The 67,589-nt window shown below is 31.9% G+C and overlaps 3 protein-coding genes across 3 annotated transcripts; 2 read left to right on the top strand and 1 right to left on the bottom strand.

Moving 5' to 3' along the window:
• Positions 1-17,693: 17,693 nt before the first annotated feature.
• On the bottom strand, positions 17,694-20,276 carry LOC135951861 (insulin-like growth factor-binding protein complex acid labile subunit). The gene is made up of 4 exons (XM_065501596.1): positions 19,253-20,276; positions 18,224-18,814; positions 17,966-18,163; positions 17,694-17,896 (listed from the first exon to the last, which is right to left on the bottom strand). The coding sequence occupies exons 1-4, from the start codon at positions 20,135-20,137 to the stop codon at positions 17,786-17,788; spliced, it is 1,785 nt and encodes a 594-aa protein (XP_065357668.1). The 5' UTR covers positions 20,138-20,276; the 3' UTR covers positions 17,694-17,785.
• Positions 20,277-41,239: 20,963 nt separating this feature from the next.
• hll (heimdall) lies at positions 41,240-47,892 on the top strand. Its single transcript, XM_065501442.1, has 5 exons — positions 41,240-41,985; positions 46,286-46,981; positions 47,042-47,332; positions 47,386-47,683; positions 47,746-47,892. Exons 1-5 carry the CDS (start codon positions 41,275-41,277, stop codon positions 47,820-47,822), a joined length of 2,073 nt encoding a protein of 690 aa, XP_065357514.1. The 5' UTR covers positions 41,240-41,274; the 3' UTR covers positions 47,823-47,892.
• Positions 47,893-54,845: 6,953 nt separating this feature from the next.
• On the top strand, positions 54,846-63,472 carry LOC135951744 (long-chain-fatty-acid--CoA ligase heimdall-like). The gene is made up of 5 exons (XM_065501443.1): positions 54,846-55,551; positions 55,614-56,309; positions 56,369-56,659; positions 62,969-63,266; positions 63,329-63,472. The coding sequence occupies exons 1-5, from the start codon at positions 54,850-54,852 to the stop codon at positions 63,403-63,405; spliced, it is 2,064 nt and encodes a 687-aa protein (XP_065357515.1). The 5' UTR covers positions 54,846-54,849; the 3' UTR covers positions 63,406-63,472.
• Positions 63,473-67,589: the final 4,117 nt, after the last annotated feature.

Genomic DNA, 67,589 nt, shown 5'->3' with positions numbered 1-67,589 from the left:
AACACCAACAAAGTTTCTCAGACTGCTCGATCCTAATTACGGTTAGCTCCCTGCTATGTGCTACTTAACCCATATGATACTTGGCAACTTACTGTCCTCCCTGCTTTCCGAAGTGAAGTATGATTTTCAATTGAATATGTGGGACCACAAACTGACCATCAATCGGAGATGGCATGATCTCTGTTGCTTCATTTCGAGTACAGTTGGTGGGTCTTCTTCAAATGCTTGAGACTTTAAATGATTGATTTCGTAGCTAGGATAATTTCACCGATGATATCCCTGGAAGAGCTATTTTATCAATATGACATTCTGTTCCATGACTGAGAGAATCTTTCTGGTTTTCTGGTGTTCCTCCTGTAACAGTATGTAGGCTAACAATTTGGCTCCTTTAAATATTTCTTTACTGGTTATTACTCAAGAAATGCTATTTCTGTGTAATTTATTACTGACTCCCCAATCATAGTGTATGTAGTTAACAAGGTTTCTTTATCCATACACCTACATCAGTGTCATGAGCTGAGGAGGTAAAGCGGCTGTCGGGTAGTTTACAGTTGGAATTTCGGCTCCAGAGAAAACACCTCAAAAGCTTAATAAGCTTTAACTCCTCGTTCTGGTTGTGAAGAGTATTGTTGACGACTACACTGGTGTCACAGGTTACGCCCACTGATAAAGTAGTGCATTGGGCTAAGAAACCATTTACAAGACCGCATAGATCTCCAAAGTTGTGGACCGTCGCCAAAATGGATTTGTCGATTGCATATGAGTAGATGCGTGGAGTTGAGAGAGGTAGAAGGTACACAGAAGTAGCGAATTCTACGGGGTTTTGAGCATTTTATTGAGAAATTATTGTAGGCATAATGTCCTGGGAGAGTGTTGTGTGGATGACAGTGCCGAAAGTTTTCGATGAGTTGAACAGTGTCCTTCAACAAAGTCTGTGATATCTGAGTGGAAATGGTTTTAATGCTGTTGTGGTAATCAGTATTTTATAGATTTCAAGCTAATGACTTGGCAAGCTGATGTTGGTTGAAGAGTCAGCCTATCACGACTTTCTCAGGTTTATGTGTCGGATGACTATTTTTTTAGGGGTTTTGGATATAGTCAAGTTCATAACTGCCAGGTTAAGGTGGTATGTCCGAAACAAGGCTATGAAGTTTGCGAACAACACCATTTCGTCTTGTAAACTTCATGGTTGGAATGGAGAGAGGCCGAAATGTACACCGCCACTTGTCACCTCCGAACTCAAGTTGCAGGTTATCAAATGATCTAACCATTTTTCTGCTTTTCCTCATTTTAAAACCTGCTTATATTGTCAGGTTAGGTATTTCTGATGTCGTCACGTTGCTTCTGCTGGTAAGTGCGGCTGATGTTGTGATAGTTTTACGAAACTTTATATCTGCTTCATGTTCGTTGGATGGTATCGAAAGATCTACCAGAATGTTAGTAGGCTTGCTACCACTCCAGCTACATATTTAGCTGTGGGTAGGATAGAATGATATTCAAAGCCCCCATGAGATTCAAAGCTCCATGCTTCTTTCTGCTCAGCTCCCAGTTCCTTAGGTTTGGACCAACATGAAAGTTCTTAAACTCTCTATCTATTTTACCAGAAACTTCTGGATCATAAGTCCCTTTAATGGAGTATATAATAATACCTTAGTAATCCAAATTTCCATTTGCGACCCCACAAAGTATATATGTATATTCAGAATCGTTATAGATAGTGTAGTCGATATAGCCATGTTCGTCTGACCGTCAGTATGTTCAAATCAACATTCCGTAATTCTCAAATAACTTACATTAATATATGATTCATACATTAATATTGTTACGAAATTGTACTTGAATTCAAATGTAACGATTTTAACGGCTAATTTAAAAGTAGCATAATGCTTTCAAATAGCAGTGCTGTAATAGCAAACTGTAACATATCTGTGGGTATTATTAACATTGAATAAAAGCTTTCAGTTGACCATTGATCTTAAGTTGGCAACGCTGTTTGCTGTGACCGTATATTCGAATTCGAATATTCAGTTAAAGAACATTGTAGAAAGTACACCACAGATGGCATATATATTGGAAAGCTCTAGTCAGTTAAAGAATGGCAGTGTTATAAATAGTGGCAGATGTTGCAGGCGTGAGACGCTTTTCATATAAACATCAACTGAGTGCCTTAAAGTGTGCTGTATTTTTCAAGTGAATTCGTGTACATTATAAAGTATGTGTATTTCTGCGAATTTATAAACGTGTCTAAATAACATTGAGTGACTATTTAATTCTGTTGTTGTACATTTTAAATAAATAAAGAGTCGTTAGAATTTTCAAACTACTAAACGGCTTTTATTTGTAATCAAAAGTATCCGGTTTATTTAAAGGAAATAAACCAAACGTTTTGAAAAGGTTAAAACGTCTGCAACCTCTGTCACTATTTATAACACTGCCATCTGCATTCCAGATTGCTCTTTAACTGTCTAGAGCTTTCTAATACATACGCCATCTTTGGTGTACTTTCTACAATGTTCTTTAACTGAATATTCGAATTCTAATATACGGTCGCAGCAAACAGCGTTGCCATATGATCGGTCTTGTCTGGCTAATGATTTAATAAGTGTATTATTATTGCTGCAATTTTGAGATCGCTACTACAAAATTCATTTTCTTATATAGTAAATCTAGTAATTGATTAAATCAACTTTTGAAACAGCCCTCGCCTGTATTGAGACATATTCATACCATTTATTCGGTTGTTATTTCTTTAAACACAAATACATTTGGATTAACATACATATTTCTATATACACTGTATACAAGATTCACAGCCAGGCAAACAGAAAATCAAGCAAATCGAAATACAGAAAAAAAATGTAACAGAATTTAACATATGTACATACATCATACATTAAAATATATACATATAAACATATAAATACGTACTATATCAGTGTATATTCATATACAAATGTACATACTCGTTCATACATATATATAAAAAAAGCTACAAGAGAATAATAACAAATAATATAATATAGATATACTCTCATATGTTTGCACATACGTTTATATGAATGTATATTTATTTATGTAAAATCAAAACACATGTTCAAACAACATATGTATGTATGTACTAGCTAAATTTGTTTGTATCACTGTAAGTCTACATTACATACCTTTGATAAATGTTAGAAGAAAAAAAAAAACAACAACAAATAGCGAAGGTACGAATGACTATGTGTGATTTTATTTACCTGCAACTATTTCAAACATTCATACTTACTTGCATGGATAGTATAGTGCAAGTATATATTTACTTGCATCTCTGTCTATTGCAATGTTTTCTGGCGTTTGTTCTGAACAAAGGAAACTATTTCTTTTTTTTACTTTGATCTAAGTTCTTTTTTAGCCAAATTGAAGTATTTTTTTAAATACTTATGTTTTTGAGTATAGAAAGCAATGAGAGTGTGTCAAAGTAGGTTTAAATAAGTAGAAAATAATAATATTTTAGTTAACTGCTCAAAAAGTAAGTAGATTATGATTTATGGGGGATTAAGGTACTTGAAGTAAATTAACGTAAAACTTATTGTGAGTACAAAGATTTGGTTAGGAAGCATAAAGTTAACTTTATCCTTTCTTTATGCGGCATTAATAGGCTAAATTTGTATTTTATACATCTAATAATAAATTAGCTTTTGCTCAAGCTTATTATTTAATGAAATTCTTTGAAATATGTATATTGTTGTGAGTTATGCCACTTACAAATTGATCAGAAAAAACCGCGACAAAATTTATTTTATAAGTTTGGTTTCCGTTTGTGATTTTTAACGAAATTATTTTTTCAGCAAAATTTTTTTTGTTACCAAAAAAAATTTGTTTTCACCAAACATTGTTTTTCATATTTTTCTTAAAGTATACTTTGGTGTATGGTATATAAGATTCTGCACAGCGGTATAAAGTACTCTTATATATTTTCTCCAAAAAATTATTTTTGTAGAAAAATTGTCATTAAAAATGTTTTTGACCAAAATTTGTTTGCATCATACTTTTTTTTTAATCAGAAGTAAAGTATACTTTGGTGAAAGGTATATAAGATTCAGCTTAGCCGAACAAAGCACTCTTACTTGTTTTCATTAAATTGTTAATCCTCAAGTTATGAAGTTTTCAATAATACCAAATACAAAATGCATATATGTATTCCATGTCCGCCTGTCCGTCCGTCGCTCTGTTGAAATCAACTTTCCGAGCCCACCAAATATCTTGCATACATAACTGAAATATAAGAAACAAGTAAGAAAGTATGGTCAGTCAAGCCCTACCATATAATACCCTACACCAAGTAAATGAGTAAAAATCTTTTTCTTTTAAAATATCAATAATTTATATTCGTGAGTGATTTTCGGAAGTGGGCCTTATATGGGAGCTATGACCAATTATGGACCGATCACCATAAAATGAGGTCGTGTGATTTATGTCTATATGAAAGTTATGAAAGTTATTTATGCTAAATTTTGTGTATATACCAACATTTTTAAGTGATTTAATCACGTTAAAGTGATTTTCGGAAGCGGGTCTATATGGGAGCTATGACTAATTATGGACCGATCGTAAAAAAATTTGGTGTCATGAATTTTGTATATATAAAACTTATGTGGAGCGAAATTTGTGTAGATACATATATAAATTAAACAGTTATGACCGATAAATTCCAATTTCGAGAGGACATTTGTATGGGAGCTAGGTGAAATAATGGACCGATTTCAGCCAGTTTCAATAGGCTTTGTCCTTGGGCCGAAGAAATTATATGTAATAATTTTATAGAAATATCTTCAAAATTGCGACCTGTACTCTGAGCACAAGGTTTACATGGACAGCCAACCAGCCAGCCAGACGGACGGACGGACATCGTTTAATCGACTCAGAAAGTGATTCTAAGTCGATCGGTATACTTTAAGGTGGATGTTAGACCAATATTTTTGGGCGTTACACACATCTGCACAAACGCATTATACCCTTCCCACTATGGTGGTGTAGGGTATAAAAACTGCAACTAAATTCATTTATCCATTTCCCTCTGATTGATACATCAATATTTTAAAATCGGCCAACAATTGCCTGAGATACTGGCTCTAATATTTAACCTATTTGTACGCCATTTTTATACCCTTCACCTTCGTGAGGGTAATTTCGTTTGTAATTTCCACAATATAATTATATATATTCAGGATCCTTATAGATAGCGGAGTCGATTAAGCCATGTCCGTCTGTCTGTCTGTTGAAATAAATTTTCTGAAGACCCCAGATATCTGCGGGATCCAAATCTTCAATAATTCTGTCAGACATGCTTTCGAGAAGTTTCCTATTTAAAATCAGCAAAATCGGTCCACAAATGGCTGAGATATTAGGAAAAAACCAGGACAACATCGATTTTTGACCTATATCTGGATTACTAAGTCATTAATATAGACAATATGGATATCTAATGATAGATATTTCAAAGACCTTTGCAACCATAGTAAGTTGGACCTACAAATTTTAACCCGAATTTTTTTTTCACCAAAAAAAAAATTTTTAAAATTTTTAAAATTTAAAAATTTTGAAAATTTAAAAAAAAAATAATTTTGAAAATTTAAAAAAAAAATAATTTTGAAATTACAAAAATATGAAAAAAATAAATTTTGTTTACCTAAAAATATTTAAAATTTGTATTTTGAAGTATAATTTGGTGAAGGGTATATAAGATTCGGCGGAACCGAATATATATCTCTTACAAATCGAAAAAAAAAGTTTTCCAAAAAATTAAAAAAATAAATTTTGTTTACCTAAAAATATTTAAAATTTGTATTTTGAAGTATAATTTGGTGAAGGGTATATAAGATTCGGCGCAGCCGAATATATATCTATACTTGTTTTCACTAAACGTGTTTTCAATCAATTTAAAAAAAAAAATTTTCACCAACATTTTATTTTCACCAAATAAGAAATATGTTTTAACAAAATTATTTTTTTTACACAAATATTGTTTTTATATATTTTTCTTAGTGTAACTTTTTTTTTAAAAATATAAATTTTCACCAAATTTTATTTTCAAAAAAAAAAATAAAAAAATTTCCAAAAAAATACTTTAAAATATTTTTAATTTTTTGGAAAAAAAATTTTTTTTTTAATATCTCGCGAAAAAAACTTTTGGTGAAAAAAAAAATCGGGTTTAAAAAGTATGTTTTCCGATTTTGACCTACCTACAATGGGTCCAACTTAATATGGTCTTATATATGTCGTTGCAAAGTCTTTGAAATATCTGTCTTTAGCTGTCCATATTGTCTATATTAATGACTTAGTAATCCAGATATAGATCTAAAATAGATCAAAAATCTAGGTTGTCCTTATTTTTTCCTTATATCTCAGCCATTTGGGGACCGATTTTCTCGATTTTAATTAGTAACCTAGCCGCAAGGATACTGCTGAGATACTGCCTCTAATATTTAACCTATTTTTACACCATTTTTTTCACTAAACGTTTTTTCATTAAATTTTTTTAAAAAAATTCTTTTCCACCAACATTTTGTCACTTAAATATGTAAAAGAAATATTATTACGTTTTAACCTTTTCAAAACGTTGGTTTATTTCCTTTAAATAAACCGGATACTTTTGATTGCAAATAAATTCCATTTACCCCCAGTAACACAAAGTCTGGTTATGTTTTAATTAATAGTTATACTGACAGTTTTCATATAAAAATAATTTTAACCGACAGTATATTTATTAGTTAAGGCATAACCAGACTTCGTGTTAATGGGGGTTAGGAGTTTAAAAATCGTAACAACTCTTTATTTATTTAAAATGTACAACAACAGAATTAAATAGTCACTCAGTGTTTTTTATACACGTTTATAAATTCGCAGAAATACAGACACACTTTATAATGTACACGAATTCACTTGAAAAATATGTTTTTTCGAATAGCGTCTCTGATAAACTAACTAACGACTACAACCTCTGCCACTCTTTATAACACTGCCATCTGCTCTCTAGATTGTTCTTTAACTGTCAAAGCTCGTATATTCGAAGCCTAGAGCACACAACATCTCTGGTGAACTTTCTACAATGTTCTTTAACTGTCAAAGTTCGTATATTCGAATTCGAATATACGAGTCGCAGCAAACAATCAGCGTTGCCATACTTACGATCAATGATCAACTCAAAGCTTTTATTTAATGCTAATAATGCGCACATATATGTTACAGTTTGAGAGGCACTGCTATTTGAAAGCATTATGCAACTTTCAATCAGCCGTTAAAATCGTTATATTTGAATTCAAGTAAAATTTCGTAACAATATGTTTTAACAAAATTATTTTTTTTACACAAATATTGTTTTTATATATTTTTCGTAGTGTATAGTGTTTTTTTTAACAATATAAATTTTCACCAAAATTTTTTTTAACCATTTCATTTTCAACAAAATTTTTTTTTAACCAAATTTTATTTTCAAAAAAAAAAAAATTTTCAAAAAAAATTTTAATACTTCAAAATAAAAATTTTAAATATTTTTAGATAAACAAAATTAATTTTTTTTCCAAACTTGTTTTTTTTTATTTTTTTTGGTTTTTTCAATTTTTTTTTTTAATATTTAGCGAAAAAAACTTTTGGTGAAAAAAAAAATTTGGGTTAAAAAATATTTTTTCCGATTTTGATCCATTGTAGGTAAAAATTATTATGGTCTTATATATGTCGTTGCAAAGGTCTTTGAAATATCTATCATTAGATATCCATATTGTCTATATTAATGACTTAATAATCCAGATATAGGTCAAAAATAGGCCAAAAATCGAGGTTGTCCTGGTTTTTTCCTCATATCTCAATCATTTGTGGACCGATTTTGCTGATTTTAAATAGGAAACTTCTCGAAAGCATGTCTAACAGAGTTATTGAAGATTTGGATCCAGAGGATATCTGGGGTCTTCAGAAAATTGATTTCAACAGACAGACATACATACAGACAGACAGGCGGATATGGCTTAATCGACTCCGCTATCTATAAGGATCCAGAATATACTTTATAGGGTCGGAAAATAATATTGTGGAAATTACAAACGAATGAAAAACTTATAAATACCTTTCCCACGAAGGTGAAGGGTATAATAAAGAGTGAGCCAGAAAAAACTTATAGTTGTATTAAGTTAAATAAAACTTAAAATTTTTCAATATAAAAATTCTCAAAAATACTTAAATTTATTCAAATATTGTAAAAAATTGGTAAGTTCAAGATTTTTTTCATATTCCTTTTAATAATATTCATTATAATTTAACTGTGCTACGTGCAGAAAATTACAGAATTTGAGTGATGTTTTTTGTTAGAATATTATAAACTATTGTTGCAAATTTCCTGTTAGTTATGCCAATTAATTTATTAAACATATTCAATTACAATATGCCTCAACATATTATAATATTTTAAAATGCAACAATAACATTTACAAATAATTAAATAAATATAATTTAAATTGATGTGCATTAGAATCCTCTAACTGGCGGCACTTGTTGTGCAAACCTATTGCTGCAACTAACAAAACATCAAATTCATTTTTGTTTTTTGGGGTAAACATGCGTTTGAAAAGGATTTGTAGCAAATCTCTATTCACATGCATAATTTTGGTTTCCTAACTTGCAACAAATATTCTCATTCCTGTTCTATTACTCCCTTTCTAGTTGTTGTCAAATCCCAGTATTATGATGTTTTTGTGTTGGGAACAAGGGGTGTGAGATTTTAAAATATATATGTATGTACTTACATGCCACATATATATGTCTATTTATGTTTTTGTGGTATGTGGATAGTTGTATGTGGCACAGCATAAAAAAAATAAAATACAATATATTTAAAAAATAACAACAACAAGTTTCTATTGCTTGTATTTATTTAAAATGATTTGTTGCTGCTGTTTGGTCCTTCGAGCCTGTTTTGTTATTTATAGAATTTTTACCAAAAGTTATTGTTAAATAGAATTTTCTATAAAATAATTTATTTAAAATATTCTCAATTTTATAAAAAAAACCTAATAATAACACAATGTATTTATTTTATTTGGAATAAATTTCAAATATTTTTTGTTTGGTTAAAACTGCATGTAAATACGAGTAGTAGAAAAACGTACGTGTTACTTTGTGCAGTGATAATGGAAAAAGTTTTGTTACGAAAAGTTTGTTTTGTAAAATGAAATATAAATACAGGAATATAATAGATTGAATTACAAATATTGAGCAAAATGTAAAAGTATACAAAATGACATTAATCCGGCAAGAGCCAAATATTTTAAACAAAACTTTTCTAATGGTTCTGCCTCAGGCATCTAAAGTTGTCAATTGATTTTGTACACAAATCAATTGACGACTTTAGAAGGGTTTTTGTCATTATTTGACAGTGATTTGAACCAATTTTAGCTTCAATCGTAAGTAAAAATGTTAGCTTCAGTTGTTGGTCTTTTTAGAGTTTAATTTTAGCTTCAATTGTAGGTCTTTCTAGAGTTTAATTTTGGCTTCAATTGTAGGTCTTTCTAGAGTTTAATTTTAGCTTGAATCGTAGGTCTTTCTAGAGTTTAATTTTAGCTTGAATCGTAGGTCTTTCTAGAGTTTAATTTTAGCTTCAATCGTAGGTCTTCTAGAGTTTAATTTTGGCTTCAATCGTAGGTCTTTCTAGAGTTTAATTTTAGCTTATATGTTAGTTATTTCCACAGTTTAATTTTAGCTTCAATCATAAGTCTTTCTCGAGTTTAGTTTTAGCTTCAATAGTACGTCTCTCTAGAGTTTAATTTTAGCTTCAATAGTAGGTCTGGCTAGAGTTTAATTTTAGCTTCAATCGTAGGTCTTTCTAGAGTTAAATTTTAGCCTGAATCGTAGGTCTTTCTAGAGCTTAATTTTAGCTTTAGTAGTAGGTCTTTCCAGAGTTTAGTTTTAGCTTCAATCGAAGGTCTTTCTAGTGTTTAATTTTAGCTTCCATCGTAGGTCTTTCTAGTGTTTAATTTTAGCCTCAATCGTAGGTCTTTCTAGAGTTTAATTTTAGCTTCAATCGTAGGTCTTTCTAGAGTTTAATTTTAGCTTCAATCGTAGGTCTTTCTGGAGTTTAATTTTAGCTTCAATCGTAGGTCTTTCTAGAGTTTAATTTTAGCTTCAATCGTAGGTCTTTCTAGAGTTTAATTTTAGCTTCAATCGTAGGTCTTTCTAGAGTTTAATTTTAGCTTCAATCGTAGGTCTTTCTGGAGTTTAATTTTAGCTTCAATTGTAGGTCTTTATAGAGTTTAATTTTAGCTTCAATCATAGGTCTTTCTAGAGTTTAATTTTGGGTTCAATCATAGGTCTTTCAAGAGTTTAATTTTAGCTTCAATCGTAGGTCTTTCTGGAGTTTAGTTTTAGCTTCAATTGTAGGTCTTTCTAGAGGTTCATTTTAGCTCAATCGTAGGTCTTTCTAGAGTTTAATTTTAGCGTCAATCGTAGGCCTTTCTAGAGGTTCATTTTAGCTTCAATCATAGGTCTTTATAGAGTTTAATTTCAGCTTCAATCGTGGGTCTTTATATAGTTCAATTTTAGCTTCAATCGTGGGTCTTTATAGAGTTTAATTTTAGCTTCAATTGAGGGTCTTTCCAGAGTTTAATTTTAGCTTCAATCGTAGGTCTTTCTAGAGTTTAATTTTAGATTCAATCGTAGGTCTTTCCAGAGTTTAATTTTAGCTTCAATCGTAGGTCTTTCTAGAGTTTAATTTTAGCTTCAATTGAGGGTCTTTCCAGAGTTTAATTTTAGCTTCAATCGTAGGTCTTTCTGGAGCTTAATTTTAGCTTCAATCGTAGGTCTTTCTAGAGTTTAATTTTAGCGTCAATCGTAGGCCTTTCTAGAGGTTAATTTTAGCTTCAATCATAGGTCTTTCTAGAGTTTTATTTCAGCTTCAATCGTGGGTCTTTATATAGTTCAATTTTAGCTTCAATCGTGGGTCTTTATATAGTTTAATTTTAGCTTCAATTGAGGGTCTTTCCAGAGTTTAATTTTAGCTTCAATCGCAGGACTTTCTAGAGTTTAATTTTAGCTTCAATCGCAGGACTTTCTAGAGTTTAATTTTAGATTCAATCCTACGTCTTTCTAGAGTTTAAGTTTAGCATCAATTGTAGGTCTTTCTAGAGTTTAATTTTATTTTCAATCGTAGGTCTTTCTACAGCTTAATTTTAGCTTCAATTGTAGGTCTTGCTAGAGTTTAATTTTAGCTTCAATTGTAGGTCTCTCTAGAACTTAATTTTAGCTTCACTTGTAGGTCTTTGTAGAGTTTAATTTTAGATGCAATCGTAGGTCCTTCTAGAGTTTAATTTTAGTTTCAATCGTAGGTCTTTCTAGAGCTTAATTTTAGCTTTAATAGTAGGTCTTCTTAGAGCTTAATTTTAGCTTCAATCGTAGGTCTTTCTAGAGTTTAATTTTAGCTTCAATTGAGGGTCTTTCCAGAGTTTAATTTTAGCTTCAATCGTAGGTCTTTCTGGAGCTTAATTTTAGCTTCAATCGTAGGTCTTTCTAGAGTTTAATTTTAGCGTCAATCGTAGGCCTTTCTAGAGGTTAATTTTAGCTTCAATCATAGGTCTTTCTAGAGTTTTATTTCAGCTTCAATCGTGGGTCTTTATATAGTTCAATTTTAGCTTCAATCGTGGGTCTTTATATAGTTTAATTTTAGCTTCAATTGAGGGTCTTTCCAGAGTTTAATTTTAGCTTCAAACGTAGGTCTTTCTAGGGTTGAATTTTAGCTTCAATCGTAGGGGTTTCTGGAGTTGAATTTTAGCTTCTATCTTAGGTCTTTCCAGAGTTTAATTTTAGCTTCAATCGTAGGTCTTTCTGGAGCTTGATTTTAGCTTCAATCTTAGGTCTTTCTAGAGTTTAATTTTAGCTTCAATTGTGGGTCTTTCTAGAGTTTAATTTCAACTTCAATAATAGGTCTTTCTAGAGTATAATTTTAGATTCTATCTTAGGTCTTTCTAGTGCTTAATTTTAGCTTCAATCGTGGGTCCTTCTAGAGTTTAATTTTAGCTTGAATCGTAGGTATTTCTAGAGTTTAATTTTAGCTTGAATCGTAGGTATTTCTAGAGTTTAATTTTAGCTTGAATCGTAGGTCTTTCTAGGGTTTAATTTTAGCTTCAAGCGTAGGTCTTTCTAGAGCTGAATTTTAGCTTCAATTGAGGCTCTTTATATAGTTCATTTTAGCTTCAATCGTATGTCTTTCTAGAGTTGAATTTTAGTTTCAATCGTAGGCTTTCTGGAGCTTAATTTTAGCTTCAATTTCAGGTCTTTCTAGAGTTTAATTTCAGCTTCAATCGTAGGTCTTTATAGAGTTTTATTTTAGCTTCAATCGTAGGTGATTTCCTAGGAACTGTGATTATCCTTAATATATATCTATGACTTTACCAGTCAGACACTTTGTCAATTGTCAAATTTTCATTCGTTTTCATAAATTTTATTTAAATCATTGTTTTTACTAAAACAACATTTAGACTTTTATCAGTTTAACAACAACCAAATTTTATAATAAATATAATAAATAAATTTATTTATTTATATTAAATATATTTTATTTAAAACATTTTTTCTATAAAACTTTTTAAACAATAAAATATTTTAAACAATTACTAACAGCAGTGCAGAACTAAAAGATAAACACTAGAGTTTTTTGTTGGGGAAAATATTTTTCCAAAAAAAAAAGAACCTCAATTTCTATATGTATATAAACAAATTCATATAAATGCAAAAGATTATATTTGAAAAATAAACATAAAATAAATTTTAAGTAACAAACCTAAAAGGAAGGAGTACAATGAAGTGAGTGAGTGAATGATGTGGCTGATGACGATGATGATGATTTTAACAAATTAATTTAAGCCTCAATAAATAACAAACAATATACTCAGGCTGGCAACAATTGCAGGGTAGTAAATCAATCTGCTAAAGACCTAAATAACTGGTAATATAGCAGCTATATATAAAACCAGGGTAAGGGTTCTTATAAACATATATATAACTATGTTTATAGTTTAAACCCCTGCCTCGTAACACAAATAATAATAATAATAAATAACTTTGTTAAAGCCTTAACTATAGTCAAGTCTAAATCAATAAACCAAATTGTAATAAATACAAGAGTAGTTTAGCTGTACTATAGAAAAACTCCCAGCAAAACTTCAATTATTATTCGTATTAGTTTTAATAATTGAATTTTTCACAATTGTTGTAAATTTTTGAGGCTGTTGGCAGGAAAACTTTATTTGAAAATAACTAAAATCAAATAATAAAACACAAAATAAATAAATATAATAATAATAAACAATACAAAGTTGTTTGGTTCTATAAACAAATGAAGAAGAGAGCAGCAACAAAACACATTTCTATATACATATACATTTTGCAATAATAACAGGCTTACAGAATTTCTAACAACATTTCTTCGTTGTTGTTTTTTTTTCTTCTCTTGATACAAATGTTAGTCATACAGAAACATGGTACGAACGAACCTACATGAAGATATGTATTTCAAACACATATAAGTCTATGGTTTAGTATACCCCCAGACATACTAGACATACAGTATGTGCACATATGTTGATATTGTTATTAGATTTGTAACATATTGTTATAGTCAAAATTTAGAAAATACTGAAAATTAATAAATCAAAATGCTTCAGTTAAGCAACTCTGTCTAATCCCATGGCTGACTTCAATTTATTATATGCGATCATTGTACTGCGGAGAGAATTCAATTGGTTACTTTATACATCCCAGGTAATCTAGCGTGGAAACGATTGTCACTTAAGTGTCTCTAAGTAATCTAGAGTGTTATTATAAAGTTTTTCTAAACTTTCATATCAAAATAAGCAATGAAAAGCGACTAAAATCAAAAAAGTTGATAAATTTTGTTTTTCTTTTAGATATTCTTAAGAAAAACAATATTTATAACTTACAAATGTAAAAAAAACTGCACGTAATTGTAAAGCGTAATCAGGTTTCTTTCCAAACCCGTTAACTAATTTAAAGTCGGACAAAAACTGACTGAATTACAGATCGATAAGTTGACGAACATCACTGAAAACGGTTTTTTCAGAATAACTTCTGAAAACTTTTGAAATTTTTTGACACAATTTGTAAAAAAACAAGTAAGAGAGCTATATTCGGCTGTGCCGAATCTTATATACCATTCACCAAATTATACTTTAAAATAAATTTTTTAAAATATTTTTAGGTAAACAAAATTTATTTTTTTTTTAATTATTTTTCAAAAATTTTTTTTTTTGAAATTGTTTTTTAATTTTTTTTAAAAAAAGTTTTTTCCAAATTTTTTTAAAAACTATTTTTCCCGATTTTGACCCATTGTAGGTCCAACTTACTATAGCCTTAGCTACATCGTTGCAATGGACTTTGAAATATCTATCATTAGATATTCATATTGTCTATATTAATGACTTAGTAATCCAGATATAGATCAAAAATAGGTAAAAAATCGAGGTTGTCCCGGTTTTTTGCTCATATCTCCGTTATTTATGGACCGATTTTGCTGATTTTAAATAGCAAACTTCTCGAAAGCATGTCTGACAGAATTATTGAAGATTTGGATCCCAAAGATATCTGGGGTCTTCAGAAAATTGATTTCAACAGACAGACGGACATGGCTTAATCGACTCCGCTATCTATAAGGATCTAGAATATAAATACTTTATAGGGTCGGAAATGAAAAATGTAGAAATTACAAACGGAATGACAAACTTATATATACCCTTCTCACGAAGGTGAAGGTTATAAAAATGTTATCTATTATGGATTTCGTGGGCGGTGGGCGTGAACGATTTTATTTTATCTTAAGTTGGTCCATATAATTCTCGGTGCCAAATTTCAATGCTCTAATATATGTACAATACATACTTACATAGTCTAGTTATAATGTATAACAGTTAGTGTGTAGTTTTATACACTTGTTGTTTCAAGCATAGAGAATAGACATAGAGCGGAAACTCTCCTATCAAAGACCTAACTCAGTTGTCAGAAACCCAAAATTTGAGAATGTATTAGTAGAAAAAACTATATGAACACAAAAACAACACTCGTATATGTGATTACTTTGAGTAATTTTTTTGTTTGAGTTTTTTTCTAGTTTCCGCTCTATGTTTCTCTATGGTTTCTAGCTTAGTTTTTTTTTAAATTTATTTTATAAACCTACAAATTTATGTATGTAAGTATAGCACATACAAATATTTAAGTACATACATATATCTTTATCTACATACTTATATATTTATTCTCTACATATTTATATGTGTAATATGTAGATATTGTATTGTATTTGATACCATTGATGTATCATAAAGTATTATAAATTTCAAATAATTCAAATACTATAAACACACATGCTGCTTGAATTATTTACCCTCTTATGCTCATTCCATTATTACTCATTCATTCATTTATTTAGGCGCACAACTAATAGAGAGTTATAATACCCGTAGTAGGTATATAATGCAACCATATTAATAACAGTGGCGGTCAAAAAAAAATTTTAAAAAATTTAATTTTCAAATCATTTTCTGAGGTGGACCTATGTTAAAATCTTGCCCGATTTTCGACACAATCTACAATATAATTTGAGAGTACTTACAACTAATTTGTGCAACATTGTCTCAATATTGCTGCAAAATCAACAAAATTATAATTGCTCAAACAATATTCCAGTACTTGATATATATCACAGCTATATATTAAGGTTTTTAGAAAAATAAGAAAGTTTTTCTTACCTTCTCATAAATTTTACAAACATATTAGAAAGTCCTGCCCGTTCTGACCTTCACTGTATAACTTTGTACTTTAATTTGTGGCATGGGCCTTTGTTGGACACACAAGTATTGTTGTGGGTAAAAACCACTTGTTATTGTTGCCGTAGTTTATGTTTAATCTATGTGGCATGTACATGCCGGCACAAACAAACTTACAAAAGCAAAATGTTATGTACTTAAGTACACACACACATTTTTCGAGCTGCAATTATTTAATGTTTGGTTTGAGTTTGGACAAAAAAATCTATACTCCATGAGTGTAAGAATGTTGCAAACAGCTAAGGTAAATAAACTAGCAGAATGGTAATAATATTTAAGAATTCCTTTCAACTAATTTTTAATAGTTATATCTCAGGGGAAGGAATTTAATTTTTACTCATGATAAATTCCATCAACTGTGCTACTTAGTTGATCTTTTCTGTTATTATTATTTTTTATTTTTTTCTGTTATAATGTGTTGCATACTTATGTGTATTTAACATCACTATCATCATCATCATAACCTATCACAACATCATATTTTATTTAGTATACTAAAATAGCTTATTATTTTCATTTATTATACGAGTATGTACTTGTATTGTTATCAGTAAAATTGTTTAAAACATCATTTTTTTCTTCGCAGCTTTTATTTTTAATTTTTGTTAGAGATAATAATAATTATAATAATCTGTAGCCGTCACAAACACTTGTTTATAATCTCTAATATTTACAACATTTGGTTAGAAATTTTGTCGCAGTACAATTTATTAAACTGACAATATAAAATTATACATAGAAATGAAAACGTGTAGAATATTTAACCAGATATTATCATTTAGAAGCTTCAGAGAAATTTTTATATTAGAAAAATTATAAAATAAAATTATCGATAAATTTTCTAAAGAAAAACAAAGTTATCGGTAACTATTCTATAAAGAAACAAAGTTATTGATAATTTTTATATAGAAAAGTAAAGTTATCGATAACTTTTCTATAGAAAAGTAAAGTTATCGATAACTTTTCTATAGAAAAGTAAAGTTATCGATAACTTTTCTATAGAAAAGTAAAGTTATCGATAACTTTTCTATAGAAAAGTAAAGTTATCGATAACTTTTCTATAGAAAAGTAAAGTTATCGATAACTTTTCTATAGAAAAGTAAAGTTATCGATAACTTTTCTATAGAAAAGTAAAGTTATCGATAACTTTTCTATAGAAAAGTAAAGTTATCGATAACTTTTCTATAGAAAAGTAAAGTTATCGATAACTTTTCTATAGAAAAGTAAAGTTATCGATAACTTTTCTATAGAAAAGTAAAGTTATCGATAACTTTTCTATAGAAAAGTAAAGTTATCGATAACTTTTCTATAGAAAAGTAAAGTTATCGATAACTTTTCTATAGAAAAGTAAAGTTATCGATAACTTTTCTATAGAAAAGTAAAGTTATCGATAACTTTTCTATAGAAAAGTAAAGTTATCGATAACTTTTCTATAGAAAAGTAAAGTTATCGATAACTTTTCTATAGAAAAGTAAAGTTATCGATAACTTTTCTATAGAAAAGTAAAGTTATCGATAACTTTTCTATAGAAAAGTAAAGTTATCGATAACTTTTCTATAGAAAAGTAAAGTTATCGATAACTTTTCTATAGAAAAGTAAAGTTATCGATAACTTTTCTATAGAAAAGTAAAGTTATCGATAACTTTTCTATAGAAAAGTAAAGTTATCGATAACTTTTCTATAGAAAAGTAAAGTTATCGATAACTTTTCTATAGAAAAGTCAAATTTGTTGGTAAAAAGCCATTTCCAACAATATTTTGCAATACCAAAGATTTTGTACAGAAAGTTGTGCAATTTTCTAGTATATTTTCCACCAGAAATGTGAATACAGTATTTAGTGTTTTTTTATTAAATTTTATTTATTAAAGATTAATTTTATCTTAAAAGTTTTCTTTGCAATAAATATTAGTTCGTTAAATTTAAATTTATTTTTTAGTTTTTACACTATTAATTTTTTCGTCAGAACTCTGAGGACTATCGGTGTCAGCATCCTCAAAACATTTTGTTAGTTTCTGTTTTTCTGATTTATCTTTTTGCTAAAACAACAATAAATAATAGAAAATTTAGATGAAATTGTTTTAATCAAAACTTTAACAACTACTTACTTTTTCCCGCAATTCCCTTAATTTTCTTTGTCTATCCTTTTGATCTACCAATTTACGGCCAATTCTCAATGCAGAAAAAGCTATAGCTATAGCTATCAACATCCAAATGACCACAGAACGGGAGTCGAAACGGTCTAATTTGATTCGAGGCCAGTTAATGGGCGGAGGTGAAGGTTGTACCTCAAGATTAGAAGGAGGCTGCAAATAAATTTAATTGTTTAGTTTTTGAAAAATTTTTAATTATGGATTAAAACGTACTGCACATTTCATCTCTTCAAACTTCTGTTCCCACACCTTGCTCGTATCCAATATAATTATATTCCTCCTGGAGTCCTCATCATAACAATTTATGCCCTTTGTCTCCAGCATCGCTAAACTCCAGTCGGTGTGCACAGCATAGGTGCGGCCAAAATTAATAGTTTTAGGTATTTTCAACATCTCCTTTATCAACCATTTACAACTCCACCAATTGCCAGCCAACTCCACTTGTTCGAATGTCAACAGTGATGAGATGTTGACAATGCGATAGTGATTATCACTGAGATTTAAACGCAGCTCGTGACATTGCACCTCTAAGGCTAGATTTTCGATAAACTCATCGTTAGATAATTGATTCTGGGACAAATCCAACGATTTCAAATACACCAGCGATGATAACAGTGTTGGGTGGATAGTGGTGAGTTTGTTGTGTGACAAATTGATGTGTTGCAGTTGGCTGGTAACATTGAAAATGTCAGCATGTAAATGTTGTAATTCATTGTGATTTAGTTCTAGAAATTCGAGGCTGATCAGTTCATCGAATGTTTTGGGAGCAATATGACTAAGGATGTTGTGGCTGATGTTAAGGTTCTAAAAGAAGAAATAAGTTCATTTAAACTAATTTTGATATAGAAAAGTAAAGTTATCGTTAACTTTTCTATAGAAAAGTAAAGTTATCGTTAACTTTTCTATAGAAAAGTAAAGTTATCGTTAACTTTTCTATAGAAAAGTAAAGTTATCGATAGTTTTTCTATAGGAAAGTAAAGTTATCGATTGCTTTTTTATAGAAAAGTAAAGTTATCGATAGCTTTTCTATAGAAAAGTAAAGTTATCGATAGCTTTTCTATAGAAAAGTAAAGTTATCGATAGCTTTTCTATAGAAAAGTAAAGTTATCGATAAGTTTTCTATAGAAAATTAAAGGTTTCTATAAATTTTCTATGGAAAATTAAAGTTTTCTATAAATTTTCTATGCAAAAGTAAATTTATTTAAGTTATCCATAAATTATCAGAAATCATTTTACACTCACCACCAACGCTTCTAATCCCAAAAACACATCCTCCTTTATCTCCATCAAACGATTGTACGACAAATCCAAATCAACAATTTCAAAATCCTTTGAAAAGGTCATGCCATCCAAAGTTTCCAGCTCATTAAATGACAAATTCAAATGTTGTAAACGCGTTAAACTTTTCACTTTCAAAAAATCCAAATCCGTTAATTTATTGCCCTCCAAACGTAAGGTACGCAAATGTGAATTCGTGCCAAATGCTTCGGCCTCAATATCTTCGATGGCATTGAAATGCAAAGCCAAATATGATAGACGATGCATACCATGAAAATTGCGATTCTCCAAGGCGATTAAACGATTTCTGCCCAAATTTAAATATTTCAAATGAGGCATCCAGCGGAAAATGCCATCATCGATGTCTTCCAATAGATTACCCAACAAATTTAAACGCTGCAAATTGGGATAGCGGGAAAAACTCTTGAGTGTTAGTTCACGTATGGCATTGCGTTTTAAATCCAGACTGATTAAGGAGGACATTTGTTCGTTGGACCATGATTTAACGTGGGTTAAGTTATTATGAGCCAATGATAATGAACGCAAATGCTTTAAGCCATGAAAAGCATAATCTTCCAAAAAGGACAGCTGACTGTCGGTGATTTCCAAATTGGTGAGTGCAGTGAAACGTATGAAAAATGCATTCTCCAAGGTGGGTATGTAGCAGTGTTGTACGTTTAAGTCTGTGATGGCATTGAAATCCGGAAATTGAAACAACTTATCTTTGTTGCAATTGTTCAGTGACAGCGTTAGGCCAGAGCTAGCACGCAGTACATTGCAGGCTGCAGGAGCAGTGTAATGTAGCACACAAATCAGTGAAATTAAATAATAATAATATTTAAGGGACATTTTACAGGAGTTGATTTGAATGTTGGTTGTTGCCTGTATTATTTTTTGTGTTCTTCTTATGTTTTAATTTTTTATTCTGTTTTATTCATTCAACATATTATTAATTCAGTTTTACGTTCTAACGGAAAAATATGCTGTTATTTTAAATTAAGTTAAATTTGTTTTTAAGCTGTTTATACCCTACGCCACAGAAATGATGTTAGTGAAAGTAGTTCAACAAATTTAGTACAATAATTTCGAATTTTTTATAGTTGAAAATACATATTGTTCTTTATTGTTCTATGATAAAAATATCGATAACATTTTTTATTTACCTCAAAACATATCGATGACTTAAATTTGGTCTAGAGAAGTTATCGTCGTTACATTAATTCTTTTCTACAACAATAAAATATAACTAGATTTGGTAGTTATCGATGATTTCAGAATTCTATAGAAAAGTCATCGATTATTTTACTTTTATATAGAAAAGTTATCGATAATTTTACTTTTCTATAGACAAGTTATCGATAACTTTACTTTTCTATAGAAGAGTTATCGATAACTTTACTTTTCTATAGAAGAGTTATCGATAACTTTACTTTTCTATAGAAGAGTTATCGATAACTTTACTTTTCTATAGAAAAGTTATCGATAACTTTACTTTTGTATAGAAAAGTTATCGATAACTTTACTTTTCTATAGAAAAGTTATCGATAACTTTACTTTTCTATAGAAAAGTTAGCGATAACTTTACTTTTCTATAGAAAAGTTAGCGATAACTTTACTTTTCTATAGAAAAGTTATCGATAACTTTACTTTTCTATAGAAAAGTTATCGATAACTTTACTTTTCTATAGAAAAGTTATCGATAACTTTACTTTTCTATAGAAAAGTTATCGATAACTTTACTTTTCTATAGAAAAGTTATCGATAACTTTACTTTTCTATAGAAAAGTTATCGATAACTTTACTTTTCTATAGAAAAGTTATCGATAACTTTACTTTTCTATAGAAAAGTTATCGATAACTTTACTTTTCTATAGAAAAGTTATCGATAACTTTACTTTTCTATAGAAAAGTTATCGATAACTTTACTTTTCTATAGAAAAGTTATCGATAACTTTACTTTTCTATAGAAAAGTTATCGATAACTTTACTTTTCTATAGAAAAGTTATCGATAACTTTACTTTTCTATAGAAAAGTTATCGATAACTTTACTTTTCTATAGAAAAGTTATCGATAACTTTACTTTTCTATAGAAAAGTTATCGATAACTTTACTTTTCTATAGAAAAGTTATCGATAACTTTACTTTTCTATAGAAAAGTTATCGATAACTTTACTTTTCTATAGAAAAGTTATCGATAACTTTACTTTTCTATAGAAAAATCCTTTTTTATATGGTTTCGTAGCTCTTTTTTCTATGAACCTAATCCTCCTTTAATTCTGTATTTTTACTGTTTTGCCTGTTTTCAGTGATATTTTCTACAAACTGTTTTGTTGTTTCAGCTATTTGTTATCTTACAAATTAGTTAACTTCGCTGTTGTCGTTTTCATAGTCGTCATCGTCCAGATCCTCGTTACTGTTGTTACTGTCTTTGTCATTATATAGTTGCTGTTTTTTTATTTTTTTTTGCCAGCTGTCTGCCTGTCTGTTTGCCGCTGACTGTGGACTATCTCGTATGGCTGTGAAAAGATGGACGTGTTTGGTTGCTGTCAAGATACGAGTAAAAGCCTGATGTTTACAATTGAATAAAATTTACAAGACATACTGCTGATGTATTGCACACATAGGCATTGTCATACAGACTCACTTGCCATATACATTTGTATATAACCCAGCAAACATGTAGATGAGAATAATTTCAAATTAAAGCATTTCTCAAAGCTGTATTTAAATTTTATATTTTTTTTTGGAAAAATAATATTTATATTTTTGTATACAAATAGCCTTATCGGTATTTTAAGCATTTTGAATATTTCAGGGTGCAGTGGGCCACCATTTAATTTCTGAGATATGAACAGAAATTTAAAATTTTACATAAATTTTCTAGTATGTGTACAAAATCGTCAAAAATATTTTGCTCGATTTTGACCCACTGTAGGTCCAAATTACTAGGCCGTTTTATAAGTCGTTGGAAAGGTCTTTGAAATATCAATCATTAGATATCCATATTGTCTATAATAATGACCTAGTAATCCAGATATAAATTAAAAATGAGTAAAAAATCGTGGTACTAGTCGTCGTTTTTGTTTTGCTTATATCTCAGCCATTTGTAGGCCGATTTTCTCGATTTTGAACCGGGACTAAAGCGGATATATTGATGAATAAATCAAGTATGTAAGTTTTTTGGGGGCTACGGAAAGCTGATGTCAACATACATACGGACAGACGGTCATGGCTATATCGACTCTGTTATCAATAACAATCCAGAATATATAAAGTGTATGGTATCGCAAATGTTGAAACTACAAACGGAATGGCAAACTTTTTTCTACCCTTGCCATGGTAAACTTTTTTACAAAGTTCGAAATTTTAATTTTCCAGGCGAGGTCTCCTCCAACTGTTCACCAAATTGTATTCAAATCGGTAACCAGCGGTAAAATGGAGTGGAAATGGAAATACTTTAATGTAAACGGGCGATAATGCTTTGCTAGTATTTGAAAATTAATGACTTCTCAACCAATAGAGATGTAATTTTCTTGTGGTTTAAAATTACATTTGACTTAGAGTTTGCTGGGTTTGTTGTACATTTAAACATAAATAAATGCAGCAAAAATTGCGATGCTGTATGTACAAATGGCTTATTGCTATTAAGTTTTATTCTTTTTGTTTTATTGCTGGCGCTGTTTTATTTTTTATTATTGTAGTTTTGCTGGTTCAACAAACGATTTTGAAGTAAGATTTTATCAAGCGTTAAGATAAGTTGTAGTTATGGAATGCAAATTATATTAAATGATATGAAAGAGCAAAACACGTTTAGAGTTTATATTGTATTTGAAATTATTTAATAAATTGCAATAAGGAAAATAGATTAATAGATAAGCTTTATGACATGCATGTGCTTAATTGACCGTTGAAAAGACTTGCAAGTAGGTTGCTGGGTAGCTAGTGGCTTTATTTTGTGGTTAAAATAAATTAAAATTTGATTAAACAGTATAAAAGAGCAGGAAAAGTTCAGAGCAATAAAGAAAATAGATTTTGAACCTTATAGAGTGCTCAATGATATGGTCATGCTCAATTGGGCTTTTAAAAGCCTTGCAAGTAGGTTGTTGGGTAAGCAATACATTTAGTTTTCAGTTAGTACAATATTTATTAAGGAACTAGTTTCAAATAAAGGAAAATTAGCTAGGATTTATGTATTTAAACAGTATTAGACTAATATTTCGGAGTTTTCTTATTATTGCAAGCAAATTTGTTGAACAGAGTATCACTTATTAATTTCAATTTAAAAATTTCTGGGTTATTTTACATATAACTTTTTTAGGTTTTTATTTTAAAATTTGTAAAATTTTCTTTGTTTAAGGTTACGTTTTATTTCTTTTGTGTTTTTTTTTTATTATTTTCCCTTAATTTTTATTATTTTTGATAAATTTCTTTCTTTTCTTCTCAAAATTCCAGCTTTCTTGCGATTTTAACTCCGCGACCGTTTAATTCAAACTGGACAAAATTGTTTATCGCAATGAAAAATTAGATTTTTTTATATCATTTAACATTTGATATGAGATAAATCTCTATTTAAAAAGTGTTTATATCAATTAACACTTGTTGTAAATTATGCAAAATATACAAAAAAAAAGTAAATGAAATAAAATAAAAACTTTTGTTAAAAATAAAAATGGCTTGCTAATAACTTTAGTAAATATAAACAAAAAAATGATAGATTGTACTGGTAGATAAAAAGAAATATTAAAATAATACTTGTCTACGTAGATTTAAAATAAACTTTAAGAGGAATATAGATAGCAAAAGATTAAAAAGTAATATTAAAATGATAAGTAAAACTACAAAAGGCTCTTTCGAACTTTGACCATATTGTTGAGGCTATATCTATCGCTTTCAGTTATTCAGTTAGTTTTGCCAAATCACCATTCACAATCCATCTTTAAAATTACTATGACTAAAACTACGACTAGAATTATGATTATAAATATGACTAGAAATATGACTAGTACTATGACTGGAGCTAGAACAATAATAGTTATTAGAACTACATATGACTATGAACTGAACTACGACTATGTCTTGAACTACAACTAGAACCATGACTATGATTAGAACTATACATAGAACAATGACTAGAACTATAACTAGAACCATGGTTATGACTGTAACAATGACGATTAACTATGGCTAGAACTATGACTAGAAATGTGACTAGATCTATGACTAGCACTATGACTAGAAAAACATGCCGAAGACAACTCACACACACTTTGTTTTATTTAAATTTAAAGATAGGAAGCGCTTAATGAAATACCCTTTAGAAAATAAAGGTAGTTTAAAACAAATTTTAACTATTTTAAATCCTTTATTACCTTAAGTCCATTTTATGACTCATTTCTTTAAAATTGCTTTTTTATATAAATAAATCATTTTACTTTTTCAATTGACTTTTTCATATCGAAAAGTTTTTTCAACTTTACAATGTTTTCCCAACAAATTAGTACTTTTTGTAGTGAATCTAAATGCATTTATTAATATTATAATTATTTATCCCAAGATTATATAGATTATCTTCAGGTCATATACAATTTTGTGGAATTATTTATTATGAATTTGTGTTAAATTTTCTATCAATTTTAATTGTGGCATGATAGTACATATACTTATTGTATTAAATACTTATTGAAATGAAATTAAATGTTTTCCAGCAATAATAGTAATAATATTAATAGTGGTAATAATAATGTAAAACAATATTGAATAATTGAAATTTTGCAATTTACAAAAGATAAGATACAATCAGGTACATAGTTGGGTTTGAATACAGGTATTAGGCAAAGGTAAGAGGAATTTCGTTAGAGAAAAGGGAATAAAAATTATCAAAAAAGGTTGTTAAAATATACTTCTGCAGATGTCTATTTAATAGTATTTTATATTTCAGATTCTAAGGTATACATTACTAAACAACTTCTAGGTAATGCATTAAAGCCATTACCAAGTATGTTAAGCAGTAAGGCTAAGTAATTATCTAATTCTAATTGAGTTCATTGTTCTAAATTACTAACAAGTAGATCCCAATCTCAATTACTGAAATACTTGCTAAAACTCTTTTAAAATCTAAAATACTTTCCTAACAACCCAATATCCCCACACAGACAATGGAAATGTCACAGTTACTATAACTATCAGTAGCTGCTGTATAACTAAATAAGATTATATTACTTACAATGCTGTTTCCTTATTGGTCTTTTGTAATACAACATACAAAAGTATCTCCATGTGGCTATGTGTCTCTAAATTTCAATTTATTCCTATACTATGTAGGTATGAAGGTGTACTTATCATTTGTGGTTTGCAACAACAAGAACTATTACATCGACAACTATAACAATAACAGCAACAGCAACAAAACAATACTTGTGCTGTGGCAAATAAGATTTAATGTCCATAGATTGCCAACAATTATGTCTGGCATTTAGCCAAACTCTAATAATATTAATAAATATGATGTGATAGCATCTCTAAGATGATCAAAGATTTTGTAATGCAAGAGTAAAAAGTCAGAAAGATTAAAAAAAAACACACACACAGAAAATGATTTATGTAAAATGTTGCATATTGCATTTATACATAAAGACACATGTTGGTTAGTAGAATTTAGTAATAACAATTTATAACAATCATATGAATATTTAAAACTAGGGGATTATGTTGCAAATTAAATTTATACTTAAGTAGAAATGTTAAAATGTTGGGTACATTGAGGTTTAAGGACTAAAGGGAATATATATGTAAATAATAATCATATTACATATTAAAGTCCTTTCTCCAGTATTTGTTTAAGTCTTTGTACTAAAATCCTAAAATCAATAATTTTAATCAAATATAAATAAATTAAAGAAACGCTTATAAATAACTAGTCTATGACTAGACTATGACTAGACTATGACTAGACTATGACTAGACTATGACTACACTATGACTAGACTATGACTAGACTATGACTAGACTATGACTAGACTATGACTAGACTATGACTAGACTATGACTAGACTATGACTAGACTATGACTAGACTATGACTACACTATGACTAGACTATGACTAGACTATGACTAGACTATGACTAGACTATGACTAGACTATGACTAGACTATGACTACACTATGACTAGACTATGACTACACTATGACTAGACTATGACTAGACTATGACTAGACTATGACTAGACTATGACTACACTATGACTACACTATGACTAGACTATGACTAGACTATGACTAGACTATGACTAGACTATGACTAGACTATGACTAGACTATGACTAGACTATGACTAGACTATGACTAGACTATGACTAGACTATGACTAGACTATGACTAGACTATGACTAGACTATGACTAGACTATGACTAGACTATGACTAGACTATGACTAGACTATGACTAGACTATGACTAGACTATGACTAGACTATGACTAGACTATGACTAGACTATGACTAGACTATGACTAGACTATGACTAGACTATGACTAGACTATGACTAGACTATGACTAGACTATGACTAGACTATGACTAGACTATGACTAGACTATGACTAGACTATGACTAGACTATGACTAGACTATGACTAGACTATGACTAGACTATGACTAGACTATGACTAGACTATGACTAGACTATGACTAGACTATGACTAGACTATGACTAGACTATGACTAGACTATGACTAGACTATGACTAGACTATGACTAGACTATGACTAGACTATGACTAGACTATGACTAGACTATGACTAGACTATGACTAGACTATGACTAGACTATGACTAGACTATGACTAGACTATGACTAGACTATGACTAGACTATGACTAGACTATGACTAGACTATGACTAGACTATGACTAGACTATGACTAGACTATGACTAGACTATGACTAGACTATGACTAGACTATGACTAGACTATGACTAGACTATGACTAGACTATGACTAGACTATGACTAGACTATGACTAGACTATGACTAGACTATGACTAGACTATGACTAGACTATGACTAGACTATGACTAGACTATGACTAGACTATGACTAGACTATGACTAGACTATGACTAGACTATGACTAGACTATGACTAGACTATGACTAGACTATGACTAGACTATGACTAGACTATGACTAGACTATGACTAGACTATGACTAGACTATGACTAGACTATGACTAGACTATGACTAGACTATGACTAGACTATGACTAGACTATGACTAGACTATGACTAGACTATGACTAGACTATGACTAGACTATGACTAGACTATGACTAGACTATGACTAGACTATGACTAGACTATGACTAGACTATGACTAGACTATGACTAGACTATGACTAGACTATGACTAGACTATGACTAGACTATGACTAGACTATGACTAGACTATGACTAGACTATGACTAGACTATGACTAGACTATGACTAGACTATGACTAGACTATGACTAGACTATGACTAGACTATGACTAGACTATGACTAGACTATGACTAGACTATGACTAGACTATGACTAGACTATGACTAGACTATGACTAGACTATGACTAGACTATGACTAGACTATGACTAGACTATGACTAGACTATGACTAGACTATGACTAGACTATGACTAGACTATGACTAGACTATGACTAGACTATGACTAGACTATGACTAGACTATGACTAGACTATGACTAGACTATGACTAGACTATGACTAGACTATGACTAGACTATGACTAGACTATGACTAGACTATGACTAGACTATGACTAGACTATGACTAGACTATGACTAGACTATGACTAGACTATGACTAGACTATGACTAGACTATGACTAGACTATGACTAGACTATGACTAGACTATGACTAGACTATGACTAGACTATGACTAGACTATGACTAGACTATGACTAGACTATGACTAGACTATGACTAGACTATGACTAGACTATGACTAGACTATGACTAGACTATGACTAGACTATGACTAGACTATGACTAGACTATGACTAGACTATGACTAGACTATGACTAGACTATGACTAGACTATGACTAGACTATGACTAGACTATGACTAGACTATGACTAGACTATGACTAGACTATGACTAGACTATGACTAGACTATGACTAGACTATGACTAGACTATGACTAGACTATGACTAGACTATGACTAGACTATGACTAGACTATGACTAGACTATGACTAGACTATGACTAGACTATGACTAGACTATGACTAGACTATGACTAGACTATGACTAGACTATGACTAGACTATGACTAGACTATGACTAGACTATGACTAGACTATGACTAGACTATGACTAGACTATGACTAGACTATGACTAGACTATGACTAGACTATGACTAGACTATGACTAGACTATGACTAGACTATGACTAGACTATGACTAGACTATGACTAGACTATGACTAGACTATGACTAGACTATGACTAGACTATGACTAGACTATGACTAGACTATGACTAGACTATGACTAGACTATGACTAGACTATGACTAGACTATGACTAGACTATGACTAGACTATGACTAGACTATGACTAGACTATGACTAGACTATGACTAGACTATGACTAGACTATGACTAGACTATGACTAGACTATGACTAGACTATGACTAGACTATGACTAGACTATGACTAGACTATGACTAGACTATGACTAGACTATGACTAGACTATGACTAGACTATGACTAGACTATGACTAGACTATGACTAGACTATGACTAGACTATGACTAGACTATGACTAGACTATGACTAGACTATGACTAGACTATGACTAGACTATGACTAGACTATGACTAGACTATGACTAGACTATGACTAGACTATGACTAGACTATGACTAGACTATGACTAGACTATGACTAGACTATGACTAGACTATGACTAGACTATGACTAGACTATGACTAGACTATGACTAGACTATGACTAGACTATGACTAGACTATGACTAGACTATGACTAGACTATGACTAGACTATGACTAGACTATGACTAGACTATGACTAGACTATGACTAGACTATGACTAGACTATGACTAGACTATGACTAGACTATGACTAGACTATGACTAGACTATGACTAGACTATGACTAGACTATGACTAGACTATGACTAGACTATGACTAGACTATGACTAGACTATGACTAGACTATGACTAGACTATGACTAGACTATGACTAGACTATGACTAGACTATGACTAGACTATGACTAGACTATGACTAGACTATGACTAGACTATGACTAGACTATGACTAGACTATGACTAGACTATGACTAGACTATGACTAGACTATGACTAGACTATGACTAGACTATGACTAGACTATGACTAGACTATGACTAGACTATGACTAGACTATGACTAGACTATGACTAGACTATGACTAGACTATGACTAGACTATGACTAGACTATGACTAGACTATGACTAGACTATGACTAGACTATGACTAGACTATGACTAGACTATGACTAGACTATGACTAGACTATGACTAGACTATGACTAGACTATGACTAGACTATGACTAGACTATGACTAGACTATGACTAGACTATGACTAGACTATGACTAGACTATGACTAGACTATGACTAGACTATGACTAGACTATGACTAGACTATGACTAGACTATGACTAGACTATGACTAGACTATGACTAGACTATGACTAGACTATGACTAGACTATGACTAGACTATGACTAGACTATGACTAGACTATGACTAGACTATGACTAGACTATGACTAGACTATGACTAGACTATGACTAGACTATGACTAGACTATGACTAGACTATGACTAGACTATGACTAGACTATGACTAGACTATGACTAGACTATGACTAGACTATGACTAGACTATGACTAGACTATGACTAGACTATGACTAGACTATGACTAGACTATGACTAGACTATGACTAGACTATGACTAGACTATGACTAGACTATGACTAGACTATGACTAGACTATGACTAGACTATGACTAGACTATGACTAGACTATGACTAGACTATGACTAGACTATGACTAGACTATGACTAGACTATGACTAGACTATGACTAGACTATGACTAGACTATGACTAGACTATGACTAGACTATGACTAGACTATGACTAGACTATGACTAGACTATGACTAGACTATGACTAGACTATGACTAGACTATGACTAGACTATGACTAGACTATGACTAGACTATGACTAGACTATGACTAGACTATGACTAGACTATGACTAGACTATGACTAGACTATGACTAGACTATGACTAGACTATGACTAGACTATGACTAGACTATGACTAGACTATGACTAGACTATGACTAGACTATGACTAGACTATGACTAGACTATGACTAGACTATGACTAGACTATGACTAGACTATGACTAGACTATGACTAGACTATGACTAGACTATGACTAGACTATGACTAGACTATGACTAGACTATGACTAGACTATGACTAGACTATGACTAGACTATGACTAGACTATGACTAGACTATGACTAGACTATGACTAGACTATGACTAGACTATGACTAGACTATGACTAGACTATGACTAGACTATGACTAGACTATGACTAGACTATGACTAGACTATGACTAGACTATGACTAGACTATGACTAGACTATGACTAGACTATGACTAGACTATGACTAGACTATGACTAGACTATGACTAGACTATGACTAGACTATGACTAGACTATGACTAGACTATGACTAGACTATGACTAGACTATGACTAGACTATGACTAGACTATGACTACTTAGCAAATATGTTCTTTGAAATTTTGTTTTCTTTAAATTATTACCATAAATCGAGCTTTTAAATTGTTTTATGTTTTAAATTCATATTACAGAAAAAACAACATATTGTTTAACAACAACTTAGTTGGTTTCCTAGTTAAATTGTAATCGTATTACATTGACAGCTGCGCTGCATTTTCTGTGCGAACATAGAATATATGTGTGTTACTTGTATACAACATTTTTTATGCGTTTTTTTTTATTTGCTAAAAATTTAGGTCAGTTCTCTATCTAACACTTCTCTATATCAAACAAAATTTTTCATGTTGATGAAAGCCGCAATTCAACAGAATTAGAAAAAAAACTACAAACAAAAGAGTAAAAACACTAAAAGAAATTTTGAGAACTGATTAAGAGTTATTTGAAACTTTTTTAGAAATAAATTTTTTAATTTGAGTTTCCCTTGAGATGTTTCTAAATGATATATAGTTTTAATTATTGATAATTATTCTGTTTTTTCTACCACGCCTAAGCAGCGCCTGCCCAAAATCAATTTCATCACAGTGTTTCTCTCAGTGCTTCTGCGAATAAATATGTTTCTTATTTTTTTTGGGTCTATTATACAACTTCATTACTAACCATATCATTGTGGATGTGTAAATATATTGTCACATCTAGTTTGTGCCCGTAGGGACATTTCAATTCGCGAAATGTCATTTATATTCGTTTTGTTAGAAACATGGATACATTATTTTCATACGGCTAGATGACTCGGCATTTGTGTACTTTCTTTTTTTTATGGGATTTTTTTAGTTATTTGCCTTTGAGTATCAATGTATGTATATGAATGTTAAATGTTGACTATGTACAGAAGTATATAATTGCATATGTGTAACTACATGGAAATCTATGTACATAGCTATGTAGAAATACACAAACATAGCTGTGGTAGTAGTAAATACTACTGCAGTAGAACGAATTAAATTTTTTGTTTTCACTGGGCAAACATTTTCAAATTTACACATTTTTGCATATTTTGGCCACTGTGGTGATAAATCTAAACGCAAGACAGACAGATAGACTACATTTAAATACAATTTTCTCTTTCCCACACTATTATTTTCGTTTCGAATATCGCTCTCTCTGTCTGTTAATCATTAGAAATATTTTTATTTGCTGCATGCGGTTTTATTATCTAAAGTCAAACCATATTTAGTAGAAAACACAAATGAGATTTGAGGAAACGGAAATGCATTAGTCTTTATTGACATTTTTGAAATAAAATGTTTAATCTACTTTATTTAGTTTGCTTAAAGTATTTAATAATTTTTTCTCAATTTTCATTTTCTTTTTGAAAAACTATTTATTTTTATTATTTCTTTTATAATTTTTGTTTCCTTTATGAACTTGTAAGAACTTGTTGAAAAAATTTTCAATTTTATATTTGCCATTTCAAACACACGCTTCTACTACTTTTACTTCCTAAATAATGTCAACAATAAGTATGTGCCGCTATTTAGTACGTGATGTTACAGAAATTATATTTGTATTATACTCTTAGACTTAATAATAAATTACGTTTTATTACAAATACTAAACGGTGATTTTTCAAGCCCGTTAGAAGTTACGAACATTTATGATCAATATACTCTGGAAAATCATCATTAATAGATTGACGCTTGAACGACGCTACCAAATTATCCAAATTTACTTTGAAAATCAGCCATGGAACCGACTGTTTTATCGCAAAATTGTATTCAGCTATGATGCTCAGTTTTGGCTTAAAAAAAAGTGCTGCATATGGAGTGAGACTAACCCACAACGACCCTACAGTTTCCCTTACATACAGAAAAATGCACCGTTTACTCACTGGTGCCATCATATCAAAAATGAAGCGGGAGCACGCGTTGCAGTCAATGGAGGTTGCAGTCAATGTTTTATACTGATAAACCAGCAAAAAGTGACTCCTTGGCATTTTAAAATGATAATTAGTTTTATTAAAATTAACTTTTTGTATTATTGTTTGCAATTTTAAGTTATATCGGGCTTAAAAAAACACTCTTTAGAAAACAAAAAAATGCAAAATTATTGCTACCAAGTAGTAGTGAAAATGTATGAAAATTAAATTAAAACCAAATGTGAGAAAATGATACATATCAAATACTTTTAGTAAATTTTCTATCATAGTCTTAGTCATAGTCTAGTCATAGTCTAGTCATAGTCTAGTCATAGTCTAGTCATAGTCTAGTCATAGTCTAGTCATAGTCTAGTCATAGTCTAGTCATAGTCTAGTCATAGTCTAGTCATAGTCTAGTCATAGTCTAGTCATAGTCTAGTCATAGTCTAGTCATAGTCTAGTCATAGTCTAGTCATAGTCTAGTCATAGTCTAGTCATAGTCTAGTCATAGTCTAGTCATAGTCTAGTCATAGTCTAGTCATAGTCTAGTCATAGTCTAGTCATAGTCTAGTCATAGTCTAGTCATAGTCTAGTCATAGTCTAGTCATAGTCTAGTCATAGTCTAGTCATAGTCTAGTCATAGTCTAGTCATAGTCTAGTCATAGTCTAGTCATAGTCTAGTCATAGTCTAGTCATAGTCTAGTCATAGTCTAGTCATAGTCTAGTCATAGTCTAGTCATAGTCTAGTCATAGTCTAGTCATAGTCTAGTCATAGTCTAGTCATAGTCTAGTCATAGTCTAGTCATAGTCTAGTCATAGTCTAGTCATAGTCTAGTCATAGTCTAGTCATAGTCTAGTCATAGTCTAGTCATAGTCTAGTCATAGTCTAGTCATAGTCTAGTCATAGTCTAGTCATAGTCTAGTCATAGTCTAGTCATAGTCTAGTCATAGTCTAGTCATAGTCTAGTCATAGTCTAGTCATAGTCTAGTCATAGTCTAGTCATAGTCTAGTCATAGTCTAGTCATAGTCTAGTCATAGTCTAGTCATAGTCTAGTCATAGTCTAGTCATAGTCTAGTCATAGTCTAGTCATAGTCTAGTCATAGTCTAGTCATAGTCTAGTCATAGTCTAGTCATAGTCTAGTCATAGTCTAGTCATAGTCTAGTCATAGTCTAGTCATAGTCTAGTCATAGTCTAGTCATAGTCTAGTCATAGTCTAGTCATAGTCTAGTCATAGTCTAGTCATAGTCTAGTCATAGTCTAGTCATAGTCTAGTCATAGTCTAGTCATAGTCTAGTCATAGTCTAGTCATAGTCTAGTCATAGTCTAGTCATAGTCTAGTCATAGTCTAGTCATAGTCTAGTCATAGTCTAGTCATAGTCTAGTCATAGTCTAGTCATAGTCTAGTCATAGTCTAGTCATAGTCTAGTCATAGTCTAGTCATAGTCTAGTCATAGTCTAGTCATAGTCTAGTCATAGTCTAGTCATAGTCTAGTCATAGTCTAGTCATAGTCTAGTCATAGTCTAGTCATAGTCTAGTCATAGTCTAGTCATAGTCTAGTCATAGTCTAGTCATAGTCTAGTCATAGTCTAGTCATAGTCTAGTCATAGTCTAGTCATAGTCTAGTCATAGTCTAGTCATAGTCTAGTCATAGTCTAGTCATAGTCTAGTCATAGTCTAGTCATAGTCTAGTCATAGTCTAGTCATAGTCTAGTCATAGTCTAGTCATAGTCTAGTCATAGTCTAGTCATAGTCTAGTCATAGTCTAGTCATAGTCTAGTCATAGTCTAGTCATAGTCTAGTCATAGTCTAGTCATAGTCTAGTCATAGTCTAGTCATAGTCTAGTCATAGTCTAGTCATAGTCTAGTCATAGTCTAGTCATAGTCTAGTCATAGTCTAGTCATAGTCTAGTCATAGTCTAGTCATAGTCTAGTCATAGTCTAGTCATAGTCTAGTCATAGTCTAGTCATAGTCTAGTCATAGTCTAGTCATAGTCTAGTCATAGTCTAGTCATAGTCTAGTCATAGTCTAGTCATAGTCTAGTCATAGTCTAGTCATAGTCTAGTCATAGTCTAGTCATAGTCTAGTCATAGTCTAGTCATAGTCTAGTCATAGTCTAGTCATAGTCTAGTCATAGTCTAGTCATAGTCTAGTCATAGTCTAGTCATAGTCTAGTCATAGTCTAGTCATAGTCTAGTCATAGTCTAGTCATAGTCTAGTCATAGTCTAGTCATAGTCTAGTCATAGTCTAGTCATAGTCTAGTCATAGTCTAGTCATAGTCTAGTCATAGTCTAGTCATAGTCTAGTCATAGTCTAGTCATAGTCTAGTCATAGTCTAGTCATAGTCTAGTCATAGTCTAGTCATAGTCTAGTCATAGTCTAGTCATAGTCTAGTCATAGTCTAGTCATAGTCTAGTCATAGTCTAGTCATAGTCTAGTCATAGTCTAGTCATAGTCTAGTCATAGTCTAGTCATAGTCTAGTCATAGTCTAGTCATAGTCTAGTCATAGTCTAGTCATAGTCTAGTCATAGTCTAGTCATAGTCTAGTCATAGTCTAGTCATAGTCTAGTCATAGTCTAGTCATAGTCTAGTCATAGTCTAGTCATAGTCTAGTCATAGTCTAGTCATAGTCTAGTCATAGTCTAGTCATAGTCTAGTCATAGTCTAGTCATAGTCTAGTCATAGTCTAGTCATAGTCTAGTCATAGTCTAGTCATAGTCTAGTCATAGTCTAGTCATAGTCTAGTCATAGTCTAGTCATAGTCTAGTCATAGTCTAGTCATAGTCTAGTCATAGTCTAGTCATAGTCTAGTCATAGTCTAGTCATAGTCTAGTCATAGAAGCTACTAGAGTGTTTTAGTAGTTTTAAATCATGCTGTAGCTTTATACGTTTAAATACATTTTCTTTATAATAAAGAAGAATAAAGAAGAATAAATAAGAAACACCAACGTGACTTTAATATTGGCAATATGTTTGCTACCGGATGCTTTTTGTTTGTTCCTCTTTTTATAGGTTAAACTGTGTTGATAGTCAAAATTGCACCAATTTCATTTGGGTTTTTGTCCATACTCCGGATAAGTATTCGTTGGTTAGAGTTGACTTCATTTATTGATTGCACTCCAAGTACATGTGAGTGTGTCTGTAATATGCACTCACTCCTATAAATTTCAAATAGACCAAAATATGAACACGAACATGGGCACATGCACACACTTTTTGGCTTGATGCATTATGATACATTGTCGCAGTTTGGTTTTATGGCTGGTTGGATATTCTATCTACATATTTATATGTATGTATATATATTTTTTTATGGATGTGCTGAGTTTTTGTTTTGTCAAACTCAATGACCACATAAGAGTAGTCAAAATTTCATTTTCCTATGGTTCATAGAGATGTCATTGATGTGTGGTGTACACACATATGGAAGCCTCTTACATTTCATACAAATGAAGTTACCCCAAAATATAAAAAAAAAAAATTATTCAAAAAGGAATGTGTGCTGGTTATTACCCTTTGAGCAAAAATCAGCAGAGAAAAAAAAACGAAATTGTTGAAATTGAAATCATAATGTTTGGGTCATACTGCATACATGAATAATAATTTCACTTTAATACAAAAATTAAACTGACCTTATGAGATATTTTGGGGTTTAGTTGGCACAATGAAAGAGAATTTTTGTAGGAAAATTAAATTGTAATTAATTGATGAAATATTGGGGAAAGGAAATTGAAATAAATAGAATAATTTAAAATAATGGAAACACTGCATATATAGCTAGTTTTGTTGCATTCTTAAAAGTAGTTTTGAAGTTCTTTAATCGTTGCCTGCGTGCGTCTCTGCATTTAGCTTGCGTTACTAAGCGAAGCTTTATACATATTCATGATCTTGTGCAATTGCAATACTGACTTTGATTTATCGTTTTTTTAGTGATCAGAAACTCTGAACTTGCCAAGAGTATAAAAATACACAAATCTAAACTGTATAGCTAGCTAATACATCCTTATCATTCGCATAAATATTATGCTTTGCTGCTGCTTTAAAGAGAGATAAGAAATTAATTTTAAAGTGTGTTTTAGAAATAATAAATATAAATTTTAATGGGACTTAAAATATTTGCAATATTATTAAAAGAAATTATAGTAAACAAGACATTATTCTTATACTAAAACATATTGAGCTGGGTTTAAGAGATAAGGTGCATCTTATACTTGTGGAGACTGTGTCAAATATGAGTTGGCACTTTTCTTTTTTCTTCTTGGCTGATCCATTTAAAACTAAAAATTATAGCAAACAACACAAGGTTCAATTAAAGAAATGAGAAAGAAGAAAAATACAAATGAAACAAATATAAATAATAAATAAAAGATGCGGTTATGCAGAATTTTGATATGCCCTATGCATTGAACAAATATTGAGGGAGAAAAGATTTTTAGAAAAAAAAAATTAATTTCGTAATTCCTGAAAAATTGTTTTAATTGACTGACTTATTATTGTCATTATACGTGGGTTAATAAGTCCGTGACTTTTTGAATTTCCCGACTCTCAGCTGAAAGGACAACACAGCTACAGCTGAGTGATTAAGTTTGGGTTGACAGCCATTGATAACAAACTACTACGTGACTTGAGGAGCACTATTTTTTGCGGAAAAAAATGAAATGAGGCTAAGCTTGATAAATACTAAGGGAAATCTTCAATTAGTCCGTGACTTTTTGAATTTCCCGCCTGAGTGATTAAGTTTGGGTTGACAGCCATTGATAACACACTACCACGCGACTTGAGGAGGAAATGAAACACTATTCTTTGCGGAAAAAAACAAAACGAGGCTAAGCTTGATAAATACTATGGAAATCTTCACCATTAATCGGAGATTGCAAGTGTGAGAGATAGTGGAAGCCATAATGGCTCAGTGGTTTCAATTTTGAATGATCACTTGTGTATGATAAAACTTTCCGCAAGATTGGTGCCGCGTTTGCATGCAATCGAAGACCATCTCTATCGTGTGAGAATTTCGCAGGAGTGTTTGGCAATGGACGAAATGTGGATCCACCACAAAACACCGGAGACGAAGCAGCAGTTAAAACAGTGGGATTATCGTGGTGAATCGGCGCCAAAGAAGGCCACAATGGGTTTGTCTGTCGATAATGTCACGGAGATTGTTTTTGGGGGAAAAATCGACCGCTTTTTGCAAAGAAACATTTTTTTCCAGCAGTAAAATGCAAGCTTGCACACATGTGCGGCCTCCATGGAATAAAATTCATGAATTAGGCTACGAATTGCTCTCTTATCCTCACTATCCTTCGGAGTTAGCCCAGAGTGAATATTTCTTGCTTCCAAATCTGAAGAAATGGTTCGGCGGAAAGATATTTGAATCCAACGCTGAAAGAATCTCACAAACAAATACCTTTTTTATTACCTCGACAAATCTTATTATTGGAAGGGTTCCCCAGTAGGTATGAATGTATTGGATCTGATCAACTGTTCGAAGGGGGGGTTGCAGTTTTCACTAATGGATCCAAGATGAACTCTGGTACAGGGGCCGGAATTTATATGGTCGACAATGGTATTAAACTGCCATATAGACTCTCTGACGAATGCAGCGTATTCCAAGCAGAGATATTTGCGATCTGGAAAGCCACGGAGTTGATAAGAGCACACGTCTATGCTCTTTATGTTGACAGTCAGACTTAAGGCTCTCAAATGTTATATAATAAATTCTATCAAAGTGCAAGACTTTGAAGAGTTATTAGAACACTACTCAATCAGATTGTGTTGGATATCAAGGCACTGTTAAATAGAGGGAAATGAGGTAGCAGATGAACTGGCACAGATCTGAACCATAGTATTAGGGACCGGGGAGTAAAACCTCCTATTTGTGACTACTACAACCAAAACACTAATTGGGTTGGCTTGGTGTAGTCTCAGAATTCTAGTAGGAGTGATAACCGGTCACTGTTCAATTGTGGTATTTATAGGTAAATGGAATAATAGGACACATGATTTTTGTAGATTTTGTGGGGATGTAGAGGAGTTGGTGACAGTAGAGCACATTAAATGCAGTTACCCGAGACTATAGAGTCACAGATTTAAGTGGCTAGGTACTAGATTTCTCTGAATCTGACTCTTGAAGGGAATCACAAAGGACCTTATGTTCTCCGAGTGGAAGTGAACACCAAATCGATAAAATTGGTCTACAAATGGCTGAGATATTGGAAAAAATCAAACACTACCTCGTTTTGTTTGCACAATTTTTTCCACCAAAAAATTAAAAAAGAAAAAAAAAATTTCACCAAAATTTTTTCTTAAAATATACTTTGGTGAAGGAAATATAAGGTTCGGCATAGCCGATTATAACACTTTTACTTGTTTTATCGAAATTTTGAATTAAGTCGGCTTCGGCCCTGGACTTTCCAGTTGAGGTTGTTTCGTTTTCGGCTTGTCTCCTCCAGGTGTTAGCCTCTTCTTCTACTGCCTTGGGTGTTCAATTCAATTACAATCTTGGCTACATTGTCGTTGGTGGGTCTGAGAACATTGGAACGTTAACAATGTCAATACATTAACTTAATATAATTAATACTAATACAATTTATATTGTTGTCAATAATTCCCAAACAGTTTATATGAATTCTAATATAAGACATCTAAGAAAAACATGAACAAGGGAGGCTAGCATCGAAGTCCCAATTCTTACTTCGTACTAATACCGTAGTTAAAATCCGAAATTAGCCGACCGGTATCCGAAGCATTATTTTGTCGGATTGTATTCATTAGCTAGTCATAGTAAATAAGTTGTAGTTAGCCGATGAGAGCTGAAGAATTTATATCCTCGGATTGCATCCATAAGCAATATTTACGAATAATTAGCCGTTAGCCGACCGTGAACCGAAATATCCGATGAGAGTTGAAGAATTTATCTCCTCGGATTGCTCCATAGCTGTATTTACGAATAATTAGTTGTTAGCCGACCTGAGCCGAAGAATTTATCTCGTCGGATATTTAGCCGATGAGAGTTGAAGAATTTATATCCTCGGCTTGCACCCATAAACTGTATTTTCGAATAATTAGTTTTTAGCCGACGGATATCCGAAGCATTTATCTCGTCGGATTGTACTCATTAGCTAGTCATATCCAATAAGTTGTAGTTAGCCGATGAGAGCTGAAGAATTTATCTCCTCGGATTGCATCCACAAACTATGTTTACGAATAATTACTCATTAGCCGTCCGAGATCCGAAGCGTTTATCTCGTCGGACTATACTCAATATCTAGTCCTAACTTATAAAGCCAACGAATCCATCTCTATGGATTGCATCCGTTGCATTCACTTTATAATAGTAATTCGCTAGCTGACCGAGAGCCGAAGCGTTTATCTCGTTGAATGATCTATTAGGAGCTTCTGCCATTAGGAAATATATTCCAAAGATCCAAGACAGTTCTGTGGTAAAAATTTCAAAGGAAGCTACCTTTGAAGAACCTGGATAGACAAATCAAAAACTGCATCACAACATGGCCAATCCAACTTCATTTACGATTGATGGTGTGGATAGGTAGGCACTTTCCCACAGGTCTCTATTTTAGATAACCTTCGGCCAACATATTTTGAGCAGTTTTCAAAACGAGAGATTAACGAATATTTGAAAGGATTGCAAGTCACTAGCTGTGGTGTTCCAGGATTCACAGCCATACATTTGAATAGAACGTTAGCTAAAAAGAGGTGGAGCTTGGTGCTCTGACGAATTTGAGGTGATTTCCATACTTTTTGCAGTGGCCCAAATGCATGGACATAATCGAGATCATCGAGACGTCCAGTTATCATAAAATTAATACTACTTATGTTTTCAAGAACTTCGCTTTTACGGAACAAGTTCTATTGGTCCCAGGGAATTCTTTAAAACTATGTTCTGTTGTGCGTATAGATAGAGGAAGTCTATGGATGATATAATAAATATTTCGAAAACTACCAACGAAATCTTTAACCTAAACATAAGTATGTATACAAACTTGCTGTAGAGTACAACAAAGAAATGAAAATAAATTCTCAGATAAGAAATGCAGTCGGACAGACGAACGGCCATTGGCTGTGATAAGTTTTTAATAATATTATTGTGTTTTGTGCAAAAATCTTCAGAGTGACATACAAATTTTATAATTTTCCAGCCATAGCAGCATTTTGAAACAGGACGTCAATTAAAACAGTTGTTTCTTCAAATCAAAAATATTTAATTTAATTAGATTCAAATGTTAGAAAACATAGAAATCGATGAAAGCATGGTGCCTTCACTTAAACCAGCCAGCAGCTATTACACCTGTTCCCTACACGAGGCAGTGAAAATACGAACTTCAACAGAAAACTTAGCCGATAGTAGAATACAAACCATACCACAGTTTTTCAAAGAATGCTGCCAAAAATTCAAACATTTACCCGCCTTGGCTTATGAACCACCGCAGGAAAACTCTTCCAATAGCAGCACAACCAAATGGTCTACAATTTCATATGGCGAGTATGAGCAATATGTGGAACAGGCTGCTTTAATGCTACTACACTTGGGCGTCCAGCCACGCTCTTCCGTTGCCATATTGGCGTTTAATTGTCCCGAATGGTTTTATGTGGAATTGGGTGCTTTGCGTATCAATGCTGTGGTGGCGGGTATTTACACCAGCAACTCAGCGGAAGCTGTTCATCATGTCTTGGAAGCATCGGAGGCCAGTGTATGTGTGGTGGATGATGCTTTGCAAATGTCAAAAGTGCGTGAGGTTAAATCGCGTTTACCGCAATTGCGTGCCGTTGTACAATTAAACGGTCCCTACGATGAGTTCGTTGGCAACGAGCCGGGCTATTATCGCTGGACGGATTTGTTTGAAATGCAATTTAGCTCAACACTACGTGAAGAATTGCTGTTGCGTGAACGTGATGTGGCGGCCAATGAATGTGCACTATTAATATTTACGGTAAGTTCTTTAGTTTGTAGTATGTTCGAACGTTGTTGCTTCAGTCGTTCGGAAGTTTGGTTTATTGCTTGATTAAGAGCGTGTTGTGTTTTTTTTTTGTGTGTTGTGTTTGGGGTGGCTAGGAGGTGTTATTAGCAGCTGAAATTGGAAAATTGTTAAGTTAACTGAATTATGATTGTGCTGCCAGTTTGTCTTGCCAGCTGTAGATGGTTTAGTTAGGTTGGCTTAGCTGTGGTAGTGGTTTGATGGTTTATTAAAGTTATAAATCAATTTATAAGTTGTGTGCTAGTGTTGTTTGCTTATTTAGTTGTAATCAAACCACTTTGGTTTTGAAGGATGTTTGGCAGGAAGACAATGACCGTTGATGTATGGAAGCATATTAAAGGTTTTAATTTATTAGAATTTTTTATGTTTAGGAATTTTTCAGAACTCGATATTCTGGACAAAATTAAAAAAATTGTGTCTTCAAAATAAAGTGAAATTTTTTGAAATATTATGAAATTCTGATTTAATATTGAGATTCCCTCATATAGTCCATCATAGGTTCCTATTTAAAGTTGAGCAAATCGACCCACAAAATCAAAAAAAAAAAAATGTTCACCAAAAATAGTTTTTATACCCTTCACCTTCGTGAGAACGGTATATATAAGTTTGTCATTCCGTTTATAATTTCCACAATATAATTTTCCGACCCTATAAAGCATATATATATTCTGGATCCTTATAGATAGCTTAGTCCATTAAGCCATGTCCGTCTGTTGAAATCAATTTTCTGAAGACCCCAGATATCTTCGGGATCCAAATCTTCAATAATTCTGTCAGGCATGCTTTCTAGAAGTTTACTTTTTAATCCAAATCTTCAACAATTCTATCAGACATGCTTTCGAGAATTTTACTTTTTAAAATCAGCAAAAACAGTACTATATTTGAATTACTAAGTCATTAATATAGACAATATGGATATCGAATGATAGATATTTCAAAGACCTTTGCAACGACGCACGGTGGCTCATATCTCAATTTCATCGGCCAAAAGTCCAACTTTTTGTTAACTCCGATTTAAAAATTTTAATGCCATTCAATAGTAAACACATTGAAATTAAGTTAGCCAAAAAATTAGATAAAACAAGTAAGAAAGTATGGTTGGTCAAGCCCGATGGTCGGTAATACCCTACACCAAGTAAATGAGTAAAAATATTTTTCTTTTAAAATATCAATAATTTATATTTTTGAGTGATTTTTGGAAGTGGGCCTTATATGGGAGCTATGACCAATTATGGACCGATCACCATAAAATTAGGTCGTGTGATTTATGTCTATATTAAAGTTAACTATGTTGAATTTTGTGTGTATACCAACATTTTTAAGCGATTTATGCACTTTAAAGTGATTTTCGGAAGCGGGTCTATATGGGAGCTATGACTAATTATGGACCGATCGTAACAAAATTTGGTGACATGAATTTTGTATATATAAAACTTATTTGGAGCGAAATTTGTGTAGATACATAGATAAATTAAACATTTATGACCGATAAAGTCCAATTTCGAGGGGACATTTGTATGAGGGCTAGGTGAAATAATGGACCGATTTCAGCCAGTTTCAATAGGCTTGGTTCTTGGGCCGAAAAAGTAATATGTACCAAATTTGATCGAAATATCTTCAAAATTGCGACCTTTACTCTGCGCACAAGGTTTCCATGGACAGCCAGCCAGCCAGCCAACCAGACGGACGGACGGACGGACGGACGGACGGACATCGTTTAATCGACTCAGAAAGAGATTCTAAGTCGATCGGTATACTTTAAGGTGGGTGTTAGACTAATATTTTTGGGCGTTACAAACATCTGCACAAACGCATAATACCCTCCCCACTATGGTGGTGTAGGGTATAAATATTGTCAATTGTGTGCGTGGCATGCTGTTAAAGTCAAATATTTGATGTCATTTTATAAAAATGTGATTTTTGTAAATTCTATCAGAAGTAAATTATCATTACTCGCAAACTATTATACATAATTGGATGATTTTTCTTTTGTTATGTTGGTAGGATATGATTTGATTTGAGCTAATATGATTTGTCATTGTACCGTTTATACCTGATGTGTTATTAATTTTTTTCTCAGGTACTATATTTTAGCCAAATTTGAATTTCAGTGGAGTAAAAGTGCTTAGGGTCAAAAGGGGTTAAACAAATTTTACAACTAGGAGAAAGTCCAAAGTGTACTCTTTAAGTTTATATATACTTGTTGACCAGTTTTGACCTGTTTGTTGAACACTTTTTTTATTTGAATGAAATTACTCCCAAATTTTTGTTCTATTTTTATTTTATTTGTTCATATGACTGTTGCAAAGTACAAGTCGCAATTTTGAAGATATTGCGATAAAATTTAGTACATAATTTTTTTTCGGCCCGAGGATGAAGTCTGTTGAAAATTACTGAAATCGGTCCACTATTACACCTAGCACCCATACAAGTGTTCTCCCGAAGTTATACTTTATCGGTCGTAAATGGTTAATTTATATATGTATCTACAAAAATTTTGCTCCAAATAAGTTTTATATAAACTGAATTAATGTCACCTAATTTTATGATGATCGGTCCATTATTAGTCATAGCTCCCATATAAGACCCGCTTCCGAAAATCACTTTAACGAGCATAAATCTCTTAAAAATGTTGGTATAAACACAAAATTCAATATAAATAACTTCCATATAGACATAAATCACACGACCTAATTTCATGGCGATAGGTCCATAATTAGTCATAGCTCCCATATAAGACCCGCTTCCGAAAATCATTCACGAAAATAAATTATAGTGTAGGGTATTATATAGTCGAGCTTGGCCGAACATACTTCCTTACTTGTTTTTATCTGCTGATAACTTTTTTAATATAGCATACTAAATGCTATAAAAAATTAAAAGTTCAACTTTAACATTAAATTTCGCAACAACTGCTGAAGCGATTTTAATGAAATTAAAACTGGAAAAAGAAACTTCTAAAATATCTCTATCGGTTCAAAAGTTACAGAGTTTTGGCCGATGAAAAACGAAAATGAGCCACTATGCGACGCACAGTGGTATAAGAAAAAAAAGAGGGAAATAAGTCTGTAACGTAAAACTTAGTTCGATTTGAATGAAATTTCACACGCGCAAAGAGGAAGTGTTGTCGAGTTTAAGTTTTGATTGGGACCTCATGGGCCTACCAGGAGCGGGGCCAGGGGTCCCCAAAGTTGGACACCTCGGGTATGTTCAATTTTAAAAATGATTCTATTTCTTCGTTTGTGTTCCGAGTTCGGAATTACATATGTGAAATCTTCTCGTCGAGCTCTACATAAAACCTCGTCGTATATATCAATTATTTCTTATAGCTTAAGAGATATTCGAATTTGAAAATTAAATTTTCAACATTTTTACCCACCCTACTCCAGTTTTTTGATGACCGCGGTTCCAAATTTTCTCCATTTTTCATATTCATAAATAAAAATTTTATTTCAATTTGAAATATTTGTATAGTCGCAAAAATTAAATTAAAAAATTTTTTGTAATATTTTTGAAAAAGTATTCCATGATTTTTTTAATTGACAAAAGTTATATATATTATTGAAAAAATAGACAAAATTCACTAACCATTGATATATAACATGTCTACCTTATGTTTTTTACGTGGCAAATTAATTAGGGAAAACTTTCTTCAAAAAAATAAAAAAAAAAAAATTTACTTTACCTAAAAATATTTAAAATTTGTATTTTGAAGTATAATTTGGTGAAGATTCGGCAAAGCCGAATATAGCTCTCTAACTTGTTTTTTCACCAAAAGTTTTTTTGGTTGAAAAAAAATTGAAAAACAAATTTTTAAAATTTAAAAAAAAAAATTAAATTTAAAAAATTTTTTTAAAACAATGTTAAAAAAAATTGAAAAACTAATTAAATTTAAAAAAAAAAAAAAAATTTTAAAACAATTCGAAAAAAAAAATGTTTTCCAAAAAATAAAAAAAACAACTTTGGAAAAAATTTTGTTTACCTAAAAATATTTAAAATTTTTATTTTGAAGAATAATTTGGTAAAGGGTATATAGATTCGGCACAGCCGAATATAGCTCTCTTACTTGTTTATATTTATATTAAAAACCAAGGTTTATAAGATTCAGCATAACCATATACACTCAGGTCTCGTTTTATTCGAATTCAATTTATGAGATTTTTCTGGAACGCATCTATCGCATAAAACGAGATCTGAGTGTAATTTAGCACAGCCGAATATAGCTCTCTTGTTTAAACTTATTTTCTTTTTTCAGTCCGGCACCGTTGGCATGCCCAAAGGAGTTATGATCTCACACGATGGCGTTCTCTTCTGCTGTCATGCCATAATCAAATCGCTGCCTTCTCTGCAAGAAACCCAGGAAACAGCTGTCACTTATCTGCCATTAAATCACATAGCCGCCCAACTGTTTGATATTTTCATGGCTCTCGAAAACGGCGGTCTCATCTACTTTGCCGATCGTAATGCTCTCAAAGGCTCTTTGGCTAAAACCTATGGCAAGGCCAAGGCCACCATGATGTTTGGAGTTCCAAGGGTATTTGAGAAAATGCAAGAGAAACTTGTCTATGTTGAAGCCAACTCCTCGGGTCTGACGAAAATACTAATGAATACGGCTCGTAGTCTAATGGAAAGATATCATTTGGATAAAATGGAAAATAAGTCACCATCGGGCTTGAAATATTGGCTAGCCTCAAAAATAGTGCATAAGATTAAAGTAGCCATGGGTTTGGATCAGGTTAAGGGCTGTTTTATAGGAGGAGCACCCGTTACAGAGGAACTAAAGAAATTCTTTTTAAGTTTGGATATGCCTTTGATAGATGTGTACGGCATGTCGGAAACCAGTGGAGCCGTGGTGTATAATTTTGAAAGGCCCAACCTGAAGACAGTGGGAAAAGCTATAGAGGGCTTGGACTTAAAAATAGATAATCCAAATGAAAATGGCGAAGGAGAGGTAAGTTATTTTCTTGAAAATAAATTAAATATATAAAATATGGATCAAATTTTCTTTAAGGTATTGATGCGAGGACGCACCAATTTAATGGGCTACTTAAAGGATCCCGAGAAGACTGCAGAAACCTTAACTGAAGATGGCTGGATTAAGAGTGGTGATATGGGTTATATGGATGAGCAAGGAAATCTCTATATAAGTGGACGTCTGAAAGAGCTAATCATTACAGCTGGAGGAGAAAATATACCGCCCGCTCATATAGAAGCCTTGATTAAAAAGGAATTACCCTGTGTCAGCAATGCAGTGGTGATAGGAGATCACAAGAAATATCTTACTGTGTTGTTAACTTTAAAGGTTGGTTAAAAACAAATTAAATAAATAATATTTCATACTCGAATTGCTTACAGACTGACATTAACTCTGACACTGGCTATCCCTTTGATACCTTAAGACCTGATGCCATACAATGGCTGGATTCCATAAATGTTCACTATACCAATCTATCTGATTTACTCAATATCAAATTACCCGAAAATTTGCAAAACTTTGATCCCAATACGTTGGAAATTAATTGTGATCCTAAGGTATGGCAGGCTTTGGAGGAGGGCATTAAACGTTACAATAAACAGGCCATTTCAAATGCTCAAAAAGTTCAATATTTCACAATATTGCCACATGATTTCTCCATACCCACCAGTGAATTGGGTAAGTTAGATTAAAGTATTGATTTTATTGTTTAATTAATAATGTTTTCATATTTATTTTAGGTCCCACTTTAAAGATTAGAAGAAATATTGTGCACAAGAAATATGCAAAAATTATAGATAAAATGTATGCTAAGTGATGATTTTTTTTAATAGAATTGTAATTGTTGTTAAATAATAAAGTGTTCAGTTAAATTAAAGATTAAAAAATCATTTATTAAGTTAATAAATTTAAGTGATATATTTGGCTGTGCTAAATCTTATGCAATCTTCATCTTAGTGTGCATTAAAGCTAACTGCAAGATTTTTTTAAACTCTTATCATCTAAAATAACGAGAACCAATTATAGCCCCGTGGGTCGAACATTAATCGACTTTTATACACATATATAGGAAGGCCATCAAAACTCTCTTTAACATCATAAAAACAAATTAAGACAGCTATATTCGGTTGTGCCGAATCTAAAAAAAATAATTTGGTGATAAAAAATTGTTCTTTAAAAACACTAGTTTACAAATCAAACATTTTTGTTTGCTCATGGAATGAAACATATATTTTTGAGAAGATCTAGGGACGCTAGTTAATTGACCATTTTTTGTTTTCCACCTATACGTCAAAATTTTGAGATATATGGGTTTTTATTTTTCACCTGCCCTGAGTACTACTAATGCATACTGTAGTGTACCGATTGTGGTAATTAAGTATTTACATCGTTTTTGGGTACTCAACACTCTGGCGAAGCTACTAGATACTTTCAGAGTTGTATTTTTTTGACAAATTCCAAAAAAAAATTAACGGGAAAAAATAAATACTGTTTAAAAGTACATCTTTCCTGTAGATAAACGTTAATAAATCGCCATTAAATACAAAACTCTAAAGTAAAAACTATTTTAAAATGTCTTCTAGAAAGTGTAAATTAAACCCAGACCATTTTTGTTTTATTTGCGGAAAAATTATTCAGTCAAATCGAGGTTTTCCTATAACACAAACACTGCAAAATGCTTATTTACATTAAAAAATTACGTAAAAGCTTTAGATAAGACAAAACCAGCATTTCAATATTTATGTCTTTCTGAGGCCAAAATAAAAGAAGGGATAATTGTGGGTCCTCAAATAAGAAAAATTTTGGGTGATACCAAATTTGAGTGTCTATTAACCGATGTTGAAAAAGCAGCATGGAATTCTTTTAAACTTGTTGTTCAAGAATTTTTGGGGAATAAAAAAAGTCAAAATTACAAAGATATTGTTGCAAATTTATTACATAATTTTGAACTGATGGGTGTAAATATGTCCCTCAAAATTCACTTTTTACATTCTCATGTGGATTTTTTCCCGGAAAACCTCGGACACATGAGTGACGAACATGGAGAGCGTTTCCATCAAGATTTGAAGTTTTTCGAGAGGAATTATCAAGGTTTTTGGGATCAGAATATGCTACGAGACTACTGTTGGAGTGTCGTGAGGGAGACAAATGAAAATAATTATAAAAAGATGATTAAAACACTTCACTTTTAATTTTTTTGTCCTAATTTAATGTAAATTTTTATATGTTTCGTTTTTAATAAATATCTCAAAAGTTTGACGTCCAGGATTTTTTTAAATATTTTTTCCGAAGTTAGAAGACCTAAATACACAAATCCCCATATGTTTCAATTCATGAGCAAAAACCTTGTAAACTAGTGAAATCATTTCTCAGTTAAAAAAATATTTTCATTGAAATTGAAATTTATGTTAAAAAAAAATTCGGGATAAAACATATTTTTCTCGATTGGTCCGAGCTTCTATGTCGTCTAGACAAAGTTAAAATATCTATCATTAGATATCCATACTGTCTATGTTAATTGCATAGTAATCCACTTATAGATAAACAAGTAAGAGCGCTACTTTAGGATGTGCCGAACTTTTATGTCCTTCACCAAATTATACTTTTAAATAAAAATTAAAAAAAAGAACAAGTAAGAGAGCTATATTCGGCTGTGCTGAATCTTATACACCCTTCACCAAATTATACTTTAAAATAAAAATTTTAATTATTTTTAGTAAACAAAATTAAATTTTTTTCCAGTTGTTTTTTCGAAATTGTTTTTTAATTTTTTTTTCTAAATTTTAAAAAAAAAATTTTTCTAATTTAAAAAAAAAATTTAATTTTTAAATTTTTTTTTTAATATTTAGTGAAAAAAATTGTTTTGTGAAAAAAAAAATTCGGGTTCAAAAATATTTTTTCCGATATTGACCCATTGTAGGTCCAAGTTACTATGGTCTTATATACGTCGTTGCACAGGTCTTTGAAATATCTATCATTAGATATCCATATTGTCTATATTAAAGATTTTGTAATCCAGATATTGGTCAAAAATAGGTAAAAAATCGAGGTTGTCCTGGTTTTTTCCTTATATCTCAGCCATTTGTGGACCGATTTTCTCGATTTTAAATAACAACCGAGCCGGAAGAGTTTCGGAGATATGATGTATGAATCGTGTATGTAAGTTATTTGGGGGCTTCGGAAAGTTGATTTCAACACACAGACGGACATGGCTATATCGACTCCGCTATCTATAACCATCAAGAATATATATACTTTGTGGGGTCGCAAATGAAAAATGTAGAAATTACAAAGGGAATGACAAACTTATATGTATATACCCTTGCCACTCATGGTGAAAGGTATAAAAATTAATTTAAATTATAACAAAATTTTATAAAATTTTTTTTTTCAATTACACAGTGCAACAGTGAAAAAAAAACACACGATCACGACTATATAGGTTCGACTCTACTACCAAAGGGTAGTAAAACCCTATACTCAGTTTGTCCATTTTGGTGACCGTTTTTTTTTTATGGGCCCCCAAAGTTTCTGAAAATCAGTTGGGCCTCTAAAAAAGGTGTCATCAGTTTTTGGTTAACAGCTAATTCAGACTTTGTGATACGGATTAAATTTATATGGCAATAATATAGCTAAGATTCCGCCAAATAAATTATGTTCCAATTTTTTTTTCCAAAAAATAGCTTTTTGTGTACTTTTGTTGAAAAAATATAGGAAGAAATTTTTTTTTTTACTTTTTTTCTAATAACTTCCAGGGCCTCCTAATTTTTCACTAACAATATTTAGCAAAGTTGTAGCTACGGTAAAGTTGAACAAGTCTTGAGAACATATCAATGCATTCTGAACGTGTTTAGTCACTCTAAATAGCACATAAAGATCACTTTGTACCTTAACAATTTTCGTTTTTACAAATTTTTTACGCCAAAACAAAGATTTTTTGTTAAAATAGTATGATCAAGTCCACACTCCTATGTTGTGCTGTATTATTTACTCGGCTGAGGTGTTCGGAATGGGGATCAGTGGGTGGACCCTCAATGTCACACATTTAAAAACAAAATCGTCAAAAAGCCATTTATGATCCGAATGAGCTGAAATTTAAAATGTAGTTAGTCGTTGAGAAGGTCGACAAAAATATGCTTTTATCTGTAGGTATCTCTTTTAGTTCAAGAGATATTTAAGTTTAATTTTTTTTTTAATTTGGCTCGATCTTATTTTTGTATTTTATATATGATGGGCCTACGAAAGGTCAAAATTTGTTTTTTATATACGACGTATATTTGCGACAAAATTCTAAAGAAAATAAAATAAACCTGATAACAATTATTTCGTCCCTATAAAAAGTTACACGCATCCAAAGTTGAAGCATCTTTTTATATATTTCAACTTTGTATGTGTGTGTTTTTTAAGTTTTTTCCCAAAAAAGTCCCCATATTTTTTCTTTTATAAAAACCTAATTTTCTTCGTGGCTATATACATTTTTTTATGATCTGGAAAGGGAACGTAATGCCAAAATGTATCAAGTAAAATTTGACTAACTTAAGCGGACATTGTACCCCCAGCCCTATCCAAACTTGGCCAATTTTGAAACAAAATTTTAGGTTTGAGTAAAAAATTCTAAAAACGCAAATTACCGATCCTCAAAAGCTCGTCATATTTGTATAGCCCTATATAAGGTTTATATATATGCAAAAGTTTTTACTATCATACTGTAAATAACGTCAAAGTGGGCTATTTTCTAAAAAAAACTCAGTTTTTGGAACACATTTTTCCCGTTTTAGGAATTTCGATGTTTGAAAACAAAGAATGGCAACATTAGTGATGCCATTGACTTAAGAACATTTAGATCGATGTTACTTCCAAATTTTATTGGGATATCTGTAACTGTTAAAATTTTACTTTAATTCAAAGTTTTTATTTTTCTTGATGGAAAATCACCATTTTATAATATAGTTAGTTTTTAAGGTAAAATACGTCCGAAAAAACACAAAATTTATTCATTTCACTAAAATGTCAATCTTCAAGTCATAAGGTTTCCACCGATATCAAAAATTTATATAAAAAGCTTATATTTACTCATCAGAAGCTCCACAAACCTTGCCCACTTTCAAAAATTTTGATGTTTTTTCATATCTTGCATCAAGCCGGTCTTGAGTGATCAAGATTGGATAAAGTGATGCGCCCGGATCATACCAATAATGATTTGCCCATTCTTCGTTATTCCAGTACAATAGAGAAGTATACACTCGAACATAAATTTTTAACAAAAAATTTTTGTTTTAGAGTCAAAAAATAGTAAAAAAAACTAAAATTTTTAAGCTACAAAGTGATTTTGACAGCTATTTAGAATACCTAGATATGTTCGGATTGCATTGATATGTTCACAAGAGTTATTCAGATTTACCGTAGCTACAACTTTGCAAAATATTGTTATTGAAAAATTAGGAGTCCCTGGAAGTTATACTAAAAAAAGTAAAAAAAAAATTTTTCTTCCTATATTTTTTCAACAAAAGTAGGGTCACAATTTATTTTTAAAATATCACCTATATTGGCGATAAAATTCTAAATAAAATGAAAACAACTTGCTAACAGTTATCTCTTCCCTATAAAAAGTTATACACATCCAAAATTGCAACTGGTAAAAAGGGCCGTATTTTTTAAATTTTTTACCAAAAAAGCCCATATATTTTTTCTTATGTAGAAAAAAAATTTCTTCGGAACTATATGAAATTTTTCTATGATCCAGAAAGACAACTTAATGCAAAAGCGTGTAAAGAAAAATTTGACTCACTTAAGCGGATATATCACCCCCCAGTCCTATCCAAACTGGGGTAATTTAAAAAAAAAAAATTCGTTTTGAGTAAAAAATTCTAAAAAGGCAAAGCACCGATCCACGAAAAATCTCCATATTTGTATAACCCCAAGTATTTTTACTATCACACGGTAAATAACGTCACAGTAGGCACTTTTCTAAAAAAACTCAGTTTTTGGAACATATTTTCCCCGTTTTAGGAATTTTGGTATTTGAAAATAAAAAATTCCAAAAATTCTAATGCCATTGATTTAAGGATACTTGATTCTATATTGGTTCCAAATTTTGTTATGATATCTTTAATAGTTAAAATTTTACATTTATTCAAATTTTATATTTTTATTCGTGGAAAATCACCATATGAAAATTTTTTTAGTTTTTAAGGTAAATGAAGTCCAAAATTTTGTAAAATTATTTAATTTTACTAAAATATCAATCCTCAAGTCATAATGTTTTCAAGAGTATCAAATACTTTAATAAAAAGCCTTTATTTACTCTTCAGAAGTTCCATAAACCTTGTCCCCTTTGAAAATAGTGTACGTTTGTTCATGTGCTTTCAGCTCAAACCATGTAAAATTTCGTAAAAATATCTGCGATAGTTCCCAAGATACCGAATTATTTCCCAAAAAAAACGTTTTTAAACCACTGTGCCTCGGCTTATATTTCTGAAGAATGACGTTGGCCTACGCCATCATCGTCAACGCGAACACAAAGGTTGATTATTACAAACTTCTTTTAATCTGAATTGTGTGATATGGCCACCAGCGACATGTGCTTGCAACAGATTAGTTCGAATCTGTATTAAATTTCTCAAATGATATTATTGACGACATAGTTTTGCCTTTTGAATCCCATCTTTCTTTATTTTGTGCAACATCTTTCTTTATTTTGTGCAAACATTTGTGTAACGTTCATATCCGTATCTCTGGGACAGTGCAGATCATGACGGAGATCTGTTTCTACGAATTAGTAAAGCGAGACAATAACACAGAAGGTGTTGCACCGAATATGAGGTAGACATGTTGTGTATATCAATAGATTAGGGATTTTATCTGACAGAGATTTTTTGTAGTGCTTGACGTGTAGATTCTATATATGTAATTGTTTTAAAATCGGAACCCAAACGAAGAAATATGATCGTTTTAAAAAATTAACATACCCAAGGTGTCCTACTTTGGGTACCGCTGGCCGCGCTCCTTGTTAGTCCAGGAGGTCCAAATTCAAAACATAAACTCGACAATACTTTCTCTTTCCGCGTGTGAAATTTTCGAAATAACCGTGTAGAAGTTACAGATTTATTTCCCTCTTTTTTTTCGATACCACTGTGCAGTACTCAATAACTATACCCCTAATAAGTCTTATCGATTTCCTGGCAAAAGCCAAGAGAGTCATGGCCATTCTCTAGCCAGCGAGGGCCAGAGCATTCTGGATATTCCATAAGTGTAAATAGTAAACCACTTCCTCCTCTAAATAATTGAGAAATAAGTAAATTGAGATAAAGATAAAATTTCCAAATTAAAGAATTCCAAATTTTTCAAAATCACTAGTTTTAAGAAATCGATATTTCTAGTTGTTTTCAGCAGTGAGTAATACAAAACGTAACACTTGTTTGTTCAAATATCATTTCAATTGTGTGAATGAACTTTTTTCCCAAGCTTTAATTTGTTTAATAAACAAACTGATTAAATTTTGAAATAATTATTTTATTGTCTAAAGGTCAATTTTTGTCAGACCCACTTGCTGTAAACAAATACGAATTTAGCACAAGAACTTAAGTCATTAATGAGCCATTGGTGTGGCATTGCTACAATGTCTGATGCTGCAAAGAATCTGTGTACAAGCGGTCGTGCAAATCAAACATGTACTAGACATTTACAGATAAGAAGTTCAGTTGTCCGATTAATCATGTTAAAGAGAGCAAGACTAACATAAAATTTAAAAGATTTTGAAAACATTAAAGCATTTGTAAACAAGATGTATAGGGAGTTAGTTGTTTAATAAATTCATTTGGAAAACAAAATAGAAACGCCAAGAAATGCTAGAAAACATTGAATTGGATGCTGAAACAAAAGCCGGCCTTAAAGCAGCTGATAATTATTACTGCTGCTTTCTAAATGAGGCGGTGAAACTACAGGATTTTAAAGAAAATACAGATGAACGTAGACTAAAAACTATACCTCAGTTTTTTAAAGAATGTTGCCAAAAATACAAAGATTTACCGGCTTTGGCCTATGAAACTGCGGCAGAGGACTCCAACTATAGCAAATGGTCTACCATTAGTTATGCTGAGTATGAGCAGAAGGTTGAACAGGCTGCTTTGCTTTTGCTACATCTGGGTGTTCAACCTCGCTCTACCGTGGCCATATTGGCATTTAATTGTCCCGAATGGTTTTATGTGGAATTGGGTGCTATACGTATTGGAGCTGTGGTGGCTGGTATTTATACCAGCAATTCAGCAGAGGCTGTTTGTCATGTCTTGGAAACATCAGAGGCCTCCGTGTGTTTAGTGGATGATGCTCAACAAATGTCCAAAGTTCGTGGAATTAAATCGCGTTTGCAGCATTTGAATGCCGTTGTTCAATTACATGGTCCTTTTGAAGAGTTTGTTGGCACTGAGCAGGGCTATTACCGCTGGAAGGATTTGTTTGATATGCAGTTTAGTTCATCACTACGTGAAGAAATAGTATTACGCGAAAGTAATGTGGTGGCCAATGAATGTGCCTTGTTAATATTTACTGTAAGTTTTATTAATTTTAATCACATGAATTATTTGATCGATACTTTGCTTCCATTTTCCAGTCTGGCACCGTTGGCATGCCCAAAGGCGTTATGATCTCACATGAGAATCTATTATACTGCGCTCATGCCTTCGTTGCATCGCTGCATCTTATCCAAGACACACAAGAAACAGCCGTCACCTATTTGCCCTTAAATCATATTGCCGCCCAAATCTTTGATATATTTATAGCCATAGAGAATGGTTTTCTCATGTACTTTGCTGATCGTAATGCTCTTAAAGGCTCCTTGGCTAAAACCTATGGCAAAGCTAATGCCACTATACTGATTGGTGTGCCACGCGTGTTTGAGAAGATGCAAGAGAAAGTCATACAAGTAGAAGCTAACTCTTCGCGATTTTCAAAGTTTCTAATGAATACGGGCCGTAGCCTAATGGCCAGTTATCATTTGGACAAAATGGCAAATAAATCTGCTTCAGAACTTAAGTACTTTCTGGCTTCTAAAATTGTTAACAAAATCAAACTGGCCATGGGTTTGGGTCATGTGAAATGGTGCTTTGTGGGTGGAGCACCCCTAACGGAGGAGACAAAGAAATTCTTTTTGAGTTTAGACTTGCCTTTGCTAGATGTTTTTGGCATGTCAGAAACTGGAGGGCCTGTGACCTATAATTTGGATAGACCAAATCTGAAGACTGTGGGAAAACCCATAAAAGGAGTGGAAATTAAAATCGATAATTCGAAGGAAAATGGGGAAGGAGAGGTTTGCTAATAGATTTTACTTAAAAAGTAATAAATATTTAATAACCAGATTTAATATAGATTTTGATCAGAGGCCGCTGCAATTTTATGGGTTACCTAAAAGACACTGAGAAAACTTTGGAGACATTGACTGCAGATGGCTGGCTTAGAACTGGTGATATGGGTTATGTGGATGGTCAACAAAATCTTTATATAAGTGGACGCTTAAAGGAATTAATTATCACAGCAGGCGGAGAAAATATTCCCCCAGTTCATATAGAAGAGCTGATTAAAGACGAATTGCCTTGCGTTAGCAATGCCGTGGTTATTGGTGATCACAAGAAATTTCTAACAGTGTTATTAACTTTAAAGGTTTGTACATTTATTTATATATCAAATATATTCCAGTTCAGTTCTAGTTCAGTTCAATTTCAGTTCTAGTTCAGATTCTAGTTCAGATTCTAGTTCAGATTCTAGTTCAGATTCTAGTTCAGATTCTAGTTCAGATTCTAGTTCAGATTCTAGTTCAGATTCTAGTTCAGATTCTAGTTCAGATTCTAGTTCAGATTCTAGTTCAGAGTCTAGTTCAGATTCTAGTTCAGATTCTAGTTCAGATTCTAGTTCAGAGTCTAGTTCAGATTCTAGTTCAGATTCTAGTTCAGATTCTAGTTCAGATTCTAAATCAGATTCTAGTTCAGATTCTAGTTCAGATTCTAGTTCAGCTTCTAGTTCAGATTCTAGTTCAGATTCTAGTTCAGATTCTAGTTCAGATTCTAGTTCAGATTCTAGTTCAGATTCTAGTTCAGATTCTAGTTCAGATTCTAAATCAGATTCTAGTTCAGATTCTAGTTCAGATTCTAGTTCAGATTCTAAATCAGATTCTAGTTCAGATTCTAGTTCAGATTCTAGTTCAGATTCTAGTTCAGATTCTAGTTCAGCTTCTAGTTCAGAGTCTAGTTCAGATTCTAGTTCTGATTCTAGTTCAGATTCTAGTTCAGATTCTAGTTCAGATTCTAGTTCAGATTCTAGTTCAGATTCTAGTTCAGATTCTAGTTCAGATTCTAGTTCAGATTCTAGTTCAGATTCTAGTTCAGCTTCTAGTTCAGATTCTAGTTCAGATTCTAGTTCAGATTCTAGTTCAGAGTCTAGTTCAGATTCTAGTTCTGATTCTAGTTCAGATTCTAGTTCAGATTCTAGTTCAGATTCTAGTTCACATTCTAGTTCAGAGTCTAGTTCAGATTCTAGCTCAGATTCTAGTTCAGATTCTAGTTCAGATTCTAGTTCAGATTCTAGCTCAGATTCTAGTTCAGATTCTAGTTCAGATTCTAGTTCAGATTCTAGTTCAGATTCTAAATCAGATTCTAGTTCAGATTCTAGTTCAGATTCTAGTTCAGATTCTAGTTCAGCTTCTAGTTCAGATTCTAGTTCAGATTCTAGTTCAGATTCTAGTTCAGATTCTAGTTCAGATTCTAGTTCAGATTCTAGTTCAGATTCTAGTTCAGATTCTAGTTCAGTTCTAGTTCAGTTCTAGTTCAGTTCTAGTTCAGTTCTAGTTCAGTTCTAGTTCAGTTCTAGTTCAGTTCTAGTTCAGTTCTAGTTCAGTTCTAGTTCAGTTCTAGTTCAGTTCTAGTTCAGTTCTAGTTCAGTTCTAGTTCAGTTCTAGTTCAGTTCTAGTTCAGTTCTAGTTCAGTTCTAGTTCAGTTCTAGTTCAGTTCTAGTTCAGTTCTAGTTCAGTTCTAGTTCAGTTCAGTTCTAGTTCAGTTCAGTTCAGTTCAGTTCAGTTCAGTTCAGTTCTAGTTCTAGTTCTAGTTCTAGTTCTAGTTCAGTTCTAGTTCAGTTCTAGTTCAGTTCTAGTTCAGTTCTAGTTCAGTTCTAGTTCAGTTCTAGTTCAGTTCTAGTTCAGTTCTAGTTCAGTTCTAGTTCAGTTCTAGTTCAGTTCTAGTTCAGTTCTAGTTCAGTTCTAGTTCAGTTCTAGTTCAGTTCTAGTTCAGTTCTAGTTCAGTTCTAGTTCAGTTCTAGTTCAGTTCTAGTTCAGTTCTAGTTCAGTTCTAGTTCAGTTCTAGTTCAGTTCTAGTTCAGTTCTAGTTCAGTTCTAGTTCAGTTCTAGTTCAGTTCTAGTTCAGTTCTAGTTCAGTTCTAGTTCAGTTCTAGTTCAGTTCTAGTTCAGTTCTAGTTCAGTTCTAGTTCAGTTCTAGTTCAGTTCTAGTTCAGTTCTAGTTCAGTTCTAGTTCAGTTCTAGTTCAGTTCTAGTTCAGTTCTAGTTCAGTTCTAGTTCAGTTCTAGTTCAGTTCTAGTTCAGTTCTAGTTCAGTTCTAGTTCAGTTCTAGTTCAGTTCTAGTTCAGTTCTAGTTCAGTTCTAGTTCAGTTCTAGTTCAGTTCTAGTTCAGTTCTAGTTCAGTTCTAGTTCAGTTCTAGTTCAGTTCTAGTTCAGTTCTAGTTCAGTTCTAGTTCAGTTCTAGTTCAGTTCTAGTTCAGTTCTAGTTCAGTTCTAGTTCAGTTCTAGTTCAGTTCTAGTTCAGTTCTAGTTCAGTTCTAGTTCAGTTCTAGTTCAGTTCTAGTTCAGTTCTAGTTCAGTTCTAGTTCAGTTCTAGTTCAGTTCTAGTTCAGTTCTAGTTCAGTTCTAGTTCAGTTCTAGTTCAGTTCTAGTTCAGTTCTAGTTCAGTTCTAGTTCAGTTCTAGTTCAGTTCTAGTTCAGTTCTAGTTCAGTTCTAGTTCAGTTCTAGTTCAGTTCTAGTTCAGTTCTAGTTCAGTTCTAGTTCAGTTCTAGTTCAGTTCTAGTTCAGTTCTAGTTCAGTTCTAGTTCAGTTCTAGTTCAGTTCTAGTTCAGTTCTAGTTCAGTTCTAGTTCAGTTCTAGTTCAGTTCTAGTTCAGTTCTAGTTCAGTTCTAGTTCAGTTCTAGTTCAGTTCTAGTTCAGTTCTAGTTCAGTTCTAGTTCAGTTCTAGTTCAGTTCTAGTTCAGTTCTAGTTCAGTTCTAGTTCAGTTCTAGTTCAGTTCTAGTTCAGTTCTAGTTCAGTTCTAGTTCAGTTCTAGTTCAGTTCTAGTTCAGTTCTAGTTCAGTTCTAGTTCAGTTCTAGTTCAGTTCTAGTTCAGTTCTAGTTCAGTTCTAGTTCAGTTCTAGTTCAGTTCTAGTTCAGTTCTAGTTCAGTTCTAGTTCAGTTCTAGTTCAGTTCTAGTTCAGTTCTAGTTCAGTTCTAGTTCAGTTCTAGTTCAGTTCTAGTTCAGTTCTAGTTCAGTTCTAGTTCAGTTCTAGTTCAGTTCTAGTTCAGTTCTAGTTCAGTTCTAGTTCAGTTCTAGTTCAGTTCTAGTTCAGTTCTAGTTCAGTTCTAGTTCAGTTCTAGTTCAGTTCTAGTTCAGTTCTAGTTCAGTTCTAGTTCAGTTCTAGTTCAGTTCTAGTTCAGTTCTAGTTCAGTTCTAGTTCAGTTCTAGTTCAGTTCTAGTTCAGTTCTAGTTCAGTTCTAGTTCAGTTCTAGTTCAGTTCTAGTTCAGTTCTAGTTCAGTTCTAGTTCAGTTCTAGTTCAGTTCTAGTTCAGTTCTAGTTCAGTTCTAGTTCAGTTCTAGTTCAGTTCTAGTTCAGTTCTAGTTCAGTTCTAGTTCAGTTCTAGTTCAGTTCTAGTTCAGTTCTAGTTCAGTTCTAGTTCAGTTCTAGTTCAGTTCTAGTTCAGTTCTAGTTCAGTTCTAGTTCAGTTCTAGTTCAGTTCTAGTTCAGTTCTAGTTCAGTTCTAGTTCAGTTCTAGTTCAGTTCTAGTTCAGTTCTAGTTCAGTTCTAGTTCAGTTCTAGTTCAGTTCTAGTTCAGTTCTAGTTCAGTTCTAGTTCAGTTCTAGTTCAGTTCTAGTTCAGTTCTAGTTCAGTTCTAGTTCAGTTCTAGTTCAGTTCTAGTTCAGTTCTAGTTCAGTTCTAGTTCAGTTCTAGTTCAGTTCTAGTTCAGTTCTAGTTCAGTTCTAGTTCAGTTCTAGTTCAGTTCTAGTTCAGTTCTAGTTCAGTTCTAGTTCAGTTCTAGTTCAGTTCTAGTTCAGTTCTAGTTCAGTTCTAGTTCAGTTCTAGTTCAGTTCTAGTTCAGTTCTAGTTCAGTTCTAGTTCAGTTCTAGTTCAGTTCTAGTTCAGTTCTAGTTCAGTTCTAGTTCAGTTCTAGTTCAGTTCTAGTTCAGTTCTAGTTCAGTTCTAGTTCAGTTCTAGTTCAGTTCTAGTTCAGTTCTAGTTCAGTTCTAGTTCAGTTCTAGTTCAGTTCTAGTTCAGTTCTAGTTCAGTTCTAGTTCAGTTCTAGTTCAGTTCTAGTTCAGTTCTAGTTCAGTTCTAGTTCAGTTCTAGTTCAGTTCTAGTTCAGTTCTAGTTCAGTTCTAGTTCAGTTCTAGTTCAGTTCTAGTTCAGTTCTAGTTCAGTTCTAGTTCAGTTCTAGTTCAGTTCTAGTTCAGTTCTAGTTCAGTTCTAGTTCAGTTCTAGTTCAGTTCTAGTTCAGTTCTAGTTCAGTTCTAGTTCAGTTCTAGTTCAGTTCTAGTTCAGTTCTAGTTCAGTTCTAGTTCAGTTCTAGTTCAGTTCTAGTTCAGTTCTAGTTCAGTTCTAGTTCAGTTCTAGTTCAGTTCTAGTTCAGTTCTAGTTCAGTTCTAGTTCAGTTCTAGTTCAGTTCTAGTTCAGTTCTAGTTCAGTTCTAGTTCAGTTCTAGTTCAGTTCTAGTTCAGTTCTAGTTCAGTTCTAGTTCAGTTCTAGTTCAGTTCTAGTTCAGTTCTAGTTCAGTTCTAGTTCAGTTCTAGTTCAGTTCTAGTTCAGTTCTAGTTCAGTTCTAGTTCAGTTCTAGTTCAGTTCTAGTTCAGTTCTAGTTCAGTTCTAGTTCAGTTCTAGTTCAGTTCTAGTTCAGTTCTAGTTCAGTTCTAGTTCAGTTCTAGTTCAGTTCTAGTTCAGTTCTAGTTCAGTTCTAGTTCAGTTCTAGTTCAGTTCTAGTTCAGTTCTAGTTCAGTTCTAGTTCAGTTCTAGTTCAGTTCTAGTTCAGTTCTAGTTCAGTTCTAGTTCAGTTCTAGTTCAGTTCTAGTTCAGTTCTAGTTCAGTTCTAGTTCAGTTCTAGTTCAGTTCTAGTTCAGTTCTAGTTCAGTTCTAGTTCAGTTCTAGTTCAGTTCTAGTTCAGTTCTAGTTCAGTTCTAGTTCAGTTCTAGTTCAGTTCTAGTTCAGTTCTAGTTCAGTTCTAGTTCAGTTCTAGTTCAGTTCTAGTTCAGTTCTAGTTCAGTTCTAGTTCAGTTCTAGTTCAGTTCTAGTTCAGTTCTAGTTCAGTTCTAGTTCAGTTCTAGTTCAGTTCTAGTTCAGTTCTAGTTCAGTTCTAGTTCAGTTCTAGTTCAGTTCTAGTTCAGTTCTAGTTCAGTTCTAGTTCAGTTCTAGTTCAGTTCTAGTTCAGTTCTAGTTCAGTTCTAGTTCAGTTCTAGTTCAGTTCTAGTTCAGTTCTAGTTCAGTTCTAGTTCAGTTCTAGTTCAGTTCTAGTTCAGTTCTAGTTCAGTTCTAGTTCAGTTCTAGTTCAGTTCTAGTTCAGTTCTAGTTCAGTTCTAGTTCAGTTCTAGTTCAGTTCTAGTTCAGTTCTAGTTCAGTTCTAGTTCAGTTCTAGTTCAGTTCTAGTTCAGTTCTAGTTCAGTTCTAGTTCAGTTCTAGTTCAGTTCTAGTTCAGTTCTAGTTCAGTTCTAGTTCAGTTCTAGTTCAGTTCTAGTTCAGTTCTAGTTCAGTTCTAGTTCAGTTCTAGTTCAGTTCTAGTTCAGTTCTAGTTCAGTTCTAGTTCAGTTCTAGTTCAGTTCTAGTTCAGTTCTAGTTCAGTTCTAGTTCAGTTCTAGTTCAGTTCTAGTTCAGTTCTAGTTCAGTTCTAGTTCAGTTCTAGTTCAGTTCTAGTTCAGGTTCTAGTTCAGGTTCTAGTTCAGGTTCTAGTTCAGGTTCTAGTTCAGGTTCTAGTTCAGGTTCTAGTTCAGATTCTAGTTCAGATTCTAGTTCAGATTCTAGTTCAGGTTCTAGTTCAGGTTCTAGTTCAGGTTCTAGTTCAGGTTCTAGTTCAGGTTCTAGTTCAGATTCTAGTTCAGATTCTAGTTCAGATTCTAGTTCAGATTCTAGTTCAGATTCTAGTTCAGATTCTAGTTCAGATTGTAGTTCAGATTCTAGTTCAGATTCTAGTTCAGATTCTAGTTCAGATTCTAGTTCAGATTCTAGTTCAGATTCTAGTTCAGATTCTAGTTCAGATTCTAGTTCAGATTGTAGTTCAGATTCTAGTTCAGATTCTAGTTCAGATTCTAGTTCAGATTGTAGTTCAGATTCTAGTTCAGATTCTAGTTCAGATTCTAGTTCAGATTCTAGTTCAGATTCTAGTTCAGATTCTAGTTCAGATTCTAGTTCAGATTCTAGTTCAGATTCTAGTTCAGATTCTAGTTCAGATTCTAGTTCAGATTCTAGTTCAGATTCTAGTTCAGATTCTAGTTCAGATTCTAGTTCAGATTCTAGTTCAGATTCTAGTTCAGATTCTAGTTCAGATTCTAGTTCAGATTCTAGTTCAGATTCTAGTTCAGATTCTAGTTCAGATTCTAGTTCAGATTCTAGTTCAGATTCTAGTTCAGATTCTAGTTCAGATTGTAGTTCAGATTCTAGTTCAGGTACTATTGCATGTTCGAGTTTACGTTCTAGTTCAGGTTCTAGTTTACTAAAAAATGATTTCTATATCTTCCAGACTGATATTAATCCCGAAACTGGTTATCCCATGGATAGCTTAAGACCTGAGGCAATACAATGGCTACAATCTCTAGATTTACATTATATCCATCTCTCAGAAGTACTCAATATCAAAATGCCTGAGAATTTGAAAAACTTTGATCCCAATACGGTGGAAATCAATTGTGATCCTAAGGTATGGAAGGCTTTGGAGGAAGGCATTAAACGATACAATAATCATGCCATTTCAAATGCCCAAAAGATACAATATTTTTCAGTTTTGCCACATGATTTTTCCATACCCACTAATGAATTAGGTAAGTTTGTTATGCCGGGAAATACATTGAAAAAGTTGTTTAAATTGTTTTTATTGTTTCAGGTCCCACTTTAAAGATTAAAAGAAATGTTGTTCATAAGAAATATAACAAATTTATAGAGAAAATGTACGAGAAATAATTATTTAAATTTATTGTTTTGTATGTAATTTATAAGGTGTTCAAAATAAAAGAATTTTGCTTATTTATTTGCCATTATTTAATTCCTCAATTATGTTAAAGATTTATTGTAACTCTATTACAGTTTTGATTTAATTATGGTTTAAAATACAAATGAGTTTTTAATTGCCGATTGTTTTTTTTTCTTTTTGTTTTTCGTATATTTGTATGCTTCCTTAGTCTGCTTCTTGCTGACTTTTGTACAAATTAAACTTAATTTTTTAACAATTTGCCAAGAAACTAAATTTTTTTTCGCAAAAGAATGAAATAGAAATCCCCCAACAAACTTGTAATCTTTATAGTATAATTCTTTGTGATTGAAAGAAAAAAGACTAGATTTTTACTTTCAGCAATTGAAGAACAGTGGGGTGGGGGAGGGCCAAATTTCAAATCTTGGGTGCCTCAATAGACTAGATAATAGTGTGCTGGACTATCTGTCTGAGGGTTGCGGGTTCGATTCCCGCCAAGGAGTCCAGGTGTTTCTGCAGACAAGCCAAATAGCTTCGAAGTTTGAGTTTGTTAAAAAAATAGTCTTCTTATATACAAGAATAGTTCAGTTTATCAGACCCACTGTTCAATTTAAAAAGAATAAAGTAACATAGCCATAAAAAATCCAAGCAAAACAAACAATTTCCAAAAAAAAAGAAGAAGAAAATTGTAGGATAAAACTTTTTTGTTGAAGCTAAGAAAATGCTAAAGAAAATCTTTCAACAACTTTATTTACTCAAGTATTGCAAAGTAAGAGTGTAAGTATGCATGTTTAATGCCGGGGCAATAGAGGGCGTGAGGAGCAACAAAAACTAAAATCTCAGTCCATTGTTAAATAGTTAAAAAATAAAAAAGAAACGGAAACAAACAGGCAACTTTTCTTTTCAATTTTTGTGTAGAGTTTTCTTACAACATTTCAACCCTGCAGCAGCAATTGTTGCAACATTAAGAAAATTGGGCATATTGCCAATTGCAGGCCTACTGCAACATTGGCTGTATAAAATGGAATAAATGAATGAATGACTGAGTGAGTGAAAGAACTAAATGTAAGTAAATATGTAAAAGAACATGTTAACAAATTTCACTTACTAAACATCATATAAAATTGCACAATTTGAAAGAAAAATACCAGTTAAATTTCTGGTATTTTCAACAAATTAAAAATATACATGGTTTTTATTGTATGTATTTGCTCAAGAAAACTCACTCATTTAATTTTTTTAATAATAGGGTTTTAAAAAATAGTTGTTAAGGGTTTCATGTAAGCTTGATGATTGTTGGTGCTGGCTGCAGCAAGTAAATAAAAGAGTTAATTTAAAATTTGATTATGAGTTATATTTTGGAAAATCAAAAAAAACAAGTTCATCATTTATATTTGTATTGTATTGAAATTAGGTTGAATTATGATGGCAAGGTTTGTAAAAGAAAAAAAGAAAAATTTAATAAATTAAATGCTTAATGAATTTAAAAAGAATCAATTAACAAACGACATTGTAAAAAATAGTTTTCTGCAGCATAGTAAAGTAATCAATAACTTTTCTCTTTTGGAAATGACTAAAGTTATTGATAAATTTTCTAGATAAAAACAAGTAATAGAGCTATATTCGGCTATGCCGAATCCTTCACGTAAGTATAACACTTGTAGTACATATCATCTTTGTACACTTTTCGATACCAAGTAAAGACCAGTATGCTCTACTGGAATACTGATCTAATAAAATCAAAATGAAGAAAGTCGGATAAATTTGGACCATCTGATATCAAAAAACTGAAGCAAGGTGGGTAAATGATGAATTTTGCGTTTTCAAATATGAATATCTCCTAATCTATAATAGATAATTGATAGATCCGTTAATGTTTTTATCGTGCTTGACGAGGATTCTTTAGAATCCAAACCAAGAAATAGAATCGTTTTAAAAATTTAACATACCGAGGTGACCTAATTTGTGATCCCCTGGCCACGTCCCTGGTGAGTCCATGAGGTCCAAACTCAAAGCTTGAACTGGACAAGACCTCCTCTTTGAGCATGTCAAATTTCATTCAAATTGGACTAAGCGTTTAGAAGTTGCGGATTTATTTTATTCTTCCAAACTACTCAAATATCAACAATATTGTGAAATTCATTGTCAATTGATGGGACGTATTATCCCAGTAGTCCCGAAAGGTTTAAGTTATTTGGGATATTGCACAGTGCGGCCAAAGGTAGAAAAATGTAAAAAATTGGTATATGGGTTAAAAGGTCTACATGGCCAGCCATCCAGACAGACTGATGGACAGACGGACATCGTGTAATCGACATAGAAAGTGATCCTGAGTAGTGTTTCCATCGGCTTTCGCAACAATCAAACCCAATTCTTCTTTAAAAACTGCTTGTATATTTTTTTTAAATATTCTTTTTATTCATCTGTATTAATGTAGTAAAAATTCAAAGCACCGAATCCAACAATTTAAAGTTGTATAAATATTCAACTGAATTTTACTTATTTGTTACACAATACTTTTACTTACTACCTCCAATAGCTTAGAAAACAGGATCTAGCAAGATAAAATAGAATTCACTCAATCATATCCATTATGTTTGAAAAAATAAAAAAAATAGTCCTTACATATCCTTTTCTGACAATTTACAATTTAGAAATTTATATTCAGATTTAAATTTTACTCATTTTACTGACATTCAGCTGTAGAATACAATCTACTTCGTTTGATTTGCTTGATTACAAAAACTTTGAGACGTGTTTAACGGAAGCTCCTACTAGCCGATCTTTCCTGCGGTAGTGTGCCATTCGTGCGAAGGCCTCATTCAGACCGAAATTATGAAAGGCATTTGAGGCAAGGGATCTGACTATGAACATTTTTCAACTCCTAGGGCATTCCTTTAACCAACACAATGACAAAAAACTCCCAACTAAAAACATGTTTTTTTTCGACTTTTGGTCGCACAAAGGGGAATTTGGCCGCACTGTGTATCGGAAAGTTGATCGCAAATGAAAAATGTGAAAACTAAAATCGGAATGACAAACTTTTATATACCATACCACTCATAATGAAGTTATTGATAACTTTTCTATAGAAAAGTAAAGTTATTGATAACTTTTCTATAGAAAAGTAAAGTTATTGATAACTTTTCTATAGAAAAGTAAAGTTATTGATAACTTTTCTATAGAAAAGTAAAGTTATTGATAACTTTTCTATGGAAAAGTAAAGTTATCGATAACTTTTCTATGGAAAAGTAAAGTTATCGATAACTTTTCTATGGAAAAGTAAAGTTATCGATAACTTTTCTATGGAAAAGTAAAGTTATCGATAACTTTTCTATGGAAAAGTAAAGTTATCGATAACTTTTCTATGGAAAAGTAAAGTTATCGATAACTTTTCTATGGAAAAGTAAAGTTATCGATAACTTTTCTATGGAAAAGTAAAGTTATCGATACCTTTTCTATGGAAAAGTAAAGTTATCGATAACTTTTCTATGGAAAAGTAAAGTTATCGATAACTTTTCTATGGAAAAGTAAAGTTATCGATAACTTTTCTATGGAAAAGTAAAGTTATCGATAACTTTTCTATGGAAAAGTAAAGTTATCGATAACTTTTCTATGGAAAAGTAAAGTTATCGATAACTTTTCTATGGAAAAGTAAAGTTATCGATAACTTTTCTATGGAAAAGTAAAGTTATCGATAACTTTTCTATGGAAAAGTAAAGTTATCGATAACTTTTCTATGGAAAAGTAAAGTTATCGATAACTTTTCTATGGAAAAGTAAAGTTATCGATAACTTTTCTATGGAAAAGTAAAGTTATCGATAACTTTTCTATAGAAAAGTAAAGTTATCGATAACTTTTCTATGGAAAAGTAAAGTTATCGATAACTTTTCTATGGAAAAGTAAAGTTATCGATAACTTTTCTATAGAAAAGTAAAGTTATCGATAACTTTTCTATAGAAAAGTAAAGTTATCGATAACTTTTCTATAGAAAAGTAAAGTTATCGATAACTTTTCTATAGAAAAGTAAAGTTATCGATAACTTTTCTATAGAAAAGTAAAGTTATCGATAACTTTTCTATAGAAAAGTAAAGTTATCGATAACTTTTCTATAGAAAAGTAAAGTTATCGATAACTTTTCTATAGAAAAGTAAAGTTATCGATAACTTTTCTATAG

This window comes from Calliphora vicina, chromosome 2 (genome assembly GCF_958450345.1).
Source record: "Calliphora vicina chromosome 2, idCalVici1.1, whole genome shotgun sequence".
Taxonomy (NCBI): domain Eukaryota; kingdom Metazoa; phylum Arthropoda; class Insecta; order Diptera; family Calliphoridae; genus Calliphora; species Calliphora vicina.
The sequence above is the reverse complement of the archived record's forward strand: the minus strand, read 5'-3'. Positions and strand labels throughout refer to the sequence as shown.

What these genes read in the sequence shown, in the direction of transcription:
- LOC135951861 (XM_065501596.1), bottom strand. Translation starts at nt 20,137, where the DNA reads ATGTCCCTTAAATATTATTATTATTTAATTTCACTGATTTGTGTGCTA. An exon ending in TTGAAGAGATGAAATGTGCA is followed by an intron (nt 18,164 to 18,223) that starts GTACGTTTTAAT and finishes ATTTATTTGCAG; the next exon opens with CCTCCTTCTAATCTTGAGGT. An exon ending in TAAGGGAATTGCGGGAAAAA is followed by an intron (nt 17,897 to 17,965) that starts GTAAGTAGTTGT and finishes TTGTTGTTTTAG; the next exon opens with CAAAAAGATAAATCAGAAAA.
- hll (XM_065501442.1), top strand. Translation starts at nt 41,275, where the DNA reads ATGTTAGAAAACATAGAAATCGATGAAAGCATGGTGCCTTCACTTAAA. An exon ending in GTGCACTATTAATATTTACG is followed by an intron (nt 41,986 to 46,285) that starts GTAAGTTCTTTA and finishes TTCTTTTTTCAG; the next exon opens with TCCGGCACCGTTGGCATGCC. An exon ending in CATACCCACCAGTGAATTGG is followed by an intron (nt 47,684 to 47,745) that starts GTAAGTTAGATT and finishes TATTTATTTTAG; the next exon opens with GTCCCACTTTAAAGATTAGA.
- LOC135951744 (XM_065501443.1), top strand. Translation starts at nt 54,850, where the DNA reads ATGCTAGAAAACATTGAATTGGATGCTGAAACAAAAGCCGGCCTTAAA. An exon ending in AGGAAAATGGGGAAGGAGAG is followed by an intron (nt 56,310 to 56,368) that starts GTTTGCTAATAG and finishes GATTTAATATAG; the next exon opens with ATTTTGATCAGAGGCCGCTG. An exon ending in CATACCCACTAATGAATTAG is followed by an intron (nt 63,267 to 63,328) that starts GTAAGTTTGTTA and finishes TTATTGTTTCAG; the next exon opens with GTCCCACTTTAAAGATTAAA.